The sequence below is a fragment of the Triticum aestivum genome, chromosome 7D (assembly GCF_018294505.1).
Source record: "Triticum aestivum cultivar Chinese Spring chromosome 7D, IWGSC CS RefSeq v2.1, whole genome shotgun sequence".
Classification (NCBI taxonomy): domain Eukaryota; kingdom Viridiplantae; phylum Streptophyta; class Magnoliopsida; order Poales; family Poaceae; genus Triticum; species Triticum aestivum.
Genome location: NC_057814.1, coordinates 424,726,496 through 424,798,258, shown reverse-complemented (window position 1 = coordinate 424,798,258; position 71,763 = coordinate 424,726,496). Strand labels below are relative to the sequence as shown.

Below are 71,763 nucleotides of genomic sequence, written 5' to 3'. Positions count from 1 at the left end.
TGTACCCACGAGATCCCATCTTGGGGCCTGTTCCGGAGCTCCGCCGGAGGGGCCATCGATCACGGAGGGCTTCTACATCAACACCATAGCCTCTCCGATGAAGTGTGAGTAGTTTACCTCAGACCTTCGGGTCCATAGTTAGTAGCTAGATGGCTTCCTCTCTCTTTTTGGATCTCAATACAAAGTTCTCCCCCTCTCTCGTGGAGATCTATTCGATGTAATCTTCTTTTGCGGTGTGTTTGTTGAGACCGATGAATTGTGGGTTTATGATCAAGTTTATCTATGAACAATATTTGAATCTTCTGAATTCTTTTATGTATGATTGGTTATCTTTGCAAGTCTCTTCGAATTATCAGTTTGGTTTGGCCTACTAGATTGATCTTTCTTGCAATGGGAGAAGTGCTTAGCTTTGGGTTCAATCTTGCGGTGTCCTTTCCCAGTGACAGTAGGGGCAGCAAGGCACGTATAGTATTGTTGCCATCGAGGATAACAAGATGGTTTTTTATCATATTGCATGAATTTATCCCTCTACATCATGTCATCTTGCTTAAGGCGTTACTCTGTTCTTATGAACTTAATACTCTAGATGCATGCTGGATAGCGGTCGATGTGTGGAGTAATAGTAGTAGATGCAGGCAGGAGTCGGTCTACTTGTCTCGGACGTGATGCCTATATACATGATCATACCTAGATATTCTCATAACTATGCTCAATTCTGTCAATTGCTCAACAGTAATTTGTTCACCCACCGTAAAATACTTATGCTCTTGAGAGAAGCCACTAGTGAAACCTATGGCCCTCGGGTCTATCTTCATCATATTAATCTTCCAACACTTAGTTATTTCCGTTGCTTTATTTTACTTTGCATCTTTATCACAAAAATACCAAAAATATTATCCTATCATATCTATCAGATCTCACTCTCGTAAGTGACCGTGTAGGGATTGACAACCCCTTATCGCGTTGGTTGCGAGGATTTATTTGTTTTGTGTAAGTGCGAGGGACTCAGGCGTAGCCTCCTACTGGATTGATACCTTGGTTCTCAAAAACTGAGGGAAATACTTACGCTACTTTGTTGCATCACCCTTTCCTCTTCAAGGGAAAACCAACGCAGTGCTCAAGAGGTAGCAAGAAGGATTTCTGGCGCCGTTGCCGGGGAGGTCTACGCAAAAGTCAACATACCAAGTACCCATCACAAACCCTTATCTCCCGCATTACATTATTTGCCATTTGCCTCTCGTTTTCCTCTCCCCCACTTCACCCTTGCCGTTTTATTCGCCCTCTCTTTTTCGTTCGCCTCTTTTTTGTTTGCTTGTCGTTATGGCTAGTCCTTTATCTTCTCCGTTGTCTCCCGAAAATGAAGTTCTCAGTTTTAAACAAAGGGAAGGAGAAAATCTAAAAGACGCTTGGTATAGAATTTGCAATGCTCAAAATAGATCTGCCAGGAAGCAATCTACTTCCGTTCTTCTCCGCAATTTTTATGTAGGCGCTAATCCTTGGTATAGATATATTCTTGATACCATTACCGAAGGAAATTTCTTGGGTAGCCATACTTTTGACTCTTATAATGCTATGATAGATTTATTTGGCTCACCACCTCTTTTGGTTAATGGAACTATGTTAACTTTGGAGCATGTAATGCAAAGACTTGAAATTATTGAAAATAAAGTTGCTACCATAGAGTTAATTGAAAATCTGGATAAAAAGATCCACAACCAAATTACCCAATATGGATCTAAGGTGGGAGTCACTTTGAAAAATATTAAGGAGAAGGAACCCATAGTTAATGAGAGAATAAATCAAGATTCCACTAGAATCAATAAACTTGAGGGTATCATTACCAACTTGGGAACCGTTTTTTCTTCTATAAAGAATACTCCAAGTCCTCCAACTAAAATTTCCAAGCTTATGTATGTTCCTAAAAATTAGGGTGAATCCTCTAGTAAGGAAACTGCGGATCTTAAATCTATAAGTATTCATCCCAATCTTTTTGCTATCATTAAGGAACCATTTGCTACAAATGAATTTTTCGATCTTGTTCCTAGAAGCTTGATAACTAATAAAAAGAAAGAAACTCTTAAGGGTGATAGATGTCTTATTGAAGAATTGCCTACCAAAGATGGCAATACCGATTTATCCTTGCTTTTATGCCGAGCTAGGGGCGTTAAACGATAGCGCTTGTTGGGAGGCAACCCAATTTTATTTTTAGTTTTTTTTGCTTTTTGCTTCTGTTTAGGAATAAATATTTGATCTAGCCTCTGGTTAGATGTGTTTTTATGTTTTAATTAGTGTTTGTGCCAAGTTAAACCTATAGGATCTTCTTGGATGATAGTTATTTGATCTTGCTGTAATTTCCAGAAACTTTATGTTCATGAAAATAATTGTTAAAAATCACCAGAACGTGATAAAATACTGATTCCAATTGCTGCTGATCAATAAACAAATTTTCTAGGTCGTCCTATTTTGGATGATTTTTTGGAGATCCAGAAGTTTGCGTTAGTTACAGATTACTACAGACTGTTCTGTTTTTGACAGATTCTGTTTTTCGTGTGTTGTTTGCTTATTTTGATGAATCTATGGCTAGTAAAATAGTTTATAAACCATAGAGAAGTTGGAATACAGTAGGTTTAACACCAATATAAATAAAGAATGAGTTCATTACAGTACCTTGAAGTGGTCTTTTGTTTTCTTTCGCTAACGGAGCTCATGAGATTTTCTGCTAAGTTTTGTGTTGTGAAGTTTTCAAGTTTTGGGTGAAAGATTTGATGGATTATGGAACAAGGAGTGGCAAGAGCCTAAGCTTGGGGATGCCCATGGCACCCCCAAGATAATATAAGGATACCAAAAAGCCAAAGCTTGGGGATGCCCCGGAAGGCATCCCCTCTTTCGTCTACTTCCATCGGTAACTTTACTTGGAGCTATATTTTTATTCACCACATGATATGTGTTTTGCTTGGAGCGTCTTGTATGATTTGAGTCTTTGCTTTTTAGTTACCACAATCATCCTTGCTGTATACACCTTTTGAGAGAGACACACATGATTCGGAAATTATTAGAATACTCTATGTGCTTCACTTATATCTTTTGAGTTATATAGTTTTTGCTCTAGTACTTCACTTATATCTTTTAGAGCACGGTGGTGGTTTTGTTTTATAGAAACTATTGATCTCTCATGCGTCACTTAGATTATTTTGAGAGTCTTAATTAGCATGGTAATTTGCTTAAATAATCCTAATATGCTAGGTATTCAAGATTAGTAAAAACTTTCTTATGAGTGCGTTGAATACTAAGAGAAGTTTGATGCTTGATGATTGTTTTGAGACATGGAGGTAGTGATGAAAGTCATGCTAGTTGAGTAGTTGTGAATTTGAGAAATACTTGTGTTGAAGTTTGCAAGTCCCGTAGCATGCACGTATGGTAAACGTTATGTAACAAATTTGAAACATGAGGTGTTCTTTGATTGTCTTCCTTATGAGTGGCGGTCGGGGACGAGCGATGGTCTTTTCCTACCAATCTATCCCCTAGGAGCATGCACATAGTCCTTGGTTTTTGATGACTTGTAGATTTTTGCAATAAGTATGTGAGTTCTTTATGACTAATGCTGAGTCCATGGATTATACGCACTCTCACCTTTCCACCATTGCTAGCCTCTTCGGTACCGCGCATTGCCCTTTCTCACATTGAGAGTTGGTGCAAACTTCGCCGGTGCATCCAAACCCCATGATATGATACGCTCTTTCACACATAAACCTCCTTATATCTTCCTCAAAACAGCCACCATACCTACCTATTATGGCATTTCCATAGCCATTCCGAGATATATTGCCATGCAACTTTCCACCATCCAGTTTATCATGACACGTTCATCATTTTCATATTGCTTCGCATGATCATGTAGTTGACATAGTATTCGTGGCAAAGCCACCATTCATAATTCTTTCATACATGTCACTCTTGGTTCATTGCATATCCCAGTACACCGCCGGAGGCATTCATATAGAGTCATACTTTGTTCTAGTATCGAGTTGTAAACATTGAGTTGTAAATAAATAGAAGTGTTATGATCATCATTTTCTAGAGCATTGTCCCAAGTGAGGAATAAAAAAAAGAGAGAAAGGCCATAAAAAGAGAAGGCCCAAATAAAAAAATGAGAGAAAAAGAGAGAAGGGACAATGTTACTATCCTTTACCACACTTGTGCTTCAAAGTAGCACCATAATCTTCATGATAGAGAGTCTCTTGTTTTGTCAATTTCATATACTAGTGGGAATTTTTCATTATAGAACTTGGCTTGTATATTCCAACAATGGGCCTCCTCAAGTGCCCTAGGTCTTCGTGAGCAAGCAAGTTGGATGCACACCCTCTTAGTTTATTTTGTTGAGCTTTCATATATTTATAGCTCTAGTGCATCCGTTGCATGTCAATCCCTACTCCTTGCATTAACATCAATCGATGGGCATCTCCATAGCTCATTGATTAGCCTCGTTGATGTGAGACTTTCTCCTTTTTTGTCTTCTCCACATAACCCCCATCATCATATTCTATTCCACCCAAAGTGCTATGTCCATGGCTCGCGCTCATGTATTGCGTGAGGGTTTATAAGTTTGAGATTACTAAAGTATGAAACAATTGCTTGGCTTGTCATCGGGGTTGTGCATGATGAAAGCATTTTTGTGTGACGAAGATGGAGCATGACTAAACTATATGATTTTGTAGGGATGAACTTTCTTTGGCCATGTTATTTTGAGAGGACATAATTGCTTAGTTAGTATGCTTGAAGTATTATTATTTTTATGTCAATATGAACTTTTATCTTGAATCTTTCAGATCTGAATATTCATGCCACAATTAAGAAGAATTACATTGAAATTATGCCAAGTAGCACTCCGCATCAACAATTCTGTTTTTATCATTTACCTACTCGAGGACGAGCAGGAATTAAGCTTGGGGATGCTTGATACGTCTCCAACGTATCTATAATTTTTGATTGCTCCATGCTATATTATCTTCTTTTTTGGACATTATTGGGCTTTATTATTCACTTTTATATTATTTTTGGGACTAACCTACTAACCGGAGGCCCAGCCCAGAATTGCTGTTTTTTGCCTATTTCAGAGTTTCGCAGAAAAAGAATATCAAACGGAGTCCAAACGGAATGAAACCTTCGGGAACGTGATTTTCGGAACGAACATGATCCAGGAGACTTGGACCCTACGTCAAGAAACAAAAGAGGAAGCCACGAGGTAGGGGCGCGCCTACCCCCCTAGGGCGCGCCCTCCACCCTCGTGGGCCCCTGTTGCTCCATCGACGTACTCCTTCCTCCTATATATACCTACTGAAAGAACATGCGGTGCCCCCATGTTTGGTTTTGGTAATTGATGACAATCTCTATGGACTAATGGTTGCCTTGAGTTATATTTGAAGGATTTGTCCATAGGCATTTCTTGAAGTCCATGTGTTGGTTTCAAGGAGTTTATGTGGTGACCAAAGTGTTATTAAGGAATTATCCAAAGATTGGTCATGTGAGAGTTGAGCTTATTGCAAGCATGTCTTGAAGAAGAAGATTGTGTGATCATTCATGTTTACCTTCAAGACATCATCCAAATGAAGAGAGTTGGAAAGAGTCAAGGTTGATCAAGACTAAGTCAAGAGTGAATCAAGCTGATCAACACACAAAGCGCACAAGATGTACCGAGGGATCAAGCGATCCCATGGTATGGTAAGCATTGTCAATTACGCCTTGTGTACTAACCCATGGTCTTCGTGAGTGTTCTGTGTGGGGTTAGGTACGTGTTCATGGGCTTGCGTCAAGAGGAAGATATCACTCAACCCATGGATAGGATGACATCAAGTGGTGATTGTCATCAACATTGCCGTGTGCAAGTTCAAGTGGAGCATCACGAAGAGATCAAGTGCTTGAAGCTTGCCGTCCATTGTGGTGACAATGGACTTGTGAAGATGTGCGGAAGGGTGGCTCACCCATAGTGGAGTATGGGGGAGCAATCAACTAGTCTTCATCGAGCCAACGCAATCAAGAAAGGTGGTCCATCTTGAGGGAGTCAAGATCGTCATCATCTAGCTCAAGTGGACCATGTGCAAGGCAAAGGTTTGCTCTTGATAGGTTTTCTATTTTACCGGTCTCATGATGGTAGTTGGGAGACCGGGTTATAGGATCGATTGCCGTACTATCAAGGGGGGCTCTCGATGAGTAGCTTGATCGTATCGTTCATAGAGAGCTCAAACCATTGCATCCTTGCATCATCTTTATTGGTTCTTATTTGGTTCTTCTCTTTGTGAGTTTTGGAGCTTATGGTCATCTTGATGACAAGCTCGAGTTCATCGAAAACGGAGTTCACTCACATCTTCTATGATGTTTTCGATGTTGGAGGTTATGCCGGTTCTTCTCGGTTGGAGGTTTCACTCCTCTATTTGTTGGCATACCTCCCTGCCTCTTCTACTGTTTGATGCTACTCGTCTTCCTCTATCCAACAAGCTTGAGTTTGCTCAATTCGGAGCTCATATGAAGAAGTTTTGGCAGTTCTGTTTTTCTCCCTGCGGTAGTACCGCGGTGGCAGCGGTAGTACCGCTTGTAGCGTCAAGCGGTAGTACCGCCCCAGTACCGCTCTACTACCGCCTCGATTTTGGGTCTGCTCTTTTCGTGTCGGGTTCAGCGGTAGTCGCGCGGCAGTAAGGCACGGTAGTTCCGCCTATAAGCGGTAGTACCGCTCCGGTCGAGCGGTAGTACCGCTGGGGTGAGCGGTAGTACCGCTTATAAGCGGTACTACCGCCCCAAGGTTCATGTTTTGTTGATCCGTTTCCCTGCTTCTTCCGCCCGAGCGGTAGTACCGCTCGGGCGGTAGTACCGCTCGTGTGCGGGCTGAGCACATAACGGTTGGATTTTCCCCCTCCTATAAAAGGGGGTCTTCTTCCCCAATGAACCTTATCCGTTGAGCTCGTGTTCTTCCCCCATTGTTGACCTTCTTCGAGCTTGCTAACTCTCAATCCCTCCATGGATTCTTGCTAGTTTTTGAGGGAAAAGAGAGAGGAGATCTAGATCCACATTTCCACCAATCACTTTCTCCTCTATGTGAGGGGAACCCCTTGGATCTAGATCTTGGAGTTCTTGGTGTTCTCCTTCTTGTTCTTCCTCTCTTTTTCCTCCCTAGCATTAGTTGCTTCGGTGGGATTTGAGAGAGAAGGACTTGGGCACTCCGTGTGCCCTTGCCATTGCATTTGGTGCATCGGTTTGAGTTCTCCACGGTGATACGTGGAAGTTACAAGTTGAGAAGCTTATTACTCTTGGGTGCTTGGTACCCTTGAGCTTGTTCCTCTTGGGTGCTTGGGCGCCCTAGACGGTTGGTGGTGTTCGGAGCTCAATCATTGTGGTATAAAGCTTCGGGCAAGCGTCGGGGTCTCCAATTAGGTTGTGGAGATCGCCCCGAGCAATTTGACGGGTACGGTGACCGCCCCCAAGGATTGCCAAAGTGTATGGGTTCAGTGACCGCCCCCAAGGGTTGCCATTTGTACGGGTTCGGTGACCGCCCTCAAGGGTCCCTTAGTGGAATCACGGCATCTTGCATTGTGCAAGGGCGTGAGGAGATTACGGTGGCCCTAGTGGCTTCTTGGGGAGCATTGTGCCTCCACACCGCTCCAAACGGAGATTAGCATCCGCAAGGGTGTGAACTTCGGGATACATCGTCGTCTCTGCGTGCCTCGGTTATCTCTTACCCGAGCCCTTTACTTATGCACTTTACTTTGTGATAGCCATATTGTTTCTTGTCGTATATCTTGCTATCACTTAGTTGTTTACCTTGCTTAGCATAAGTTGTTGGTGCACATAGGTGAGCCTAGTTGTTTTAGGTTTTGTGCTTGTCAAATTAACCGTTAGGTTTATTCCGCATTTGTTCAAGCCTAAACCGTAATTATTTTAAAGCGCCTATTCACCCCCCCCCCTCTAGGCGACATCCACGATCTTTCACCTACGTACCCCCAAACGATCAGATACAGAGCCAAAAACCTAATTCCACCACCGCAACCTTCTATACCCACGAGATCCCATCTTGGGGCCTGTTCCGGAGCTCCGCCGGAGGGGGCATCGATCACGGAGGGCTTCTACATCAACACCATAGCCTCTCCGATGAAGTGTGAGTAGTTTACCTCAGACCTTCGGGTCCATAGTTAGTAGCTAGATGGCTTCCTCTCTCTTTTTGGATCTCAATACAAAGTTCTCCCCCTCTCTCGTGGAGATCTATTCGATGTAATCTTCTTTTGCGGTGTTTTTGTTGAGACCGATGAATTGTGGGTTTATGATCAAGTTTATCTATGAACAATATTTGAATCTTCTGAATTCTTTTATGTATGATTGGTTATCTTTGCAAGTCTCTTCGAATTATCAGTTTGGTTTGGCCTACTAGATTGATCTTTCTTGCAATGGGAGAAGTGCTTAGCTTTGGGTTCAATCTCGCGGTGTCCTTTCCCAGTGACAGTAGGGGCAGCAAGGCACGTATAGTATTGTTGCCATCGAGGATAACAAGATGGGTTTTTTATCATATTGCATGAATTTATCCCTCTACATCATGTCATCTTGCTTAAGGCGTTAATCTGTTCTTATGAACTTAATACTCTAGGTGCATGCTGGATAGCGGTCGATGTGTGGAGTAATAGTAGTAGATGCAGGCAGGAGTCGGTCTACTTGTCTCGGACGTGATGCCTATATACATGATCATACCTAGATATTCTCATAACTGTGCTCAATTCTGTCAATTGCTCAACAGTAATTTGTTCACCCACCGTAAAATACTTATGCTCTTGAGAGAAGCCACTAGTGAAACCTATGGCCCCCGGGTCTATCTTCATCATATTAATCTTCCAACACTTAGTTATTTCCGTTGCTTTTTACTTTGCTTTTATTTTACTTTGCATCTTTATCACAAAAATACCAAAAATATTATCCTATCATATCTATCAGATCTCACTCTCGTAAGTGACCGTGTAGGGATTGACAACCCCTTATCGCGTTGGTTGCGAGGATTTATTTGTTTTGTGTAGGTGCGAGGGACTCGCGCGTAGCCTCCTACTGGATTGATACATTGGTTCTCAAAAACTGAGGGAAATACTTACGCTACTTTGTTGCATCACCCTTTCCTCTTCAAGGGAAAACCAACGCAATGCTCAAGAGGTAGCATTCTACTGCAAAGGGACTGGTCACTGGAAGCGGAATTGCCCCAAGTATTTGGCGGATAAGAAGGATGGCAAGGTGAACAAAGGTATACGTGATATACATGTTATTGATGTGTACCTTACTAATGCTCACAGTAGCACCTGGGTATTTGATACTGGTTCTGTTGCTAATATTTGCAACACGAAACAGGGACTACGGATTAAGCGAAGATTGGCTAAGGACGAGGTGACGATGCGCGTGGGAAATGGTTCCAAAGTCGATGTGATCGCGATCGGCACGCTACCTCTACATCTACCTTCGGGATTAGTATTAGACCTGAATAATTGTTATTTGGTGCCAGCGTTGAGCATGAACATTATATCTGGATCTTGTTTGATGCGGGACGGTTATTCATTTAAAACTGAGAATAATGGTTGTTCTATTTATATGAGTAATATCTTTTATGGTCATGCACCCTCGAAGAGTGGTCTATTTTTGATGAATCTCGATAGTAGTGATACACATATTCATAATATTGAAGCTAAAAGACACAGAGTTGATAATGATAGTGCAACTTATTTGTGGCATTGCCGTTTAGGTCATATTGGTGTAAAGCGCATGAAGAAACTCCATGCTGATGGGCTTTTGGAATCACTTGATTATGAATCACTTGGTACTTGCAAACCAAGTCTCATGGGCAAGATGACTAAAACGCCGTTCTCCGGAACTATGGAGCGAGCAACGGATTTGTTGGAAATCATACATACTGATGTATGTGGTCCGATGAATGTTGAGGCTCGCGGCAGGTATCGTTATTTTCTCACCTTCACAGATGATTTGAGCAGATATGGGTATATCTACATGATGAAACATAAGTCTGAAACATTTGAAAAGTTCAAAGAATTTCAGAGTGAAGTGGGAAATCATCGTAACAAGAAAATAAAGTTTCTACAATCTGATTGTGGAGGAGAATATTTGAGTTACGAGTTCGGTCTTCATTTGAAACAATGCGGAATAGTTTCGCAACTCACGCCACCCGGAACATCACAGCGTAATGGTGTGTCTTAACGTCGTAATCGTACTTTACTAGATATGGTGCGATCTATGATGTCTCTTACTGATTTACCGCTATCGTTTTGGGGTTATGCTTTAGAGACGACTGCATTCACGTTAAATAGGGCACCATCTAAATCCGTTGAGACAACGCCTTATGAACTGTGGTTTGGCAAGAAACCAAAATTGTCGTTTCTTAAAGTTTGGGGCTGCGATGCTTATGTGAAAAAGCTTCAACCTGATAAGCTCGAACCCAAATAGGAGAAATGTGTCTTCATAGGATACCCAAAGGAGACTGTTGGGTACACCTTCTATCACAGATTCGAAGGCAAGACATTCGTTGCTAAGAATGGATCCTTTCTAGAGAAGGAGTTTCTCTCGAAAGAAGTGAGTGGGAGGAAAGTAGAACTTGATGAGGTAACTGTATCTACTCCCTTATTGAAAAGTAGTTCATCACAGAAATCTGTTCCTGTGACTACTACACCAATTAGTAAGGAAGCTAATGATGATGATCATGTAACTTTAGATCAAGTTGCTACCGAACCTCGTAGGTCAACCAGAGTAAGATCCGCACCAGAGTGGTACGGTAATCCTATTCTGGAGGCCATGTTACTTGACCATGACGAACCTACGAACTATGAGGAAGCGATGATGAGCCCATATTCTGCAAAATGGCTTGAGGCCATGAAATCTGAGATAGGATCCATGTATGAGAACAAAGTGTGGACTTTGGTTGACTTGTCTGATGATCGGCAAGCCATCGAGAATAAATGGATCTTCAAGAAGAAGACACACGCTGACGGTAATGTTACTGTCTACAAAGCTCGACTTGTTGCGAAAGGTTTTCGACAAGTTCAAGGAGTTGACTACAATGAGACTTTCTCACCCGTAGCGATGCTTAAGTCCGTCCGAATCATGTTAGCAATTGCCGCATTTTATGATTATGAAATTTGGCAAATGGATGTAAAGACTGCATTCCTGAATGGATTTCTGGAAGAAGAGTTGTATATGATGCAACCTGAAGGTTTTATCGATCCAAAGGATGCTAACAAAGTGTGCAAGCTCCAGCGATCCATCTATAGACTGGTGCAAGCATCTCGGAGTTGGAATAAACGTTTTGATAGTGTATCAAAGCATATGGTTTTATACAGACTTTTGGAGAAGTCTGTATTTACAAGAAAGTGAGTGGGAGCTCTATAGCATTTCTAATATTATATGTGGATGACATATTGTTGATTGGAAATGATATAGAATTTCTGGATAGCATAAAAGGATACTTGAATAAGAGTTTTTCAATGAAAGACCTCGGTGAAGCTGCTTATATATTGGGCATCAAGATCTATAGAGATAGATCAAGACGCCTAATTGGACTTTCACAAAGCACATACCTTGATAAAGTTTTGAAGAAGTTCAAAATGGATCAAGCAAAGAAAGGGTTCTTGCCTGTGTACAAGGTGTGAAGTTGAGTCAGACTCAATGCCCGACCACTGCAGAAGATAGAAAGAAAATGAAAGATGTTCCCTATGCTTCAGCCATAGGCTCTATCATGTATGCAATGTTGTGTACCAGACCTGATGTGTGCCTTGCTATTAGCTTACAGGGAGGTACCAAAGTAATCCAGGAGTGGATCACTGGACAGCGGTCAAGAACATCCTGAAATACCTGAAAAGGACTAAGGATATGTTTCTCATTTATGGAGGTGACAAAGAGCTCGTCGTAAATGGTTACGTCGATGTGATCTTTGACACTGATCCGGATGACTCTAAGTCACAAACCGGATACGTATTTATATTGAACGGTGGAGCTGTCAGTTGGTGCAGTTCTAAGCAAAGTGTCATGGCGAGATCTATGTGTGAAGCGGAGTACATAGCTGCTTCGGAAGCAGTAAATGAAGGAGTCTGGATGAAGGAGTTCATATCCGATCTAGGTGTCATACCTAGTGCATCGGGTCCAATGAAAATCTTTTGTGACAATACTGGTGCAATTGCCTTGGCAAAGGAATCCAGATTTCACAAGAGAACCAAGCACATCAAGAGACGCTTCAATTCCATCCATGACCAAGTCAAGGAGGGAGACATAGAGATTTGCAAGATACATACGGATCTGAATGTTGCAGACCCGTTGACTAAGCCTCTCTCACGAGCAAAACATGATCAGCACCAAGACTCCATGGGTGTTAGAATCATTACTGTGTAATCTAGATTATTGACTCTAGTGCAAGTGGGAGACTAAAGGAAATATGCCCTAGAGGCAATAATAAAGTTGTTATTTATATTTCCTTGTATCATGATAAATGTTTATTATTCATGCTAGAATTGTATTAACCGAAAACTTAGTACATGTGTGAATATATAGACAAACTAAGTGTCACTGGTATGCCTCTACTTAAATAGCTCGTTGAATCAAAGATGGTTAAGTTTCCTAGCCATAGACATGAGTTGTCATTTGATCAACGGGATCACATCATTAGAGAATGATGTGATTGACTTGACCCATTCCGTTAGCTTAGCATTCGATCGTTTAGTATATTGCTATTGCTTTCTTCATGACTTATACATGTTCCTATGACTATGAGATTATGCAACTCCCGAGTACCGGAGGAACACTTTGTGTGCTACCAAACGTCACAACGTAACTGGGTGATTATAAAGGTGCTCTACAGGTGTCTCCGATGGTACTTGTTTAGTTGGCATAAATCGAGATTAGGATTTGTCACTCCAATTGTTGGAGAGGTATCTCTGGGCCCTCTCGGTAATGCACATCACTATAAGCCTTGCAAGCAATGTGACTAATGACTTAGTTGCGGGATGATGCATTACGGAATGAGTAAAGAGACTTGCCGGTAACGAGATTGAACTAGGTATTGGGATACCGACGATCGAATCTCAGGCAAGTAACATACCGATGACAAAGGGAACAACGTATGTTGTTGTGCGGTTTGACCGATAAAGATCTTCGTAGAATATGTAGGAGCCAATATGAGCATCCAGGTTCCGCTATTGGTTATTGACCGAAAACGAGTCTCGGTCATGTCTACATAGTTCTCGAACCCATAGGGTCCGCACGCTTAACGTTCGGTGATGATCGGTAATATGAGTTTATGTGTTTTGATGAACCGAAGGTAGTTCGGAGTCCCGGATATGATCATGGACATGACGAGGAGTCTCGAAATGGTCGAGACATAAAGATCGATATATTGGAAGCCTATATTTGGACATCGGAATAGTTCCGGGTGAAATCGGGATTTTACCCGAGTACCGGGAGGTTACCGGAACCCCCCGGTAAGTGATGGGCCTTATTGGGCCATAGTGGAGAGAGAGAGAGAGGAGACCAGGGCAGGCCGCGCGCCCCCTCTCCCTCTGGTCCAAATTGGACTAGGAGGGGGGCGGCGCCCCCCTTTCCTTCCTCCCTCTCTCCCCCTTCCTTCTCTCCTAGTCCAACTAGGGAAGGGGGGAATCCTACTCCCGGTGGGAGTAGGACTCCTCCAGGGCGCGCCATAGAGGGCCGGCCCTCCCCCCTCCTCCACTCCTTTATATACGGGGGAAGGGGGCACCCCATAGACACACAAGTTGATCAGTTGATCTTTTAGCCGTGTGCGGTGCCCCCCTCCACCATAATCCACCTCGGTCATATCGTAGCGGTGCTTAGGCGAAGCCCTGCGTCAGTAGCATCATCATCACCGTCATCACGCTGTCGTGCTGACGGAACTCTCCCTTGAAGCTCTGCTGGATCGTGAGTTCGTGGGACGTCACCGAGCTGAACGTGTGCTGAACTCGGAGGTGCCGTGCGTTCGGTACTTGGATCGGTCGGATCATGAAGACGTATGACTACATCAACCGCGTTGTCATAACGCTTCCGCTTACGGTCTACGAGGGTACGTAGACGACACTCTCCCCTCTCGTTGCTATGCATCACCATGATCTTGCGTGTGCGTAGGAAATTTTTGAAATTACTGTGTTCCCTAACACTTGATGTATGTTTTGGTGATCAACTTGCGGGTTCCGTAACATTGTGAACTTATGCATAGGGGTTGGCACACGTTTTCGTCTTGACTCTCCGGTAGAAACTTTGGGGCACTCTTTGAAGTACTTTGTGTTGGTTTGAGTAGATGAATCTGAGATTATGTGATGCATATCGTATAATCATACCCACGGATACTTGAGGTGACATTGGAGTATCTAGGTGACATTAGGGTTTTGGTTGATTTGTGTCTTAAGGTGTTATTCTAGTACGAACTCTAGGATAGATCGAACGGAAAGAATAGCTTCATGTTATTTTACTACGGACTCTTGAATAGATCAATCAGAAAGGATAACTTTGAGGTGGTTTCGTACCATACCATAATCTCTTCATTTGTTCTCCTCTATTAGTGACTTTGGAGTGACTCTTTGTTGCATGTTGAGGGATATTTATATGATACAATTATGTTATTAATGTTGAGAGAACTTGCACTAGCGAAAGTATGAACCCTAGGCCTTATTTCCTAGCATTGCAATACCGTTTACGCTCACTTTTATCATTAGTTACCTTGCTGTTTTTATATTTTCATATTACAAAAACCTATATCTACCATCCATATTGCACTTGTATCACCATCTCTTCGCCGAACTAGTGCACCTATACAATTTACCATTGTATTGGGTGTGTTGGGGACACAAGAGACTCTTTGTTATTTGGTTGCAGGGTTGTTTGAGAGAGACCATCTTCATGATAAACCTTAGGTCATCCACTTAAGGGAAATTTGCTACTGTCCTACAAACCTCTGCACTTGGAGGCCCAACAACGTCTACAAGAAGAAGGTTGTGTAGTAGACATCAATGGCTCGCATCGGCGGCGGCGGGGCCTTTTTCCTCCTCGCTCGGGGGTACTGCGGTGGGGCGGCATCCTTGCGCCAGGGCGGTGCGCCGGCGTGGGGCGCGTCGAGGACGGCGGCGCTCAGTGCCCCTGCAGCGGCGGGGAGTGGGTGGGCAGCGGCCTGGACTACCTCGCGGCGGTGGAGGGGTGTGTCTGCACCGCTGTCGATCTGGACGGGATCTGGCCCGATCTAGATTCAGGGGGTTGCAGACGACGATGGCGGCAGTCAGGGCGGTGACCCTGCTGCGCAGCGGCGATTGGAGCCTCCATGGCCGGCGGTGTGGCGGCTGCATGCTCATGGATGGCTTCGATGGCTGCGGATTTGGCGTCTTGTCCAGATCCGTCCCGATTTGGCAGTGGCGCGAGGAGGACCGGTCAGGGGTGGCTGGAGGCTCCCTGTCGACATGCCGACGACGGCCCTCGTCTCCACGACGAGGCAATGTTCGGTTACACCCAGCTGCGAGTTCGGGGAAACGTGACCTCTAGTGAAAACCGCGCCGACTTCGATCATGGCGGACGATGGTGGCGTCCATGACGTTGTTCCCTTCTCGAGGCATCGTTGTTTCAGGTCGTGGCACCCTACTCGTGATGCTCCAGGGGAAGCCCTAGATTTGGATCTACCAGATCAGACGATGATGGCACCTTCAATGTCGTTGTCCCTCCTGGGGGCATCGTTTGGATCAAATGCTGGGTGGACGGGACAAGCAGGGGAGCGGTGTCGCATTCACTGCAAGGTCGACGTCGGATCCCGGTGGCATGGCACTGCGGAGGTTCGGCGAAGGGCGCGTGTGGACGGATCGTGGAGGATGGTGGAGTTGCCTGGCGTCGTGGTGGCATCGACGACAGGCCGGACAAGGTCGATGCGTCAGCTCCTGCTCTGAAGATGGACCGGCGAAAGATGGCGGCGGCAGCCTGTGAGAGTGCGCCGAACCGGTATGGGACCCAGTCCCGGTGTGTGGCTGGGCTGGCGCATCCGGTTATAGATATCAGGGTTTAGTGCCATGTTCAGCACACCTTCATCAAGGGAATAGGAGTAGCAACAGGTGTTGCCTAGATGGTAGCTTCAGGCTGACTCATATATTATTTTGTATGGTTTTTATGAATAATTAATAAAATAGTTGTATGCATCGTCCAGATACTGAGACCGAGGTTTATTCTCTTTTTGAAGGAAAAATTTATTTTGGGACGGAAGGAGTAGTTTTATTTGACGGGATGATTTGTTATTTTGTTACCGAGAGAGTAACACTTCTCCGGACTCCGGGAAGGCCTAAACCGTAGTATACGTGTTCTTTTCACTTTACTCGGCAATTACAGTGCTCTCTTTGCAAATAAAGACTAGACGATTGACGTGACGACGCTTGCTGTTCATCAAGGCTGGGTCGAGGCATCAGCATCCACCCGGATTTGGGGTGGGACAGAGTTGAGCGCACTCGCGCACCACCGGAGGTATGCTCTGGATCCCTTTCACCTCCCCTCGTTGATTCTCTCGACATCTCTTCCCTGATTTTTGTTTCTCTGCGTTCGTCTTCTTCCTGCCGTCCCAAATCTTGTCCCGAGCTGCGGATTCACGGCTTGCATTCGTTCATTTCCGTTGCTGCAGCCTCCCTGCACACAACCTGTTCGACGAAACGCCTCCGAGCTCTGACCCCATGGCGGAGGCGTCGGGCGACGGGGGCATGGAAGACAAGATCAGCGCCCTCCCGGATGAGCTCCTCATCCATGTTCTCTCCCACCTGCGCTCACGCGAAGCTGTGCACACATGCGTGCTGGCACGGCGCTGGCGAGACCTCTGGCAGTGGGTGCCCTGCATCGACGTGTCTTTCAAGGAATTCGCAGACATGCCGTATGAAGATGATGATGAAGACGACTTTGAGTTCAAGAAGTTCGTCAACCGTTTGCTGATGCTCCGTAGACCCGTTGACCTGGAGGCGTTCCGGCTCGAGTACAGGTTGCCCACCGACGGCGACTACGCTGAAGATGACTCCGCCGGTGCTAACCTATGGATCGCCCATGTGTTACAGTACAAGGCTCAGGCTGTCAAGGTTGTCACTCAGAACGAATATTTGCAGCTCGCACCTTCGGTATTCACTTCAGCGTACCTGAAAAGACTGCACATCTGCAATGCTAATCTGATCCAAGGTTTCTTTAAGCACCTCCAAATGGGCTGCCCAGTATTGGAGTATCTATTGCTATCGAACACCAACATTCAGGACCTTGATATTTTCTCCAATACACTGAAGGCTTTGACCCTCGCTGATGATGTTATGTTCTCATTTAACAATGGTGACCAGGCTTCTATTTCTGCTCCAAACCTCACTTCTCTGTCCTTCGAATGGTGTCCTTCCGCGGCCAGGCTACCTGTACTAAAGAACATGACATCTCTAGAGACGGCGTCAGTAGTACTTTTATGGGGGACAATCAGATATTGTGATGCGGATGGTATCAAGCAGTTTCTTGGAGGCCTCTCTCATGTTAGAAGTTTGAACTTCTGTTATGGCGTTAAAAAGGTGAGCTTCTTGGTTTGAAACGCCTATCTATGACGCCTCCTTTTGTTGGTAGATCACATTTCTCCAGATATTAATCTACACTATAATCTGCGACCTAAGCACATTTTGTCTGTATCTCACTTCATATAGCTTCATCAGCATACTAACAGATTGGACCAAAATATCTCACTTCATATGCTCATTCTTAGTGCAATAACTTCGTTATAATATAGCTTCATCAGCATACTAATGTAAAGTGCTTCAGCAATTGTTGGGACCACATTGCCAACTCCTACAAACAGATTGGACCAAAGCAACAGAATGTCATGTGACACAACCATGCTGATTTAATCACATGTGTTCCATGACTATTGAGGAAAAAAAATTGAGTATACGATTGTGTAATACAATTGTTTATGGTTAACATGATCTCTATTTGTGCTGTGATTTTTTCGTATCCAATGTGCTCCAAAGCTATAGCTCTAAGATTTTCAATGGCACACAGTCAGAAGCGTAATCACATTTTGTTAACTCCCTCCTGATATTTTGGCAAGTTTGTTGAAGCACAAAAAAGAAATGGAAGAATAGCATGGTTTTAATGTTCTGTCTTAATCCTTTCAATTATTTGCAGGTGGAGATGAAAGATAACTACAGATGGTGCCCAACATTTGGTAATCTTATAAACCTGACTCTTCATAGTTCGTGCGTGCATGGAGACTTCTATGCACTGATAGTCTTCCTACAGAACTCACCTAGTCTAAAGAAGCTAACTCTTGAACTATACCAGGTATATGGTCTTCTCCGTAGCATCTATCCTTCAATGAATGTTGGTGCATTTACTGTAAAGATAAAACTGTTCCTTTTTATTTGCCAGCGTGAATATCAAACGCAGGATATACCTACAATCACTGGCGAGCTTGAGGATAGATCATTTACATGTGAGCAGCTTGAGATTGTTGAAATCATATGCTCGGAGGGAAATGAGCTGCTACCTTGGGTGAATCAGTTCTTGCTTGATAGTGGCATAAGGCCTGATCAGATGCGTGTCATTTACGAGGACTAAGGCCAATGGAGGCATTTGATGATTCAGGTCCCACTACAGGTGAAATTACATGGAATCACACATTGGAATGTCATCTCAGGCAAACATTATTTCCTATTGGATCTATATTCGCTCGCTCTGTTTTAGTTGGAATGAACATAGCATGCGTGTTTGCTGCCCTTGCCTTTTTCATACAGTAGTGATGATTTTGAAGCATGTTCTGCTGATGGTGAACCAAAAGAAACATATGACTTGGATGTCATTTTCCTATGTGGTGCCATTCTGGTAGAACGTCACACTACATGAGACGTGAAAAATTGCTTGTGCTGGTTGGAGTTTATATTGGTCCAAATCTCCGAGGATACTTTTCTTGTAACTGTTCTGTTAGCTCATTCAGATTTTGTGATGTTATTGATCTGAGATGCATGGCTGATGGCTGCACAAAACTTGATGTTGCCCTTTCTGCTGTTTTTGAAACAAAAATGCTTCATGTCATGCCAATCTTTGAACTTACGTACCTTATGTGCAGCTCAACTTCATATGATATTCATGTAAAGACACCCTTGAATTGCACTTCATTTGTAAACATAGTATTCCCTTCCCTTCATTCGGTTACATCTATATATGTATGCACACTGCACACATCGTTGTCAACCTCTTCTAAAAAAGGAAAAAAAACATATTTAATTCATACAAAACGTCAATGGCTCGGATTTTCTGTTTTTCAAATATAAATGCAATAGTAGTTCAGCAGAAAGTCACGTATACATCATATCCAGTCGAGGCACATACTTAAGACAAATGTACTTACGCTCCTACTACAAATAAGATGAATGCTTTTAGCCACTAATTAGTATATATACTTGAAAAAATAATCATCTGCTTTGGGCTATTATTGCAACATCGGCCGCGGCTGGTCATGTGTTATCGTTAAACAGCCTGGAGCCCACACAATTGGCCGCGGTACTTCTCCGCGTTGGCGCCAAGCTTCTCCTTCAACGTCTCGAAAGCCAGGAGCGCCAGCGTGCTACCTGTGCCGGCGGGCGTCGGCTTCGGCTCATTGGGCTGCACCACGCCGAGCTGCTTCACGATGTGGCCCAGCGCGCCGACGCACCTCTGGTCGTGCTGCCTCGCCAGCCGCTTCACGTCGTACACGGCCGGCCCGAGGAGCTGCCGCACCATCTCCATGAAATCGTCCACGTCGTCCGGAAGCTTCTCGCCGGACATCATGGCCGCGAAGTAGCCGACGTGGTACGCGCCGGCGAACGTCGCCCACGACGCCTGGGCCCTGAGCAGGCCGGAGTCCCGCAGCATCCAGCGGAGCTCGTACCCGTGGATGCCGGACTCGGGAAGCCGGCCGAAGTCGACCCCGCGGCGGGCGAGGTAGGCGATGGAGTCAGGGTCCCTCGCGTCGAGGTCCGAGGCGACGTCGAACCCGCGCAGGTTGAACTCCCACGCGAACCGGCCGCCGTCGTCGGTGCGGATGGCGAGCCCCACCTGGAGCGGCTTCAGGAGGGACACGTTCGCATGGATCACCTGGTACCGCTCCTCGGCGGTCATGTCATAGTGGCTCTTCCGGCCGTCGCCGCGGATCACGCAGCCCGGGTACTGCACGTTCAGCGCGACGTGCGTGGCGTGCGGCGCGATCTGGCAGAAGACGGCAGACTCTGCCTTGAAGTTGTCGGCCCACACCGACCGGACGGCGGCGGCGCCGTCGTCCATGGCGGCGGACGGGACTTGCTGCTGCGGCGGCGTCTCTGATCACCGGGAGTTCTGTTCGACGCGGTGGCAGCCCTACGATAGAGCTAGATCAGGAGGTGCTTTCCGTGCTGCTCGACTTTCTCTGGAGGCCTGCTTCCGTTGAAATATATATAGACGCAGCAGAGCTGTGGATTGTTTCGGATTCAGGTTGAGCGTCGTAGGTGCAGTATTTTCGACTAGGATTTGACTTCTCGGCTGGATTCGGAGATGCAAACGTGTCCCGTATTATCCACTCACCTGGACGCCGGGTCCGTACCGTATTGGTTTCCAAGTTTTGCAGCAAGTCCAAAGCCTATCTCGAATCAACCGAGCAGCCGGCTGTGACATGACTTTGACTGATGACCTTAGAGGCCGCCCCGGCCTCTTCGGCTACTCCTGCCAGCGACCCCGCTCGAGCGGTGGAGGCCGCCTCGGCTGCTCCTGTGGGCGCTCCCGCTCCGACGACGCCGGCCTCTCAAGCTCCTTCTGCCGGCGCTGCCCCAGCCCATCCACCGTCGCCCTCTGCCGAAGACGTCGCTGCGGCCTACCTCGCCTCCCGCAAGGCCGACCCGGCAGTGCGGGGACGCTTTGCCTCACGCAAGCTTCCCTCCACGACCGAGATGCCGGCCAGCTCCGATCTGGTCCTGGCAACTCCGACGCCTACCACGCCGGCCGTCGTTGCTGCCGGAGACAACAGCCTTCGGGGAGCTGCCTCTGATGGCCCCGTTTCAGTCGAGGACAACGGCGTGCCCGCTGCTGTAGCTTCCCACGCTGCTGTTGCGGGCGACGGGCACGTCATGCAGGCGCCTCCGGTGCGTCCAGGTTGGGGAGATTGGAGAGGATGTTTCGACCGCGAGGCGTCGCCGGAAGCCTCTGTGTGTCAAGCTCCAAGTGGGACGTTGGGGGGGTGGCAGCTTCTCTTGAGGGGGCGCAACTCCACTTCCGTTCCTTTCCGTCGCCCTGCTATCATATGTGGCGTTCTCCGCTGGCGTGGTCGAGAGACAGGTGTTTCCAATGCCTCTGTCGAGGTCACTATGCACACTCCTGCAGGGATTCAATCCGATGCACGAACTGCCTTTGATCTGGTCACATCGCCCGCTTCTGCCGTGCTAAGAAGCCTGTCCACCAAGCTTCACCAGCCCAATGTCATGCTCCACCGCCTCCATCCACCGGTGATGTCTCCGTGACAGACGTGCAGTTCCAGTTTGTCTCGGCTCAGCAAGTCGGGTTGGCGGAGGAGACCGAGCTGCTTCGCACTGAGCTTCGTGACTGCGTTGCGCGAGACGGGAGTGTTTTGGTGAGAGCGGAGGCCGCTCTCGCCAAACTTGAGGTGGTGCCGGATGTGTCTTCGCTGCCTCAGCTTCAGATTGGCGTTGCCCCTGATTTGTCCCCGTCCCTTGAGATCCTGGTTGGTTCTGCCGATGGGGAAGCAGGCATGTATGGAGATCTCTCCCCTCGTGCTACATCTTGTCAGTTGTCATTGCCCATCGTGCCGATTGCTTCTGAGAGTGAAGACGTTGTCGAGGTCGTGGCCCCGGTGCTGCAGATTATGCCTGAGCTGCAGAAGCTTTGTGGGGAGCCCACTTCACCTATTTCGATGGTGCTTCCTAAGGAGATGAGGTCGCTTGGTGGGGACTTGGCGATGCCGACTACGACCTCACCGTTGTCGTTGGAGTCCAGTCAGCCACTTGCCTATGTGGACCGTGGAGGTTTGGATGTTGCTATTGCTCTCTCACCCGAGGTTGTTGCCCAGGTGGCATCGGTGGGTGCCGAGGTTGATGAGATAGGTGCTTTGGCAGCTACTTCTGAGGCGCCGAAGCCCATTCGGTCGCCCATCTTCGACCGTGACGCTATGTTGGCACGCATTGACGAGGTGGTCTTCGTGAAAAAGCTTGACCGTTTGCTCGACTCCTTGGAGGCAACTTGTCCTGGGTCTCGCAATGTGATTGCTTGCCTCCTCGTGGAGCACAGGCAAAATAAAGAAGGTGAAGAAGGCTCTCAGGAGCATAGACAAAAAGAGTGGCGCCATTGATAAGGTGTCTGCGGCTGCTTAATGGAGAATACTCAGTCTATTCGTCCTCCATCTCCGAGTGGCTCGTCTCCGTGGATTTCTTGGCGTCTGATGTATTCAACATTGGTTTTGTTGAGGGTTTCTTTGCAACATAGAAGTGCCAGGGTTTGTGGTTGTTGCGTGTTATGTATATTTGTCGGGTTGACCGTGAGGTCATGGAGTTTCTTTGTTAGCGAGTAGTCTGCATGTGATCTATATGTATCGGTTTTCGTCCGGTTTTCCGTTAATTAACCGGGCAATTCTCTTCTTCTTAATTAATCGATGTAGCAAATTTTTTGCCTCCGTTTTGAAAAAAAAAACTGATGACCTTAGCAGAAGCAGAGGATCCGACGGCGGAAGAGTCCGAAAGATACCCAACAAAAAAACATGCAATTTTGTTGGCGGAACAATCTGACGGCGGAGCAATGCTACTACTCCTAAGAGATTTTAGTTGATGGAATTTTTCTCCAACAAAAAATAGAGTGCAATTGGGTCAAAAGGAAAAATACCTAATGTTTCCAATGTTACTAGTGATGAACATTATGGGAAATTCTTAATGATCCAATCCAATCCTCTAAAACTCCTATGATTTTTCGTGTAAAAGAAGGAAAGCCCTAAACAAATTGCATAGCACGGGCGGCAACTTCCACGGCCGGCACGGTGGAGCCATCGACCGGAGACCGGCAGACGGGGCACGTCCTGTGAGACCAGAGCCACTCGTCGATGCACCGGTCATGGAAGAGGTGCGTGCACGCCGGCAGCTGCTTCACCACCTCCTTGGGCTTGATCTCGGCGAGGCACACCGCGCACTCGTGGCCCTCTCCGCCGCTGCACCTCAGTTTCTCGTACTTGTACACAGGCAGGCCGGCGAGCGCCGCCCGGCCTAGCCCGACGGCCGGTTCGCGCGGAAGCGCGGCCATGGACGACTGATCCCCCTCTGGATCTTGCAGGAGTTGGCGTTGCGACCTAGCGCGGGCCTGCGCGCGCTGGCACAACGCCGCGATGAAGAGGAAGGCGAGCAGGACGCCGGCGATGCGGATGATGATTGGCCAGGGGACGCCGGCGAGTTTCAGTATGCAGCACGTCAAGCCCACCGGAGCAACCACGGCGAGCACGAGCTTGAGCGGCATGCCGGCGACCGAATCACGCTGGTTTCCAATGCTAGCTATCGGTTTGTAGTTTGAGCTAGGTCTACGGGCTTCCTAGAATCCTATAGTGGGTGTGTGCTGGTGTCTTGTCTGACTGGGTTGTCTTTTCGCGCGGCGTGTGTTGTCTGACTGCAAGAGCTCATCGATGTCGACGAGCTGGCCATCTCGGAGTTTACGTGCTCATACTTTGGATCAAGCAAAATTACCGTAGCATGCACGTACCGTTCGTTGTCAACACGTGTGTGTGTGTGTGTGTGTGTGTGTGGCGTAATCCTGTTGGTCAGGCAAGAGACAATTTGCAGCGTGCTGAATTATTTTTCGGTGATAACAAGGGAGGAGAATATCTGCAGTTGCTGTTATGAAGGTAAGACCATGCAGTTGATAAATCTCATCCATTGCTTTCAATTAGATGGTCAGGATCTCTCATGCACGAGAGTATCGCAAAGAAACGGTCAGATTTAGCGATTAGACGTGCCAATATTTGGTCGAAAAAAATCAGGGTGAGGAGAGGGCCACAATAAGAAAACAGGGGAGAAAGATCAGGGAGACCACAGAGAGGGGTCTGTAAGCTTCAAATCCGTACAGAGTTATGCTCACTCCAGAAGCTTTGGCACTGAGCTGAACCTGGCGCAACCTAGCGCAAACGGCGGGTTGTAACCGATTTGCTATTAGTTCAGACAACCTTGATGTCATTCAAATCATGAAGAATGGTGGAAGATCAGCGGAAGCAGTGGCGACAGCTTTTGATGATTACATCATGTTGTGTGTGTTTTCTCTCTTACTGGATTCATGCACTGTAATAGGAAAGCAAACATGGCTGTTCATGAGTTAGCTATAGGTTGGCTCGATTCTCCTGTTGTAGTGCTTGATTGGATGATCATTCCTTTTCTTATTGACAATGTAATTGTTCTTTCAAAGTAATAAAGTGGGTTGTTTTGTTAGAAAAGAAGTTGTAGTTGCAGTATTTTGGAGTGCATCAATATAGCAAGATGGACCAAAAGAAAATCAGTAACAAAAAAATCGTAAAGAGGTTTGACTTAGCATAAAAGTTAGAACTTTATTTTAATTGGTAGGGATAAATAGTATTGTTAATATATCGCTATTCTGAAACTAGGCTAATACACACCAAGGGCCTGTTCGGATCGACTCCACTCCCCAGCTCTGCTCCAGGAGCGGACAGAGCGGTGCCAAACGCTACGACTCCGCGGAGTACGGAGAGCGGAGCGGAGAAAACTGTAGCTCAATTTACAGAGTCGCTGAAACTGAACTCCGCGTGCCGCTCCCTGCAAAACATACCGGTTCGCTCGATCCTTTTCTGTCTCCCGTGCGACTCCCGTCCTCCCCTGACCATGGAACCCTAGCTTGATCCTTCACTAGAACTAGATTGATGTCTAAAAATACATGTATTTATGTGGCTTTTATTTGTGTTTGTCATCTGAAAATCCTATTTGTTTATGTTGCTAAAATCCTGTAATTTCAGCAAACTCATACTGAAGTGCTCTTGTGCGATACATTTCATTATGTGTGAAATTTTGCACAAAGAAATTATGTGTGAAATTTCTGCATCATTTGCTGTAAACTCATCATTTTAGTTCATTTTGTGCATCCTTGACACAAGTGAACACATGCTTGTACTGATCAGTGTCATACCAGATTGATGTGTGGTGGGGAGCCAGTAATCCAGAGTAGGGAGTGGAGTTGGTTGCCGAACAAGTTGCCTGCTCCTGATTTGTCATGAGGAGCCAGCTATCTAGGAGCGGGAGTGGAGCTGAGAATTTGATGGAGTGGAGTGGATCCAAACAGGCTAATATGGGAAAGTTGCGATTCTGCTTCCGTATGGCTGCACCTTCTATCCTCATCGTTCATTTTTGCACCGAAGTTCACTTCTATTTTTTATTTCTCCCAAATAAAAGTATATTTCAACTTGAAACTTTGCATATCAACGTCATACAAGTACTTTGATGTGAAGAATTTTTGGATTTTTGGTGCAATAGAAATTTTAAAAAATGGGGCAACTCATTCAAAATTCAAAATTTGTTTTCATTAAAAAAAACATTTTGTACAATGGGTGATACTTGTATATTGTTGGCCAGCAAAGTTTCAAGGTCAAATGTTCTCTTGTTTGAAAGGAACATAAAAGAGAAATTCCTATATAAAATAACACAGATCTTGATGCAAACTGAACGACCTACATAGAAGGTGTAGCTACATGAGAGTATGGAAAACCCACACTGGACAGCGTGCGAAATCGGAAAGGTGAGCAAGGCATGCATTGATACTTAACACATGCATCCACGGGATCAAGCGGCTAGCTAGAAGCTTCGAGCTGCTTTTTTCCTTACTCACGCTCTAAGCCCTCCATATAATCCTGGAAATATTTCCAGTAAAAAACACAAACTTATAAGGGTATCTACAACCTATGTTGACTTACAAATTTTCTTCCACATCCATTCGTGGACAAAGGGATCAGTTCACGAATATGGATGTGGAACCGGCCATCCAACACTATCTGCATACATTTCAAACACTCGTTAAACTAACTAGACAAATTACATGAAAACCAAATGATTTTTATACAAACCGGCGAAAACATTTACCGGCATATTATAACTAAACTATATCGCGCTACAGTAAAACTAGTCTACAGCCAGCTGTGGCGGATCGCCACTCCCACGACATGTCTTCCTCATGTCGTGGGAGTGGGGGAGAGTACCCTCCCTCCGCTTCCGTGAAGCACGGATCAGTGTTGGTTTTTGGGCAGGGGAAGACGGTTGCCGTGGTCTATGCCCCCGCTCACCGGGCAAAATACCGGCTGTGTAACCCGACGACGTGGTGGCAGTGGCTGTCGGTGTCAAAACCGGCGGATCTCGGGTAGGGGGTCCCGAACTGTGCGTCTTAGGATCGATGGTAACAGGAGACAGGGACACAATGTTTACCCAGGTTCGGTCCCTCTCGATGGAGGTAATACCCTACTTCCTGCTTGATTATCTTGGATGAATATGGGGTTACAAGAGTTGATCTACCTCGAGATCGTAATGGCTAAACCCTAGAAGTCTAGCATGTATGATTATGATTCTGATCGTCTCTACGGACTAAACCCTCCGGTTTATATAGACACCGGAGGGACTTAGGGTTATACAGAGTCGGTTTACAGAGGAAGGAATCTTCCTATCCGAACGCCAAGCTTGCCTTCCACGCTAAGGAGAGTCCTATCCGGACACGGGTAGAAATCTTCTGTTTTGTATCTTCATGGCCCATTAGTCCGGCCCACGTCACATAGCCCGGACGTCCGAGGACCCCTTAATCCAGGACTCCCTCAGTAGCCCCTGAACCAGGCTTCAATGACGATGTGTCCGGCGCGCAGATTGTCTTCGGCATTGCAAGGCGGGTTCCTCCTCCGAATACTTCAAAATAGTCTTCGAACACAAAAAACGTGTCCGGCTCCGCAAAATAAGCTCCACACACAGCCGTGAAGAGTATAATACTTAACAAGTCCCATCTGCTGACAATTGTTACGGCGAGACGTTACGTCCCTGGCCTGGTTATTATTTCGAATCGTCGTTCGGCCTCTCGCTCCATGTTACGAGACGTGGTCTTTATTGACACGTCCTGTCAAACAGAGATCGTGCCCCCTTATCACGGGATCCTTATCATTATGGGCGTGGGTAATCCAACCGTGTTGTTTGCACGATCCCTGGGGAAGAGGCGAGCTTTAAGGCCCGTGAGGAGGTGTTCGATATTCATCATCTTATAAAGGAGTACAGACCCGTCTTTTTCCCCCACGCCTTCCTCCTCCCCGGCCTTTCCAACCTCGAGCTCCAACGCCCAGGTCTCGATTTCTTTCATCGCCACTTCGCCTTTCCGCTATGTACGGATCCAGCTCCCAAGGCAGGTGGGCGGCCTCCTCGGTCACCGAGGAAGATATCGCGAAGCTCCGAGAGGCGAGGTACCTGACCGCGGAAATCCCCCACAGGCTCCCCGCTCGGGGGCAGGTTATCCCTACACCAAAATCCGGCGAGAGGGTGGTATTCATCCCCCACTTCCTCCGCGGGCTAGGGTTCGCTCTTCACCCTTTCGTTCGTGGCCTCATGTTCTATTATGGGCTAGATTTTCACGATCTAGCTCCAGACTCCTTTCTTCACATCTCGGCGTTTATCGTCATGTGCGAGGCTTTTCTACGCATCCCTCCACACTTCGGCCTATGGATCAAGACCTTCAATGTGAAGCCGAAGATAGTCGAAGGGGAGCAGGCAGAGTGCGGCGGTGCTATGGTGAACAAGCTCACCAATACTATCTGGCCAAAAGGCACTTTCACAGAAACCTCCAACTTATGGCAGCGAGAGTGGTTCTACATCACCGAGCCCCGCGGTACCAAATGGGTGACCACACCTGCGTTCCGATCTGGCCCTCCATTGCGACTCGCGTCGTGGATTAACCAGGGGCTAGACTGGGGATCAACTGATGAAGTCCAGACACTGCAAAGCCGCATCCAGAGCATCCTCGAAAAGGGCACCGGCCTCATCAACGTGATCCAGGTAATGCTAGTCCGTCGGATCCTCCCGTGCTAGCGACGGCCTCTCCGCATGTGGGAGTTCAATTCGGAAGGACCGCGGACCCTTCAACAATTCTTTGGCACAACGCACAGAGGGATGTGGAAGCTATTCTTCAAGACTCGAAAGCAGTGGCCGGATACAAACGAGGACATCGGCCTTGACTGCAACCATCCGGATACCCCGGTAAGCACCCGATTTCAGAACGCAACTTGGTTGATTATCCCATAGCGATGTACTGAGAAACCTATCTTTAACCAGGGCTGGATAAAGAAGGCGGAACGAATTAGGTGTTCAGCTCCACTTCCCGAAAGCTCAGCTGATCATGTGCTGATGAGGATGCTAGCCCCGGCGCCGTATCAAGTACGGGCGAAGGAAGACAAGAAGAAAAGCAAATAGGCCGAAGGTGGCCTCCACTCTAAAGGTATATTGGACGCTACGTCCGGGGAGACTCAAGCTCCCTCTTCTGGAGACGAAGGGGAAGAAGAAGGTGATATCCCTTCTCCCCTTGGGAGGAAGAGGACTGCCTCCGCAGACTTGGAGGCGGAGGCATCCAAGAGAGGGAAGATATCCCTGTCAGATGGTTCGGGTTCGGAAGCCGATGTCGTCGCAAAGTACCTCCGTAAGGACAAGCCCTTCGCCGAATCGTAAGTGAACAAGGTTGCTCTAGACATATCCCGTTCTTTTGGGTCGCACGGATAACATTCAAACTATATGTTTGTGGTCCGGCTCGCTGTCTTCCTTCACAGTCCTCCTCATCGGGGGACTTGCCTCCGGAGATGATGGAAAGCGAGACGCCTCCACCAGCTTCCTCGCCCCTAAGGGCGAACGACCCTGAGGTGTCGTCCCGGAGGTGCCGTACTTTCGGTACTAGGATCGGTCGGATCGTGAAGACGTACGACTACATCAACCACGTTGTCATAACGCTTCCGCTTACGGTCTACGAGGGTATGTGGACTACACTCCCCCTCTCGTTGTTATGCATCACCATGATAGATCTTGCGTGTGCGTAGGATTTTTTTTGAAATTACTGTGTTCCCCAACAGACATTACTCTTATTAACAGGCGGCTCGACGAGGCACAAGGTATGTTTTGGGACAGCCCGCTTATGCATGTATAAAAATATGAGCATGAAGCTGAAAGTTATACACTGTGACATGCATAATTGTAGATGGTGCAGCCGCGGTTGAGACCCTTCGGGCCGAGCTTGCCCGTGCTAAGGAGCAAGCCAGAATGAGTAATGCGGCTACCGAGAAGGCGACTGCTGATTTAAAGGCCGAACAGGCCATTCGGTGCCAGTGCGAGGAGAGAATATCTACCATAGAGCGAGAGCTGAAGGATGCCACTGGCAAAAGCCAATCACTCGAGGAGGATAACCAAGCCAAGGCAGCCGAACTCGACAAGGCCTTACAAAAGGCGAGAGAGGCACGGTCCGAGTCAAGAGCGGCTCGGGAGGAGATCCGGCAAGCTAGGAAGATAGCGGCTGGTAAGCCCTTTCTTTTACAGACTAAGTTCGGTGACCCGAAGTATGCTCAGCTTAATCAATTGTGGAGTTCGCCAGACGTATTCTTGGACCTGCCGAAGAGTGTCTCCGATGTGGCGCAGTTTTTCCAAGCGCAGGAAGAACGCGCTGCAGAGAAGCTTTTCTGGTCACAATTCGACGTGCCAAGGCGACCGTCGTTGCTGAACGAGCAGATGGCCCAGTGGGCCGAGCTCCACAAGATGTCCGGAGCTGCCATGAAGGACGTCGTGGTCCGTCTATGGCTGGCTAAACCAATTCCGACCAGCTATTTCGGCTTGGTGCAGCGACTTGTCGATGCAGTGCCGCGTATCGACGCCGTTAAGCGGTCGGTGTGCATAAAAGGTGCACGGATGGCCTTCGCCCATGTCAAGATGTATTGGGCAGAGATGAAGGCCACCGATGTTGCAGCGAATGGCCCACCCGGAGGGAAGGACCATCGCACGCCGAAGCATTATTTGGAAGACGTCCTAGAGGGCGCCCGCTTGATAGAGGGTCAGTGCTCGAAGGATACTATGTTCGAATAAATGTACCGGAATTGTGAGAACAATATTATGATACATTGAGGCTGTGTTATATTTATGCCTGTGGCTGAAAGTTATTTCCTCCTGTGCGGCCGTTTTTTATAATCTGAAAGTTTGCCAGTCGTCGGCTTCAGCCCCCTCGCATATAATACGAGGATGTTCGGAATAGCACCTGACCACACTTGAACCAACGTCTTGGTCCGTGACGGAGGTTCAGTGCGGCGAACTAGGCAATCGGACTATAGGGCTTTAACACTTTCACTTAGCCATAGGAGTTTGACGGCGGGTCTATGATGTAGCCCCTAGTATGTACGTGGTTATCCGAATATGGTTGCGTTACACAGGTGACCGGAAAACGGTCCTTCGCGTTATACGGAAGAAATCGCAAAAGATTTTAATAAGTCACCGAGTGGTTGACCAGCTCTCGCCTCATCATGATAGTCAGTTTTCGGCTTTCTCTACTGAGGTGTTTAACCAGGTGAACCGGAAACACAATCGCAGTAGTTCTCCCTTTACTACCCTAGCCGATAAGACAGAACGTAAGGTAGTAAGCACAAGAGCCGGGCAACCCAACTATTGACCAAAGACTTGATCCGGAGCTGATGCATATAATGCCAAACTCGTGACGTCGAAGTATGTTGTAGAGCTGTTCGGACTTTTTGGGCAACCAATATGTTGCCGTATCGAGCCCCTGGCGATTAGTGCCGAGGTGTGTGTGAAACAACCGAGGAAGCAGAATACAGTTCTATGAGGAAAAGTAAGTACTGAAGACGAATTATGTTCACTGGAATCTGATTGATACGCCGAACGCAATCTTACAGACTATAACACCCCTGCCCAGGTCATTTTACATGCCAGGGGTCGAAGGCTGAGGAAAAGGCTTTATACAGGCTTTAAATAGAGTGTTTGGTCTACAAAAAAAATTTTGGACCTCCTGTCGCACGTCTGCGCTGCCTTTGCCTTAGCGAAGAGCATTCGTTAGAAGAAGCAATCTGTGGTTACTTGGACGAAACCGGGCTCAGAAAGAGTCCATGCAGGTCCGTAGGATGAACAGGCTTTGATTCACCCGTGGAAAAAGATAAGAAATGGTTAAAAAAGAGAAGGAGAGTGTAGGAGGGCGAACCATATTGTAGGCCTGTCCGTATTGTGCCTCCGCCGATGACCAAGGTATTTTAAGTGCATAATTATGTATGCGCGATGCGAACTTCGCGGGCATATGCTGCGAACGACGGAGGCGGGACTGCTAATCCAGCTCTAAAATTGACCAGTCCTGTGTAGTAGAGGCTGGTGGCTTAATGGCCGATGGGGTGTGCGGTTTGATGAGGCCGCTTTGTACTCCGGCTGTGATGGCTGTGGTATGCTCCTCGGCATCTTAAGCTTTAGATAGGCATAGTGTGGGACCGCATTGAAACGAGCAAAGGCGGTCCGCCCAAGCAGTGCGTGGTATCCATTGTAGAACGGGACAATATCAAAGATCAAGTCTTCGCTTCGAAAGTTGTCCGGTGAACCGAAGACGACTTCCAATGTGATTGATCCCGTACAGTGAGCTTCTACGCCGGGTATTGCTCCCTTGAAGGCAGTTGTGGTGGGCCTGATCCTTGAGGGATCAATGCCCATCTTGCGAACAGTGTCCTGATAAAGTAAATTAAGGCTACTGCCGTCGTCCATAAGAACTCGCATGAGATGGAATCCATCAATGATTGGGTCAAGGACCAGAGCAACCGAACCTCTTTGACGGATACTGGTCGGATGGTCCTTCCGATCAAAAGTGATTGAGCGGCCCTCCCACGGGTTAAATTTTGGGGCTACCGGCTTTATGGCACAGACGACTCGTAGTGCGCGCTTGCGCTCCCTTATAGGGATATGTGTCACGAATATCATGTTTATTGTATTTACTTTGGGGGGAAATTGCTTCTGTCCCCCGGTGTTCGGTTGGCGAGTATCTTCATCTTTGCTGTCACTACGCGTCCCCTTCCCTTTGTGTTCGGCATTGAGCTTGCCGGCCTGTTTGAAAACCCAACAATTTCTGCTGCTATGGTTGGCGGGTTTGTCAGGGGTGCCGTGAATTTGACAGGGCCGATCCAGTATCCTGTCTAAACTGGATGGACCATCTTTATTTGGCTCGAATGGCTTCGTCCGTTAATCGGATTTGGAGCCACTGAATCCGGCGTTGACCGCCGTGTCCTGGGTTCCTATATTATTGTTTTGACGCTTGTTTTTATTGCGCCGTGGCTTGCCATTGTCGTCCTTGACTTCGAAGGTGCCAGGATCGCTGGTGCTATTGCTTCGTCGAGATAGTCATCAGTGCAGTAAGAGCTGCCATAGACTTCGGTTTTTCTTGGCCGAGGTGACGGGCCAGCCACTCATCTCGGACGCTATGCTTAAAGGCCGTGAGGGCTTCGGCATCCGGACAGTCGACAATTTGGTTTTTTTTAATTAAGAACCTAGTCCAGAGTTTCCTGGCTGACTCTCCGGGCTGCTGGATGATGTGACTTAGATCGTCGGCGTCCGGAGGCCAGACATATGTACCTTGGAAGTTGTCGCAAAAGGCGTCTTCCAAGTCTTCCCAATTGCCAATGGAGTTCTCTGGGAGGCTATTTAGCCAGTGCCGGGCTGGTCCCTTTAATTTTAGTGGGAGGTATTTGATGGCATGGAGATCATCACCGCGGGCCATGTGGATACGGAGAAGGAAATCCTCAATCCATACTGCGGGGTCGGTTGTTCCGTCGTAGGATTCGATATTCATAGGTTTAAATCCTTCTGGGAATTCGTGCTCCATTACTTCCTCGGTGAAGCATATGGGGTGTGCGGCGCCTCTATAACGGGCGACGTCGCGACGGAGTTCAGCGGACGTCCCTATGCGGCTTTCGCCCTGAGTGAGGTTGTGTTGATCACGCCGTGCCTGATAGCCATCCTCTCGTGTTGGGGCACGTTCCCTTGGCCCATAGATTGAGCAGGCTAGGCCTGCTCTAGTGTCCAGGTCCTGCTGTAGGTCGTAGGTGTAGCCCTTGGCCGCTGTCTCCCTGCTTTTATGGCGAGGTAATGTAGGCTGGTGTTCGGCTTGGGTAGCCGTTCTGTCTCGGCCACCGGTGGCCGGTCTGGTTTGTCAGCTGCATTACGTGTTGATGCTATGGGCTCCCGTGCCTCGACGTCGAATTGGGGTAACAACTTGCGCTTCGGATAGCTTTTGGTTGGTCGTGCAAGGCTGTATTCCTCGGCTACCAGGACATTAGTCCATCTGTCATTGAGCATGTCCTGTTCGGCTTGAAGCCGTTGCTGCTTCCTTTGCAGACTCCTCGCGGTTGCTATTAGCTGTTGTTTAAAGCGTTCTTGCTTGAGGGTTTCCTCTGGCACAATGAAGTCTTCGTCGCCGAGGCTTATTTTGTCTTCAGAGGGTGGCATATAATTGCTGTTGTGACGCCCGGATAATTAAGCTACAGTAACCCTCTACTAATGATGCCAGATCACCACTATTATTGTTACTAAAATCACTCTGGTTCAAATCCCGTTCGAATTCAAAATTCGAAATCAAGTCAAACGTTAAAGGTTTTCAAAAATTAAAACTAAAATGTTCAGTTGGTGCCAAATAATGCATAGGTAATTATTGTCGAGAAACCACACTTTTATAAAATGTTTAAGTAAACTAAAATGAATAAAGCAGTAGCTAAAGCAATTAAATAAATGCCTTTTGAATTTTATAAAATATTAAACTATTTTGTTCAAGGGTAAAACTTTTTAAGACAGTAGTTGGAATTGTAACTCCATTTTAGGTGTGGGTTTTATTTTTGTAAAACTATAAAGTGTTAAAGAAATAAAAGCAAACAGAAAAGACAAAAGGGAAAATAAAACAGAAATAAAAGAAAACCCCCCAGGCTAGTTGGGCCTCGGCCCAGCCAGTGGCCTGCCAGGCCGGCCCACTCCCTCCCCTGGCCTATGACCCCCTGGGGGCACCGAACCCTAGCACCCCCTCACCCCACTCCCCCTCCCCCACCCGCACGGTTCCCTCTCCCTCCCCTGATCCCCTTCTGGATCGGGAGCGCCCCGGCGCTCATCGCCTCGATCCCGCCGCCGCCCGGAGACCCCGTCGCCGACCACCGCTGCCTGAGGTCTCCGCCGACGCCGCCTTCGCCCCGCGTGCATCGGCCTCCGTCCCGTGCCGAGGCCGTCGTTCCTGCGCCGCGCCATCGACCCCGTCGCCTCGCCGCACTCGTCGCCGGCGACCCGGACGCCGCCCCTTCGTCGTCCTCCTCCCCGAGCCCACTGCCCCGTCCCTACGAACCCCAGTGAGGCCCCATCTTCTCCTCTTCCCCGCACCACGCTGGTCGTGGTCGTCGCGGACACTCCACTCCCGTGCGCTCGCCCGCAACCCCCTCGCGCACGCTCACCACGGACGGGCCGCGCCCTGGCCGCGCGTCACTCCGTCTGGCCGCGCCCGTCGCCCCGCGCCGACGCGCCTCGCCTGCGGCCACGCCCTCCCGCTGCTACCTCCGGACGCCTCTGTCGCCCCGTCCGCTTTCGCCCCTGGCCCCTTGCGGTTCCCGCAGTGGCTGCCGCCGCTCGCCGTCCCACCTCCGCCCCCTGGTCGTGCTCCGGCGAATGCTCGCCGCGCCCTGGGTCTGCCTTCGGGCGCCCACGCCCGAGCACCTCCGCCCGGCTACGCCCGATTAGCCACACCCGGTATGGCCCCTCTAGGCCACTGACAGGGGGGGCCCGCCCCCTAAAACGTTTAAAAAAAGAATTAAAAAGAATTAAAAAATAAAAATATTAATTAATTAATTAACTTAATTAATTGAGTTTAATTAACCTAATCAATTAACTAAACTAATTAAACCTGCTTAGTTTGTCTTAGACAATGACAGTGGGACCCCCATGTCAGTTTGACTAGGTCAACTGACTAGTTGAATGATGACATCACCCTGACATCATGCTGACGTCATAATTGCATTTTCTAATTAAATTAATTCTGTTAATTCTAAAAATGAATTAAATATTTAAAAATTAATATAAAATAATCCGTAGCTCGGATGAAAAAACTTTGTACATGAAAGTTGCTCAGAACGACGAGACGAATCTGGATACGCAGCCCGTTCGTCCGCCACACATCCCTAGCATAGCAAACACGCAACTTTCCCCCTCCGGTTCATCTGTCCGAAAACGCGAAACACCGGGAATACTTTCCCGGATGTTTCCCCCCTTCGCCGGTACCACCTCCTACCGCGTTAGGGAACACCTAGCCCCGCACATTGACATGTCTTCCATCATCATGCTTATGTTTGCATTATATTCATTGTTTCTTCCCCCTCTTCTCTTCGGTAGACTACGAGACCGACGTCACTGCTGGTGCCCCGACCGACTACGCTGTTGACGACCCCTACTTGCCAGAGCAACCAGGCAAGCCCCCCCCTTGATCACCAGATATCGCCTATTCTTCTCTATACTGCTTGCATTAGAGTAGTGTAGCATGTTACTGCTTTCCGTTAATCCTATCCTGATGCATAGCCTGTCATTGTTGCTACAGTTGTTTTTTTGACTGTACACAGTAGGGCAAAAACCCCACTGCAATTTTTTTGTTTATGTTGCCCTTACCTGCTATCCTACTGCTTAGTATAGGATGCTAGTGTTCCATCAGTGGCCCTACACTCTTGTCCGTCTGCCATGCTATACTACTGGGTCGTGATCGCTTCGGGAGGTGATCACGGGTATATACTATATACTTTATATACATGACACATGTGGTGACTAAAGTCGGGTCGGCTCGTTGAGTACCCGCAAGTGATTCTGATGAGGGGGCTGAAAGGACAGGTGGCTCCATCCCGGTAGAGGTGGGCCTGGGTTCCTGACGGCCCCCGACTGTTACTTTATGGCGGAGCGACAGGTCAGGTTGAGACCACCTAGGAGAGAGGTGGGCCTGGCCCTGGTCGGCGTTCGCGGATACTTAACACACTTAACGAGATCTTGGTATTTGATCTGAGTCTGGCCATTTGGTCTATACGCACTAACCAACTACGCGGGAACAATTATGGGCACTCGACCTCGTGGTATCAGCCGAAGCTCTTCTTGACGTCAGCGACGGAGCGGCGCGCGCCGGATTGGACTGGAACGCCTGCTAGGCTAGGTCTGCTTCCGGCCGCGTACGCAACGTGCAGGTGTGCAATGGGCGATGGGCCCAGACCCTTGCGCGCATAGGATTTAGACCGGCGTGCTGACCTCTCTGTTGAGCCTAGGTGGGGCTACGACGTGTTGATCTTCCGAGGCCGGGCATGACCCAGGAAAGTGTGTCCGGCCAAATGGGATCGAGCGTGTTGGGTTATGTGGTGCACCCCTGCAGGGAAGTTTATCTATTCGAATAGTTATGTCCCTCGGTAAAAGGACGACCCGGAGTTGTACCTTGACCTTATGACAACTAGAACCGGATACTTAATAAAACACACCCTTCCAAGTGCCAGATATAACCCGGTGATCGCTCTCTAACAGGGCGACGAGGAGGGGATCGCCGGGTAGGATTATGCTATACGATGCTACTTGGAGGACTTCAATCTACTCTCTTCTACATGCTGCAAGATGGAGGCTGCCAGAAGCGTAGTCTTCGACATGATTAGATATCCCCCTCTTAATTCTGGCATTCTGCAGTTCAGTCCACTAATATGGCCCTTTACACATATAACCATGCATATGTAGTGTAGCTCCTTGCTTGCGAGTACTTTGGATGAGTACTCACGGTTGCTTTCCTTCCTCTTTTCCCCCTTTCCTTTCTACCTGGTTGTCGCAACCAGACGCTGGAGCCCAGGAGCCAGACGCCACCGTCGACGACGACTCCTACTACACTGGAGGTGCCTACTACTACGTGCAGCCCGCTGACGACGACCAGGAGTAGTTAGGAGGATCCCAGGCAGGAGGCCTGCGCCTCGTTCGATCTGTATCCCAGTTTGTGCTAGCCTTCATAAGGCAAACTTGTTTAACTTATGTCTGTACTCAGATATTGTTGCTTCCGCTGACTCGTCTATGATCGAGCACTTGTATTCGAGCCCTCGAGGCCCCTGGCTTGTATTATGATGCTTGTATGACTTATTTATGTTTAGAGTTGTGTTGTGATATCTTCCCGTGAGTCCCTGATCTTGATCGTACACGTTTGCGTGCATGATTAGTGTACAATTGAATTGGGGGCGTCACAAGTTGGTATCAGAGCCGACTGCCTGTAGGAATCCCCCTTCCCAACTCCTTGGCCGAAGTTGAGTCTAGTCATTGCAAAACTTTTACTAACATGGTTGTGCGGCTTACGGGCCCATGTCACCATTGGGTGGTAGTAGGATCTTTTATTCCTCGACCTTTACTCTGGGACTCTGAACTCTCTCCTATTTGGGTTAAATGATTTTGCTAAAAAGACTAACTGTAGGTTCTCGTAAATACTTTCTCCCGGAGAGCCCCTTCTGGCCAGATGATCGCCTGCTGCACCAGAAGATTCTAAAGACACTCTCTGATGCTTTCCCGAGACCCTTGTGCCCTTCGCCATTGCGATCCCTACCACCGATAAATCTTTATGGATAACTACATACTTTTATCGTTCGTACCTTCATCCCCAGTTGCCCTTGTTATTACAAGGTGCCCTCAAATACTCTCCGATGTTCCAAGCATCCATTATGCTTACTACCCCGCAGTTCCTTGCCGCATGAATACCCCTACGAATAATTCTTCACCCTTATCGAGGAACTGTTCATTACTAGTTGATCATATGATCCACGAGGTACATTGATATACTATCCGGTCTTCCGGTAATTCCCTGCCAGCTGTTGCTGTGCAAATACTTGTCTGCTTGCATTATGGTTGCGTTCCCTATGTCTAGCAATATTCATTAGTATCCCTTGTCATCATCATTTTCAGCCTTTGATTTGATATGTGGTGAATGCTCGCAATCCTCAGTCGAAATCCTAGAATTCATCCTTCCGGATCAGACGTCATTTTAAACAAGAAACTGGTTCTCGGCCAACCGAATAGCCGTCGGTTTTACCCGTAAGTTTACTCAACTTATCCATCCTCAATCAGAGCGTTTGCTTCTGATCTCTTGATTTGGAAATCGTAATTCCTTTGCATTTGAGATTTGAATTAGTTAGTTATTCCCATAATCTGATGCCTTTGCATTCTTTCTTCCTCTGATTGAGTACCGATACTCACATCAGCTCTGTTGTGGATCGCCCGATCCATTGTTGGATTTTTATCCGACAGTGTCCTTCATATTCAATCACCTTGAGAAGTTCTTCCCTCATAAATAATGCCTTCGGTAAATTGTATCCTCTGTTTTCTCAACCATGCTCTGTTTTCGAGCTGGTGGTATTTACTATTGAAGCTTGTGGTATATGTTTCCACGATACCCTGACGGGTTGAACCTATGCCTTCCTTAATATGTGTGAACTCGGAAGTTTTCACGAGTCATACTCATCTGGTATTTCACCAGGTAAAACTTTCAACACTAATGCCTTTATCAAGGCGAGAAGTGAATGGAAGGTTATACATTGAAGAAGTGGGAGTCGACCTTGAACCTTGCGTTCATGCCCATGGACACGATGTATAACTTATCATGGAAGCTGCTCGTAAAAATAATTACCCCCCTTGTTATAAGTTCATCTTGTATCCGTGGTTCGATCATTTATGATCGTGGTTTCCGACCATGTTCTCCTTTAAATACCATTTCTTGGACAAGTTAAATCCCTTGTCTTCTGCAGGTCAATACGCCTGCCCAACCTCTATTATGATCTACCTTTGAGTATTACCCCTGGTATCTCGAGGATATCTTACCATTGCACTACATCTTATAAACTTCGATGAAGTACTACCTTACCTTGTCTTTGTCACTTCATGGGTTCTGGGTTGTTTGTGTTGGAAATATGCCCTAGAGGTAATAATAAAATGGTTATTATTATATTTCCTTGTTCATGATAATTGTCTATTGTTCATGATAATTGTCTATTGTTCATGCTATAATTGTGTTATCCGGAAATCGTAATACATGTGTGAATACATAGACCACAACATGTCCCTAGTGAGCCTCTAGTTGACTAGCTCGTTGATCAACAGATAGTCATGGTTTCCTGACTATGGACATTGGATGTCATTGATAACGGGATCACATCATTAGGAGAATGATGTGATGGACAAGACCCAATCCTAAGCATAGCACAAGATCGTGTAGTTCGTTTGCTAGAGCTTTTCCAAATGTCAAGTATCATTTCCTTAGACCATGAGATTGTGCAACTCCCGGATACCATAGGAGTGCTTTGGGTGTGCCAAACGTCACAACGTAACTGGGTGGCTATAAAGGTGCACTACGGGTATCTCCGAAAGTGTCTGTTGGGTTGGCACGAATCGAGACTGGGATTTGTCACTCCGTATGACGGAGAGGTATCTCTGGGCCCACTCGGTAATGCATCATCATAATGAGCTCAATGTGACCAAGTGTTTGGTCACGGGATCATGCATTACGGTACGAGTAAAGTGACTTGCCGGTAACGAGATTGAACAAGGTATTGGGATACCGACGATCGAATCTCGGGCAAGTAACGTACCGATTGACAAAGGGAATTGTATACGGGATTGATTGAATCCTCGACATCGTGGTTCATCCGATGAGATCATCGTGGAACATGTGGGAGCCAACATGGGTATCCAGATCCCGCTGTTGGTTATTGACCGGAGAGTCGTCTCGGTCATGTCTGCATGTCTCCCGAACCCGTAGGGTCTACACACTTAAGGTTCGGTGACGCTAGAGTTGTAGAGATATTAGTATGCGGTTAACCGAAAGTTGTTCGGAGTCCCGGATGAGATCCCGGACGTCACGAGGAGTTCCGGAATGGTCCGGAGGTAAAGATTTATATATGGGAAGTCCTATTTTGGCCACCGGAAAATGTTCGGGATTTTTCGGTATTGTACCGGGAAGGTTCTAGAAGGTTCCGAAGTGGGGCCCACCTGCATGGGGGGACCCACATGAACGTGGGTAGTGGGGGCAAGGCCCCACACCCCTGGTCAAGGCGCACCAAGATCCCACCTTAGAAGGAATAAGATCATATCCCGAAGGGATAAGATCAAGATCCCTAAAAAAGGGGGATAACAATCGGTGGGGAAGGGAAATGATGGGATTTCTTTCCCCCACCTTTGCCAACGCCCCAATGGACTTGGAGGGCAAGAAACCAGCCCCCTCCACCCCTATATATAGTGGGGAGGCGCATGGGAGCAGCACCCCAAGCCCCTGGCGCCTCCCTCTCCCTCCCGTGACACCTCTCCCTCTCGCTGAGCTTGGCGAAGCCCTGCCGAGATCCCCGCTGCTTCCACCACCACGCCGTCGTGCTGCTGGATCTCCATCAACCTCTCCCTCCCCTTGCTGGATCAAGAAGGAGGAGACGTCTTCCCCAACCGTACGTGTGTTGAACGCGGAGGTGCCGTCCGTTCGGCGCTCGGTCATCGGTGATTTGGATCACGACGAGTACGACTCCATCAACCCCGTTCACTTGAACGCTTCCGCTCGCGATCTACAAGGGTATGTAGATGCACTCTTTTCCCTCTCGTTGCTAGAAGACTCCATAGATTGTTCTTGGTGATGCGTAGAAATTTTTTAATTTCTGCAACGATCTCCAACAGTGGCATCATGAGCTAGGTCTATGCGTAGTTTCTATGCACGAGTAGAACACAAACTTGTTGTGGGCGTAGATGTTGTCAATTTTCTTGCCACTACTAGTCTTATCTTGTTTCGGCGGCATCGTGGGATGAAGCGGCCCGGACCGACCTTACACGTACGCTTACGTGAGACAGGTTCCACCGACTGACATGCACTAGTTGCATAAGGTGGCTAGCGGGTGTCTGTCTCTCCCACTTTAGTCGGATCGGATTCGATGAAAAGGGTCCTTATGAAGGGTAAATAGAAGTTGGCATATCACGTTGTGGTTTTACGTAGGTAAGAAACGTTCTTGCTAGAAACCTATAGAAGCCACGTAAAAACATGCAACAACAATTAGAGGACGTCTAACTTGTTTTTGCAGCATATGCCTTGTGATGTGATATGGCCAAAAGGATGTGATGAATGAAATATATGTGATGTATGAGATTGATCATGTTCTTGTAATAGGAATCACGACTTGCATGTCGATGAGTATGACAACCGGCAGGAGCCATAGGAGTTGTCTTTATTTTTTGTATGACCTGCGTGTCATTGAATAACGCCATGTAAATTACTTTACTTTATTGCTAAACACGTTAGCCATAGAAGTAGATGTAATCGTTGGCGTGACAACTTCATGAAGACACGATGATGGAGATCATGGTGTCATGCCGGTGACGAAGATGATCATGGCGCCCCGAAGATGGAGATCAAAGGAGCAATATGATACTGGCCATATCATGTCACTATTTGATTGCATGTGATGTTTATCATGTTTTACATCTTATTTGCTTAGAACGACGGTAGCTTAAATAAGATGATCCCTCGCAATAATTTCAAGAAAGTGTTCCCCCTAACTGTGCACCGTTGCGAAGGTTCGTTGTTTCGAAGCACCACGTGATGATCGGGTGTGATAGATTCTAACGTTCGAATACAACGGGTGTAAGCCAGATTTACACACGCAATACACTTAGGTTGACTTGACGAGCCTAGCATGTACAGACATGGCCTCGGAACACGGAAGACCGAAAGGTCGAGCATGAGTCGTATAGAAGATACGATCAACATGAAGATGTTCACCGATGTTGACTAGCCCGTCTCACGTGATGATCGGACACGGCCTAGTTGACTCGGATCATGTTTCACTTAGATGACTAGAGGGATGTCTATCTGAGTGGGAGTTCATTGAATAATTTGATTAGATGAACTTAATTATCATGAACTTAGTCTAAAATCTTTACAATATGTCTTGTAGATCAAATGGCCCACGCTAATGTTGCCCTCAACTTCAACGCGTTCCTAGAGAAAACCAAGCTGAAAGATGATGGCAGCAACTATACGGACTGGGTCCGGAACCTGAGGATCATCCTCATAGCTGCCAAGAAAGATTATGTCCTAGAAGCACCGCTAGGTGACGCACCCATCCCAGAGAACCAAGACGTTATGAACGCTTGGCAGCAGCGTGCTGATGATTACTCCCTCGTTCAGTGCGGCATGCTTTACAGCTTAGAACCGGGGCTCCAAAAGCGTTTTGAGCAACACGGAGCATATGAGATGTTCGAAGAGCTGAAAATGGTTTTCCAAGCTCATGCCCGGGTCGAGAGATATGAAGTCTCCGACAAGTTCTTCAGTTGTAAGATGGAGGAAAATAGTTCTGTCAGTGAGCACATACTCAAAATGTCTGGGTTACACAACCGCTTGACTCAGCTGGGAGTTAATCTCCCGGATGACGCGGTCATTGACAGAATCCTTCAGTCGCTTCCACCGAGCTACAAGAGCTTTGTGATGAACTTCAATATGCAGGGGATGGAAAAGACCATTCCTGAGGTATATTCAATGCTGAAATCAGCGGAGGTGGAGATCAAAAAGGAACATCAAGTGTTGATGGTGAATAAAACCACTAAGTTCAAGAAAGGCAAGGGTAAGAAGAACTTCAAGAAGGACGGCAAGGGAGTTGCCGCGCCCGGTAAGCCAGTTGCCGGGAAGAAGCCAAAGAATGGACCCAAGCCTGAGACTGAGTGCTTTTATTGCAAGGGAAGTGGTCACTGGAAGCGGAACTGCCCCAAGTACTTAGCGGACAAGAAGGCCGGCAACACCAAAGGTATATGTGATATACATGTTATTGATGTGTACCTTACCAGCACTCGTAGTAGCTCCTGGGTATTTGATACCGGTGCGGTTGCTCATATTTGTAACTCAAAGCAGGAGCTGCGGAATAAACGGAGACTGGCAAAGGACGAGGTGACGATGCGCGTCGGGAATGGTTCCAAGGTCGATGTGATCGCCGTCGGCACGCTACCTCTACATTTACCTACGGGATTAGTTTTAAACCTCAATAATTGTTATTTAGTGCCAGCTTTGAGCATGAACATTGTATCAGGATCTCGTTTAATTCGAGATGGCTACTCATTTAAATCCGAGAATAATGGTTGTTCTATTTATATGAGAGATATGTTTTATGGTCATGCCCCGCTGGTTAATGGTTTATTCTTAATGAATCTCGAACGTAGTGTTACACATATTCATAGTGTGAATACCAAAAGATGTAAGGTTGATAATGATAGTCCCACATACTTGTGGCACTGCCGTCTTGGTCACATTGGTGTCAAACGCATGAAGAAGCTCCATGCAGATGGACTTTTGGAGTCTCTTGATTACGAATCATTTGACACGTGCGAACCATGCCTCATGGGTAAGATGACCAAGACTCCGTTCTCCGGAACAATGGAGCGAGCAACCAACTTATTGGAAATCATACATACTGATGTGTGCGGTCCAATGAGTGTTGAGGCTCGCGGTGGCTATCGTTATGTTCTCACTCTCACTGATGACTTGAGTAGATATGGGTATGTCTACCTAATGAAACACAAGTCTGAGACCTTTGAAAAGTTCAAGGAATTTCAGAGTGAGGTTGAGAATCAACGTGACAGGAAAATAAAGTTCTTACGATCAGATCGTGGAGGGGAATATTTGAGTCACGAATTTGGCACACACTTAAGGAAATGTGGAATAGTTTCACAACTCACGCCGCCTGGAACACCTCAGCGAAATGGTGTGTCCGAACGTCGTAATCGCACTCTATTGGATATGGTGCGATCTATGATGTCTCTTACCGATCTACCGCTCTCATTTTGGGGCTATGCTTTAGAGACTGCCGCATTCACTTTAAATAGGGCTCCGTCGAAATCCGTTGAGACGACACCGTATGAATTATGGTTTGGGAAGAAACCTAAGCTGTCGTTTCTAAAAGTTTGGGGATGCGATGCTTATGTCAAGAAACTTCAACCTGAAAAGCTCGAACCCAAGTCGGAAAAATGCGTCTTCATAGGATACCCTAAGGAAACCATTGGGTATACCTTCTACCTCAGATCCGAAGGCAAGATCTTTGTTGCCAAGAACGGGTCCTTTCTGGAGAAAGAGTTTCTCTCGAAAGAAGTAAGTGGGAGGAAAGTGGAACTTGATGAAGTACTACCTCTTGAACCGGAAAGTAGCGCAGCTCAGGAAGATGTTCCTGTGGTGCCTGCACCGACTAGAGAGGAAGTTAATGATGATGATGATCAAGGTACTTCGGATCAAGCTCCTACTGAACTTCGTAGGTCCACAAGGACACGTTCCGCGCCAGAGTGGTACGGCAACCCTGTCTTGGAAATCATGTTGTTAGACAACGGTGAACCTTCGAACTATGAAGAAGCAATGGCGGGCCCAGATTCCGACAAATGGCTTGAAGCCATGCAATCCGAGATAGGATCCATGTATGAAAACAAAGTGTGGACTTTGACAGACTTGCCCGATGATCGGCGAGCGATAGAAAACAAATGGATCTTTAAGAAGAAGACAGACGCGGATGGTAATGTTACCATCTATAAAGCTCGACTTGTCGCTAAGGGTTATCGACAAGTTCAAGGGGTTGACTACGATGAGACTTTCTCACCCGTAGCGAAGCTGAAGTCCGTCCGAATCATGTTAGCAATTGCCGCATACTATGATTATGAGATATGGCAAATGGACGTCAAAACGGCATTCCTTAACGGCTTTCTTAAGGAAGAATTGTATATGATGCAGCCGGAAGGTTTTGTCGATCCTAAGAATGCTAACAAGGTATGCAAGCTCCAGCGCTCCATCTATGGGCTGGTGCAAGCATCTCGGAGTTGGAACATTCGATTTGATGAGATGATCAAAGCGTTTGGGTTTACACAGACTTATGGAGAAGCCTGTGTTTACAAGAAAGTGAGTGGGAGCTCTGTAGCATTTCTCATATTATATGTGGATGACATACTGTTGATGGGAAATGATATAGAATTCTTGGGAAGCATAAAGGCCTACTTGAACAAGTGTTTTTCAATGAAGGACCTTGGAGAAGCTGCTTATATATTAGGCATCAAGATCTATAGAGATAGATCAAGACGCCTCATTGGTCTTTCACAAAGTACGTACCTTGACAAGATATTGAAGAAGTTCAATATGGATCAGTCCAAGAAGGGGTTCTTGCCTGTATTGCAAGGTGTGCAATTGAGCACGGCTCAATGCCCGACCACGGCAGAAGATAGAGAAAAGATGAGTGTCGTCCCCTATGCCTCGGCCATAGGGTCTATTATGTATGCCATGCTGTGTACCAGACCTGATGTAAACCTTGCCGTAAGTTTGGTAGGAAGGTACCAAAGTAATCCCGGCATGGAACACTGGACAGCGGTCAAGAATATCCTGAAGTACCTGAAGAGGACTAAGGATATGTTTCTCGTTTATGGAGGTGACGAAGAGCTCGTCGTAAAGGGTTACGTCGATGCTAGTTTCGACACAGATCTGGATGACTCTAAGTCACAAACCGGATACGTGTATATTTTGAATGGTGGGGCAGTAAGCTGGTGCAGTTGCAAGCAAAGCGTTGTGGCGGGATCTACATGTGAAGCGGAATACATGGCGGCCTCAGAGGCAGCACAAGAAGCAATCTGGGTGAAGGAGTTCATTACCGACCTAGGAGTTATTCCCAATGCGTCGGGCCCGATGACTCTCTTCTGTGACAACACTGGAGCTATTGCCCTTGCCAAGGAGCCCAGGTTTCACAGGAAGACCAGGCATATCAAGCGTCGCTTCAACTCCATTCGTGAAAATGTTCAAAATGGAGACATAGATATTTGTAAAGTACATACGGACCTGAATGTAGCAGATCCGTTGACTAAACCTCTCCCTAGAGCAAAACATGATCAACACCAGAACTCTATGGGTGTTCGATTCATCACAATGTAACTAGATTATTGACTCTAGTGCAAGTGGGAGACTGTTGGAAATATGCCCTAGAGGCAATAATAAAATGGTTATTATTATATTTCCTTGTTCATGATAATTGTCTATTGTTCATGCTATAATTGTGTTATCCGGAAATCGTAATACATGTGTGAATACATAGACCACAACATGTCCCTAGTGAGCCTCTAGTTGACTAGCTCGTTGATCAACAGATAGTCATGGTTTCCTGACTATGGACATTGGATGTCATTGATAACGGGATCACATCATTAGGAGAATGATGTGATGGACAAGACCCAATCCTAAGCATAGCACAAGATCGTGTAGTTCGTTTGCTAGAGCTTTTCCAAATGTCAAGTATCATTTCCTTAGACCATGAGATTGTGCAACTCCCGGATACCATAGGAGTGCTTTGGGTGTGCCAAACGTCACAACGTAACTGGGTGGCTATAAAGGTGCACTACGGGTATCTCCGAAAGTGTCTGTTGGGTTGGCACGAATCGAGACTGGGATTTGTCACTCCGTATGACGGAGAGGTATCTCTGGGCCCACTCGGTAATGCATCATCATAATGAGCTCAATGTGACCAAGTGTTTGGTCACGGGATCATGCATTACGGTACGAGTAAAGTGACTTGCCGGTAACGAGATTGAACAAGGTATTGGGATACCGACGATCGAATCTCGGGCAAGTAACGTACCGATTGACAAAGGGAATTGTATACGGGATTGATTGAATCCTCGACATCGTGGTTCATCCGATGAGATCATCGTGGAACATGTGGGAGCCAACATGGGTATCCAGATCCCGCTGTTGGTTATTGACCGGAGAGTCGTCTCGGTCATGTCTGCATGTCTCCCGAACCCGTAGGGTCTACACACTTAAGGTTCGGTGACGCTAGAGTTGTAGAGATATTAGTATGCGGTTAACCGAAAGTTGTTCGGAGTCCCGGATGAGATCCCGGACGTCACGAGGAGTTCCGGAATGGTCCGGAGGTAAAGATTTATATATGGGAAGTCCTATTTTGGCCACCGGAAAATGTTCGGGATTTTTCGGTATTGTACCGGGAAGGTTCTAGAAGGTTCCGAAGTGGGGCCCACCTGCATGGGGGGACCCACATGAACGTGGGTAGTGGGGGCAAGGCCCCACACCCCTGGTCAAGGCGCACCAAGATCCCACCTTAGAAGGAATAAGATCATATCCCGAAGGGATAAGATCAAGATCCCTAAAAAAGGGGGATAACAATCGGTGGGGAAGGGAAATGATGGGATTTCTTTCCCCCACCTTTGCCAACGCCCCAATGGACTTGGAGGACAAGAAACCAGCCCCCTCCACCCCTATATATAGTGGGGAGGCGCATGGGAGAAGCACCCCAAGCCCCTGGCGCCTCCCTCTCCCTCCTGTGACACCTCTCCCTCTCGCTGAGCTTGGCGAAGCCCTACCGAGATCCCCGCTGCTTCCACCACCACGCCGTCGTGCTGCTGGATCTCCATCAACCTCTCCCTCCCCTTTGCTGGATCAAGAAGGAGGAGACATCTTCCCCAACCGTACGTGTGTTGAACGCGGAGGTGCCGTCCGTTCGGCGCTCGGTCATCGGTGATTTGGATCATGACGAGTACGACTCCATCAACCCCGTTCACTTGAACGCTTCCGCTCGCGATCTACAAGGGTATGTAGATGCACTCTTTTCCCTCTCGTTGCTAGAAGACTCCATAGATTGTTCTTGGTGATGCGTAGAAATTTTTTTGATTTCTGCAACGATCTCCAACAGTTTGTCAACCGAGAACACCGAATAGTGAATCAAGTCCGCACTCCGATTCAATAACTCTAAGTAATTTTCGTTGCTTACGAGTTTAATAATCATTTAAGTCATTCCTAGCCTGATCGGCTATATCATTAGCGTGCTAAATTTTAACTGTGCTACCTGGTCCTTAACCCTGGAGCACTACTTTCGATGATGAGCTAAGCTTACGCCGATCTTCCTCTCATACCATTTCACCTTGAACAACAAGCTTGACTTCAAGTTTGTGTCCTACCCATGGTTCCAATAACCGTCTGCTTCATCATTCCTTTGACTTGATGTCGTCGCTGATTGATTACATCTTCATGAAATCTCTCGACAAATGTGTTGTGATCATTGTCAACAATTTGACTTCTTCCAAGTTGTGTGTCGAAATTCAGGATGAGAAATACCATCCTTGCCCCTCAATGAATTGTGTTATCATCGACAACATTCTTGCCTCCCCCCAACACAAACTTGTTCATATTTTGTGTTGTATCTTGATTTCCCTGCTATCCAACTTATGTTATGTTCTACCGTGGAGTATTACCATCTTTGATGTCAAGAATGTCGTGAGCATTACTCCACCTCTTAAGAATTCTTGGTACAGTGATACTTCTCACCATCACCATTCTTTCTTGGTCCCCGTGTTGTTTCTAAACAAAATACCGACAAATGGTCTATGATGTGTAAATTCTAAACTTCTAGCAACCCTATTGCTTTGAAGTTATTGGTCTATAGTTTCATTCTACGTCTATGGCTTAATGAATCATCATTCGAACATTGATCGTGCTACCTAGCCCATATTTCGGGTGCACATTTCAACTAATGTTTAACTATGTATGTTTTCCTCGAGCATACATCATTAAGTCATTCGGTCTAGCTAATGTTATCTCCTTGGTCACGTAGTTGTGGAAATCCATCTTTTGGAAATCTCAATGGATTGTCGCTGAGTCAATCAGTCACCTCCTCACCTCTCCTTGATTTAATGATGAACCCTTGTTCGGAACTCGCTTCCATAGTTCATCTCCCGAGAATCTTACATTGTCATCTCGTCAATTTGTGTTGCACCTTTTCTTCTCAGGCATCCTGAGTCGGAGTTATCCTGACACCAATCAGATCTGAATCTCGGTCAGATATGATGGTTGGAACATATTTCCAAGAGTTATAACATTGGTCTATTTATGACCCGGTAAGGTGATGTCATGCCTAACACACCTGGCCGGAGGACCTATTGTTACAAGTTTTCCTTTTTAGCAAGGTTAGCTATTCTTCCATGAGGAAATTGTAAGACTTACTCTATAAGTTGTTCCTGATGGATCCTTTGTGTATCCATAGCCTGATCTTACCTAATGACCATGTCAATGCTATCTCGAAGCATGTCTGTGGTACTCCGATCTTCAATAAAAACATTTGAAGCACAATGCTAAATTTTCGTTATCAATTATTCAAACACCGTTCTTTGGGTAATGTCATGAACTTCCTCTTCCCTAACCTAAATGGTTCTCTTCTAACCATTGTCCTTGGGAAGGATATACCCCCTGAAATATGTGTTTAAACACATTTTCCTTTCCATTGTTCTGTTTAATCTGATAATCATATTTTCCTTTCCATTGGTTGGCTTAACGTTTCTGGTGATCATTATGATCTAAGCAGTATTAATTCCCTGCTTGTGCAAACACCTCGGTGTACAACTCTATCAGTAAGGCCCTGTTACTATTGTTAGTGACATTCCGGTAACCACAGATGGACGAGAACTTTGCCTATTGGTCCGCCTCATTTCAACGAGCAGGAAAATGGTTCTCTTCGTCCCTCGCCCTTGGTACCAACGATGTTGCTGACATATAACTGACAGGCTACCCTCTGACATGCCTTGCTATCATGATCGTGCAAGATGTCACCGCCCTTCCTACTTTAACCACATGGTGGGCCCATAACCCACAGTTCCACAGGATCAAAACCTGACTCTCCTGCGCACCCCCTGTTCCCAAATTTATTCATCGCGCGTGGCCTCGTATGTATTTCACGGACCACCGTCCTACTGATCTTTACTGGCATCAGACATAATACTTATTCCGATTGCTTTGAACCCCTTTCACACTTTGTTTCAGGCTTCGAACGATTGCCTACCCGCTTAGACTTCTCATGGTACCTCCTTACTTTGCTCTCGAAATTTTCTTAAGTTTCACTTCGAGAGTTACTTTCCGCCACCTTCCCCCGATGTTAGCTACCAGGTAGTAAACCTTGCAGAGGTCCGTTCTTCCGGAATGACCACCCTTTATTCTTTCGTAAGTACGATGGAGTTCCCGAAGAAAGGATGCCGACTTCATCATGATGACCTGAAGCAGAGAAATAAAGACATCAACGAAAGGGATTAACTTCTTCGAGATGAGCAGCCAAGACCGAGAAGATCCGTTAGAATTTCATAACCAGATCTTTCCCCTTGCTTCCCCTCTTAAATCTCGGGACGAGATTTCTTGTAGTGGAGGAGAATTGTGACGCCCGGATAATTAAGCTACTGTAACCCTCTACTCATGATGCCACATCACCACTATTATTGTTACTAAAATCACTCTGGTTCAAATCCCGTTCGAATTCAAAATTCGAAATCAAGTCAAACGTTAAAGGTTTTCAAATATTAAAACTAAAATGTTCGGTTGGTGCCAAATAATGCATAGGTAATTATTGTCGAGAAACCACACTTTTATAAAATGTTTAAGTAAACTAAAATGAATAAAATAAATGCCTTTTGAATTTTATAAAATATTAAACTATTTTGTTCAGGGGTAAAACTTTTTAAGACAGTAGTTGGAATTGTAACTCCATTTTAGGTGTGGGTTTTATTTTTGTAAAACTATAAAGTGTTAAAGAAATAAAAGCAAACAGAAAAGACAAAAGGGGAAATAAAACAGAAATAAAAAGAAAACCCCCCAGGCTAGTTGGGCCTCGGCCCAGCCAGTGGCCTGCCAGGCCGGCCCACTCCCTCTCCTGGCCTATGACCCCCTGGGGGCACCGAACCCTAGCACCCCCTCACCCCACTCCCCCCCCGGCATGGTTCCCTCTCCCTCCCCTGATCCCCTTCTGGATCGGGAGCGCCCCAGCGCTCATCGCCTCGATCCCGTCGCCGCCCGGAGACCCCATCGCCGACCACCGCTGCCTGAGGTCTCCGCCGACGCCGCCATCGCCCCGCGTGCCTCGGCCTCCGTCCCGTGCCGAGGCCGCCGTTCCTGCGCCGCGCCATCGACCCTGTCGCCTCGCCGTACTCGTCGCCGGCGACCCGGACGCCGCCCCTTCGTCGTCCTCCTCCCCGAGCCCACTGCCCCGTCCCTACAAACCCCCAGTGAGGCCCCATCTTCTCCTCTTCCCCGCACCACGCTGGTCGCGGTCGTCGCGGACACTCCGCTCCCGTGCGCTCGCCCGCAACCCCCTCGCGCACGCTCACCACGGACGGGTCGCGCCCTGGCCGCGCGTCACTCCGTCTGGCCGCGCCCGTCGCCTCGCGCCGACGCGCCTCGCCTGCGGCCACGCCCTCCCGCTGCTGCCTCCGGACGCCTCCGTTGCCCCGTCCGCTTTCGCCCCTGGCCCCATTGCGGTTCCCGCAGTGGCTGCCGCCGCTCGCCATCCCACCTCCGCCCCCTAGTCGCGCTCCGGCGAACGCTTGCCGCGCCCTGGGTCTGCCTTCAGGCGCCCACGCCCGAGCGCCTCCGCCCGGCTACGCCCGATTAGCCACACCCGCTATGGCCCCTCTAGGCCACTGACAGGGGGGCCCCGCCCCCCTAAAAGGAATTAAAAAAATAAAAATATTAATTAATTAATTAACTAAATTAATTAACTTAATTAATTGAGTTTAATTAACCTAATCAATTAACTAAATTAATTAAACCTGCTTAGTTAGTCTTAGACAATGACAGTGGGACCCCCATGTCAGTTTGACTATGTCAACTGACTAGTTGACTGCTGACATCACCCTGACATCATGCTGTCGTCATAATTGCATTTTCTAATTAAATTAATTCTGTTAATTCTAAAAATGAATTAAATATTTAAAAATTAATATAAAATAATCCATAGCTCGGATGAAAAAACTTTGTACATGAAAGTTGCTCAGAACGACGAGACGAATCCGGATACGTAGCCCGTTCGTCCGCCACACATCTCTAGCATAGCAAACACGCAACTTTCCCCCTCCGGTTTATCTGTCCGAAAACGCGAAACACCGGGAATATTTCCCGAATGTTTCCCCCATTCAACAGTACCACCTCCTACCGCGTTAGGGCACACCTAGCCCCGCGCATTGACATGTCTTCCATCGTCATGCTTATGTTTGCATTATATTCATTGTTTCTTCCCCCTCTTCTCTCCGGTAGACTACGAGACCGATGTCGCTGCTGGTGCCCCGACCGACTACGCTGTTGACGACCCCTACTTGCCAGAGCAACCAGGCAAGCCCCCCCTTGATCACCAGATATCGCCTATTCTTCTCTATACTGCTTGCATTAGAGTAGTGTAGCATGTTACTGCTTTCCGTTAATCCTATCCTGATGCATAGCCTGTCATTGTTGCTACAGTTGTTACCCTTACCTGCTATCCTACTGCTTAGTATAGGATGCTAGTGTTCCATCAGTGGCCCTACACTCTTGTCCGTCTGCCATGCTATACTACTGGGTCGTGATCACTTCGGGAGGTGATCACAGGTATATACTATATACTTTATATACATGACACATGTGGTGACTAAAGTCGGGTCGGCTCGTTGAGTACCCGCAAGTGATTCTGATGAGGGGGCTGAAAGGACAGGTGGCTCCATCCCGGTAGAGGTGGGCCTGGGTTCCTGACGGCCCCCGACTGTTACTTTATGGCGGAGCGACAGGTCAGGTTGAGACCACCTAGGAGAGAGGTGGGCCTGGCCCTAGTCGGCGTTCGCGGATACTTAACACGCTTAACGAGATCTTGGTATTTGATCTAAGTCTGGCCATTTGATCTATACGCACTAACCAACTACGCGGGAACAGTTATGGGCACTCGACGTCGTGGTATCAGCCGAAGCTCTTCTTGACGTCAGCGACGGAGCGGCGCGCACCGGATTGGACTGGAACGCCTGCTAGGCTAGGTCTGCTTCCGGCCGCGTACGCAACGTGCAGGTGTGCAATGGGCGATGGGCCCAGACCCTTGCGTGCATAGGATTTAGACCGGCGTGCTGACCTCTCTGTTGAGCCTAGGTGGGGCTGCGACGTGTTGATCTTCCGAGGCCGGGCATGACCCAGGAAAGTGTGTCCGGCCAAATGGGATCGAGCGTGTTGGGTTATGTGGTGCACCCCTGCAGGGAAGTTTATCTATTCGAATAGCCATGTCCCTCGGTAAAAGGACGACCCGGAGTTGTACCTTGACCTTATGACAACTAGAACCGGATACTTAATAAAACACACCCTTCCAAGTGCCAGATATAACCCGGTGATCGCTCTCTAACAGGGCGACGAGGAGGGGATCGCCGGGTAGGATTATGCTATACGATGCTACTTGGAGGACTTCAATCTACTCTCTTCTACATGCTGCAAGATGGAGGCTGCCAGAAGCGTAGTCTTCGACGGGATTAGATATCCCCCTCTTAATTCTGGCATTCTGCAGTTCAGTCCACTGATATGGCCCTTTACACATATAACCATGCATATGTAGTGTAGCTCCTTGCTTGCGAGTACTTTGGATGAGTACTCACGGTTGCTTTCCTTCCTCTTTTCCCCCTTTCCTTTCTACCTGGTTGTCGCAACCAGATGCTGGAGCCCAGGAGCCAGACGCCACCGTCGACGACGACTCCTACTACACTGGAGGTGCCTACCACTACGTGCAGCCCGCTGACGACGACCAGGAGTAGTTAGGAGGATCCCAGGCAGGAGGCATGCGCCTCGTTCGATTTGTATCCCAGTTTGTGCTAGCCTTCTTAAGGCAAACTTGTTTAACGTATGTCTGTACTCAGATATTGTTGCTTCCGCTGACTCGTCTATGATCGAGCACTTGTATTCGAGCCGTCGAGGCCCCTGGCTTGTATTATGATGCTTGTATGACTTATTTATGTTTAGAGTTGTGTTGTGATATCTTCCCGTGAGTCCCTGATCTTGATCGTACACGTTTGCGTGCATGATTAGTGTACGATTGAATCGGGGGCGTCACAGCTGTCCTCCGAGTCTCCGTTCCCGACTGGCTCGTTAGGGTTACCTTACCTCTCCTTCCTATCATCCTGTTCGGATATTGGTTCAACGGGGGCGTCTGGGTCTTCGGCATTCTCCGGAGTGTTATCATCTCCATTGCCGGTATTGTTTTCTTTTTTGCGGCATGATTTTGGACGGCGCCGCTGATGTCGTCGCTTTGGTGGTTTATCAGTGTTATTGTCCTTGATTGGATCTTTACGGCCTTCATCGCCATCCTCTTTTGGCGTGTCCACCATGTATACGTCGTATGTGGAGGTAGCCGCCCAGCGTCCTATATGCGGTGGGTTTTGGCTTTTTTCGTCTCCGGCATCAATGTCCATGCCATAAATGTCTTCGGAGTTACGATCGAGCATGTCGGTTATGTCGTCGACAGTGGCTATGAAGTGGGTGGTGGGTGGGATGTAAAATTCCCCGCTTTCAGCCCCTAGTCCGGGCTGGGCGTAATTCGGACGTTGCCCTCTGTAATAACGTGGGATCGCATTAGGTCCAGAGCCTCGCTTAAAGGCGAGGTTTGGCCAGGGAGAAGAGCGCCCGTGGAGTATGGCGGGAGGGAAAATCCTTGGCCGAGCTCACACGCTGTTGACTCCGAGGGTTCGGAGCCAGTGTTCGGAGAAGAGTCCGGTTTCGTGATGATGACCGGTGTCACAGCTTCCTCCGACTCTCCCGTACTAGGCTCAATAGCCGCAGAGAGTCCGGCGGGCTCGGGAATCCCGTCTTCGGACCAGGTGTTCTGCTCCGGATCTAACGCCAGAGCGAAGGTTGGGGTCGCGGACCCTTGGAAGATCAAGTCTCCTCGGATATCAGCGACATAGTCCAGATTTCCAAAACTAATCTGGTGACCTGGGGCGTAGCTGTCGATCTGTTCTAGATGGCCAAGCGAGTTGGCCGGCAGTGCGAAGCCGCCGAACACAAAGATCTGGCCGGGGAGAAAGATCTCCCTCAGGGCAGCATTGTTGTAGATGAGAGATGGAGCCATCGAACCTTCTGATGATGATGCAGCGGAACTCTCAATGAAAGCACCAATGTCGGTGTCAAAACCGGCGGATCTCGGGTAGGGGGTCCCGAACTGTGTGTCTTAGGATCGATGGTAATAGGAGACAGGGACACAATGTTTACCCAGGTTCGGGCCCTCTCGATGGAGGTAATACCCTACTTCATGCTTGATTATCTTGGATGAATATGGGGTTACAAGAGTTGATCTACCTCGAGATCGTAATGGCTAAACCCTAGAAGTCTAGCATGTATGATTATGATTCTGATCGTCTCTACAGACTAAACCCTCCGGTTTATATAGACACCAGAGGGACCTAGGGTTATACAGAGTCGGTTTACAGAGGAAGGAATCTTCCTATCCGAACGCCAAGCTTGCCTTCCACGCCAAGGAGAGTCCTATCCGGACACGGGTAGAAATCTTCTGTTTCGTATCTTCATGGCCCATTAGTCCGGCCCACGTCACATAGCCCGGACGTCCGAGGGCCCCTTAATCCAGGACTTCCTCAGTGGCCTTCATGGGACCTGAGCGGCGGCGGCCTCTCATGATGTACTTTTCCTCGGTGTCCATGGTGGCCGCAGACATGCCGGCCTTTGCCTGCATGGCTTCTTTCCCCACCTGCCTGACGTGTTGCCGACATCGATCACAGCGGATTTACAGGGTGGCCTCCACCGGCATGGACGTGTCAATGCGGAGAGAAGGCGGCGATCAGTGGGCGGCGAGCCGCTTCAATGCCGACTCCAGTGAGTGGTCGCTTCCGCCTTGGGCCGGCATGAATGCGGGCAGCTGGCTTCGGGTGAACGCGAGCGGGTGCACGAAAGGGGTTTTTGGTGGGCAGGTTAGTCAGACGTGGACGTGGCAGCGATCCGGACGCTCCCAAAAACCCTCCAAATTGTTTTCGGTTTGCGGAAAAAAGTGTGTCTGAACCACCGAACGGACCGATGCAGGCCTGCCTTAGATGGAAAACACATCCGGACCGTGCAATCCAGACGGCTGCGGGTCGTTTGAGAGTCGGTGTTGGAGATACTTAAGTAAATAAATCTGAAATAGACTGCAACAAAAATCTTCTCTCAGAACTGCAAGCGGCGCCTGATACTCTGGTCTCTCGACAGTGGCTGGGTAGGATTTGAGATTCTCATACAAGTTCACCATCCCAAAGAAAGCAACACACAAAGTGTTGCAACTATCATCCACAAACAGTTAAGCAAAGCTTCAAGTCAGGTGTTCGGGCACTCGCGGAGCACGATGCGACGACATACCGGGCACGTCGAGCGCTCGATCAGCCACCGCTCGATGCATTGCTTGTGGAACACGTGCCGGCAGACCGGCAGCCGCCTCATTTCCTCTCCTTTCCCCACTTCGCCGAGGCAGACGACGCATTCCTCGAGGTCGTCGGCGCCCTGAGCTGAGCGTGCCCGTTCCGCGTAGATGGCGTGGAGTTGGGCGAGCGCAGTTGGCGGCAAACGGCAGACGACGGGCTCGAGCTGATGACGGCCGGCAACGGTGTCCAAGCCTCTTTCCACGTCGCCGCCGTCGTTGCCACCGGCGCCGTGGGCGTCTCTCCTTTTGCGAAGGGCAGCTGTGCACACGCGTGCAGCGATCGCGAAGAATACGATGGTGGGGGCACCACCTAGGAGGATGATGATGACGCTGGGGTTCCTCCGGTAGCCGTCTATGGCCAGGGCGGCCATGCCGATCCCGGCGACGAAGATGGCGATGGCCTCGAACAGCTCTAGGCCCCAGGGGCCGGTGCTCTCGTGGCGGGCCATGCCGTGCTCGATAGCTCGACGCAGAAGCACCCACCCACTTCGAAGGTTTTGATCTGATCTCGATATTCCTTGACGGCGTGATCATTGTAATCTTTATCTGTATATATAACCGTTTTGGATTTCGTAAGAGAAACCTACTTTCCAGTTTTTTTTTTTAGAAGAACCTACTTTCCAGATGAGAATGAGATCGATCGAGTAGTTTTTTTTTCAATACTTTTCAGATGAGAATGAGATGTAAAACCTCTTTTTTTCTTTCGTAGGGAAGAGATGTATTACCTATGTACTTAACTATAAGATATCTTTGCAGTTCATTAGGGAGGGAGTAAAACTTTGAGGAGTATGCAACATGGTAGAGCACGGTACCATGAGACCTCATATACGGCGCCTTATGCCGTTATGCGCCAGTTTGCCGGCCCGCGCTCGGGCAAGGTCGCTTGGGCTAGCCTAGACTACCCACAGTGGGAATAATATAAGTGGTAACATCACACATATTTAGGCAAAATAGATGATGTGCTAAGTAATTAATGAAAAAAAGAGGTGTGTGGTAACATAGCTAGTTACTGTAACATCACATATATCAAGATAAGATGAGTCTACAACCTAATAAAGGATGTGATGCATGACACCACACATATGTTACTCCCCACTATAGAAGTAGTAGCATAGACTAGTAACATGTGCATGTTACTACTCTAAGTTACTCCTCATTGTAACTAGTCTTAAGCACGGCCACTTGCTTCGCACTACAGTGAGGCTCGATCAATCGGTTGTCTATTGACCGCTTGATCCTTGACCACTGAATATTTTGACCGCATTGAATAATAAAGGTAGAAAATGTGTTGTGTTGTACCTGGAGATCTTGTTTGATTACATTTACGAAAGGATAGATTTCCTGATTTGTGCAAATTAAAGCTAACGCCATGTGCTAATGGCGTGCTCGATAGCTCGACGCAGAAGCACCCACCCACTTCGTAGGTTTTGATCTGATCTCGATATTCCTTGACGGCGTGATCATTGTAATCTTTATCTGTATAACCGTTTTGGATTTCGTAAGAGAAACCTACTTTCCAGATGAGAATAAGATCGATCGAGTTGCTTCTTTTCTTTCCAAGCAGGCCACACCCAACAGAGTAAGAGATGTAACCATGAGACCTCCTGCGCCAGTTTGCCAGCCGGCGCTCACGCGCAAGGTCGGTTGGGCCAGCCCATTAAGCGCTACCGCTTACTTCGCTCTACAGGCAGGTTCGCTCGCTCAGTCATCTGTTGAACGTTTGATCCTTGACCACTGAACATTTTGACCACGTAGACTTTTCAAAAAAAAAATCATGCATACAAAAGAAGTCATGAATTCGAGAAAGTTTATGAATTTAAAATATAGTTCGTGAATACAAGAAATTCCATGAATTTTTAAAAAATCATAAAGTTCAAAAAGTTCACAAGTTTGAAAAAAATTCACGAATTTGGAAAAAGTTGGCGAATTAAACAAGAAAAAAATAAAGAATAAAGATGAAAAATAAGAAAACACGAACAAAATCGAGTGAACTAGAAAACCAAAAAAACATAAAAGAACAAAAGTGGTTGGGAAGTTTCTAGAAGCTTCCAAAACCGGGATGAGATTCTAACAACCGACCTTGAATGACTGTGTGATGGGTCAGCCCGTTATGAAGGATGTCACATGACAGGGTCTGCGCAAGGAACGATTAAGCCTGCATTTGGTGCCTAGGGTTTGCCCGGTATCATCTCTCTCTGTGACATGGACTCAACAAACAAAGAGTTCACTACATCCGACCATGATATCATCCAAGATTTCTTAAATTTATAGAGGTATGAGAAAAAAACCATTTTTTGTCCCCCAACTCTCAAACCAGACAACTTGCACCCCTAACTCTTCAAACTGGACAATTTTTGTCTCTCAATCTCTCTTGACCAGGTATTGCTGCTAACTCATCGTGGTTTGGACCGGTCCACGCCCACGTGGCAATCTCTCTCTCTCTCTCTCTCTCTCCCTCTCTCTCTCTCTCTGACTTATTTGACTGCGCCGCCTGCAATGCAGCGAAGCTTAGCATCTCCAAGGACAAGTCTAGCATGTTTTGGGGATCCTTGACCGAGCAACAGATGCAACTAAGGTAAGTTACTTGGTCTCGTCGGACATCTTGGGTGCCTGATTTAGGAACTAGGGATTTAGGAGTTTGTGGATTTTCGGTGAATGGATGAAATTGATCTATATTTTTCTCCAATTGATAGGATGATGTGTACCTAGATCTTGTGGTTTCAATGCACATCGTAGACACTGAGCATTGCGGTATTGCAGTCTACAGAAGATTAAATGTTTCCATGAGTACGAATTGGTTAAAAAGGTGGCTTTTGAGGGTGGTAACATTGGTAGAAGATTCATTCCTTGTCAGGATGCCAAGGCTTGTAAATTTCGCATTTGGTATAAGCCATATTGGCCAACTACTTTGCAAAGAGCTACAGAACAATTGTGGAGCATGGTTGTGAGAAATCAGAACATGAGGGACGAGAATGAGGCCCTTGGAAACCAGTTGTTGTTGAATAAACTGAAAGTGAAAGAAGAGAAGAAGATTGCAGCTGCAAATGCATGTCTTATTGTTCCTTTGGGGTTGATCCCCTAGAACCTTAGTTTGTATTTGAATGTTGTTTCGTTATGGAATATAGTGGAACCCGTCCCCCATTTGCGAGGGGTATGAAAAAAATGCATGCCATGCTAAGGAGAAGATCAAGGCAGTGGAGGAGAAGATGCAACTGTAATTACATGTGGCGGACGCGAAGGGAAAATACCAAATGAAGATGAAAATAACAAAAAACATCTTCAAACTAAAGATAAGTGGCTATTGATGTCAGTTAGCTACAACCTTGTGGTTGTAGTGTTGTTGTATGCCTACAATGAAGATATTATATTAGAGAGTTTAGCTGAGATTGGACCCATTAATGTTGTGCGCTTTGAACTTGCGAATGTAAGAATTGATGATGTACCAATGTATGAACTAATGATGTAGCATTGTACGCACTAAATTTGTTAGTTTTGGCATGGTCCTATCTCAATTTTAGGTGTGTGTGTGTGTGTGTGTGTGTGTGTGTGTGTGTGTGAGAGAGAGAGAGAGAGGAATGTGTCTAAGTCATTTAGGTGTCCCCTTGGCCATGTCGGCATGGACAGGTCAAAACCTCATTGAGTTAGTACCAATATCGGGTCGGTCCAGACGAGGGATGAAACTTGTCTTGATTCAAGACTTAGGGGTGCAAGTTGCCTGGTTTTGGAGTTGAAGGGCCAAATCTAAATTTCTCCAAAAGTTGAGGGGCGAAAAGATGATTTTTTTTATACTTCCTTAATCGTTAATTCTGAAGGTGCTAGTAATCGACTAGAGGGGGGGGTGAATAGGCGATTTTTATGAAAGTCTTCAAAACATGAGAGTTTCGAAGACAAACAATAGAAATGAACCTATTGATATGCAGCGGAAGGTAGACTACACTAAGCAAGCCATAGTCAAGTATTCAATGAAGTGAAAGCAAGAAGACTAATAGCAGCTAGGTAGTAAAGATCAGGATGGAAGATAGTATGAAGCCAAACAACGATAGTAGTCACACAGTGAATTCAAACAGGTAGTGCGAGCAGGCAATGACTTCACGAAGACAAACTGTAAGTAAAGAGAGGGAGAGGATAGAACCAGTCACTTGGTGAGGACAAAGGATTTGTTGGACCAGTTCCAGTTGCTGTGACAACTGTACGTCTGGTTAGGGAGGCTGAGATTCAACTCAGAAGACCGTGTCTTCACCTTATTCCCCTTGAGCTAAGGACACCCAGTCCTCACCCAATCACTCTGGTAAGTCTTCAAGGTAGACTTCCAAACCTTCACAAACTTCGTTCACCGGTGATCCACAATGACTCTTGGATGCTCAGAACGCGACGCCTAACCGGCTGGAGAATTCACAGTCCTCAAGTGTAACAAGTCTTCAGGTCACGCGGACAGAAAGACTTTAGTGATGCCTAACACTCTTTGGCTCTGGGTGTTTGGGCTTTGTCCTCGCAAGGATTTATCTCTCTCAAAAGCTCCGGAGGTGGGTTGCTCTCAAACAACAAAAGTCGTGCACTAACTCTGAGCAACCACCAATTTATGATGTAGGGGGTGGGCTATTTATAGCCACTAGGCAACCTAACCTCATTTGTCTACCCTAGGTCACTAAGGAACTGACACGTGTTCCAACGGTCAGATTTCAAACACACACGGTAGTTTGACTTGGGCTACAAGTAAAGCTGACTCATCCAGCTCTGGATAAGATTCGCTCTCATTGTCTTCGCTCGAAGACATAGGATTTGGTTGAGCATCACTTCAGTCACTCTGACTTTGTTCACTGGGACCCCACTTAACAGTACGGTGGTTCCTATGACTCAACAAAGAAGAAAAAGGAAACAACGAAACAACTGAGTCTTCGCGCTCCATAGTCTTCACGCGATGTCTGCTCATGTCATAGTCTTCAATGTGAATATCTTCACATACCACCATTGTCTTCAATGTCTTCATACATTTTTAGGGGTCATCTCCGGTAGGTAAACCGAATCAATGAGGGACTACTACCTGTGTTATCCTGCAATTCTCACAAACACATTAGTCCCTCAACCAGGTTTGTCGTCAACACTCCAAAACCAACTAGGGGTGGCACTAGATGCACTTACAATCTCCCCCTTTTTGGTGATTGATGACAAACTGGTTGAAGTTTTCAACGGGGATAAAAATATGTGAAATTGTAAAGGATAAAGGTATTGTCTTCATAAGTAGCAAAAGGCTCCCTCTGAAGATGTGCATATAAGTAATTTGCTTTTGGAATGCAAATGCACATGGCAGGTTGTACTTATGGAGATCCTCTTCAACTTATGAAGACAATTCATCATGCATGATTTGATATAACGAAGATAATGACATGCATAATGAAAAATGGACGTCTGCAATATGACTTAGTGCGGGATTTATCATCGCACATGCGGAATTTATCATCGCATCACAGAATAGCAGAAAACGTAGCAGACGACCATCAAGTTTAAGTGTTACAACTCAAAGAACCAAATGTATCAAAAGCGAGAGTTGTAAACACTAGGCAAAATATAAAGCAACCGCCCATATGGACCCGCTTGAAGACTATCAACTCATATGCTTCTCCCCCTTTTGTCAGTAAGGACCAAAAAGGGTTGAAGACATAGAGCCTCTACTCATTCCCAGAAGGAGTAGGTGAAGCAGCAGGGACGTCGTTGGCGTTTGGCGGTGCAGAAGAACTTGGTGCAGTGTCTACACGCGCTGAGGTTGGAGGTGGTGAAGTAGCATCATCTTGGTCATCTATGACTCTGGCATTCACCGTTGCAGCTGAGGAGGAATAGTCAGAGTCTTCAAGAGAGGGAGTTTGACGCAAGACAACATTCCTTGGAGGAGTGGAGTCAAACTTGAATCTTTCAGCGAAGCCATCGTCTTGAAGATCTGCTTCAGCACTCAGCAATGTCAAACTCTTCCATGACCTCCGACAGGTTTCATGAGTGACAAAGGGATTCTTGGTGGCAAGGTTGAGAATGCGATTGACATCCACCAAGAGGCTTTGCATCTGTCGCTTCAGCCAGTAGTGATGCTTATCCTGTTTCTGATGCAGGGCGACGAGAAGCTCTCGGTCATTGAGAACACGAGATCGCTTTCGAGGCCTTTGCGTAATTGTGCTCTCAGTGGCTTCAGTATTGGCACGATGAGGGTCACGTGTATTGCTAGCCAAAGGATAAACACGAGTGATTTCCTGGACTCCTGCAATGGGTTGTGTGAAGCTTTGGTGATCAGCATTGTGAAGATAAATGGCCTCCTTGACAGGCTCTGGGTATATGGCTTCAACTGACATATCAATCTCTGGCAAAAAGATCAGATGGTTGCGAGCAGAAGGCTGATAGTTGACGGCAGAGTGAAGCTTGATAAGACGCATAACCCATGGAGCGTAGAACTTCAAGCCAAAGAGATCAGAGCCTGATGCAGCCAATTGCCTGATAAAGAAGTCTTGAGCATTGAAGCTGATGCCATTGAAGATATAAAAGACCAAAGTCTTCATCGCTCCTTCAAGCTTTGCTGCAGAAGAATTTCCCTTGATGGGCCATAGAGTTCGTCTAATGATATGATAGATTGTTCGGGGCAGATACTCTAGGTCTCCAACGAAGAACTCTCTTGGGTATTCAGCGTTGCGTGGCAGAGGCTTCATCATGCTCAACATTTGGCTCATGTTGGGCTCTGGCTTCTGAAAGATGCTCTCCAATGCATTGCGGTGAAGCTGACAACCAGGCTCGAAGAGTTCCCTGGAGTGGGCAGGTCAGTTAGCTCAATGATATCAAGAGCTTTGGCTTCATGATGGACATTGCCTGTCATCCACTCAAGGACCCAAGTCTTCGGATCCCTATTGTAGCCGCGAATGTGGAGGGTAGCATAAAATTATAGCAGAAGCTCTTCATTCCAATGCTCCTTATCAGTCACAAAGTTCAGAAGTCCAGCATCACGGAAGCAGTCAAGGGCTTCTTCAAGGCAGGGCAGTCCAACAATGGCTTCACAGTCTAGACGCATATGTGGGAAGATGCGCCCTTGGTCATAGAGAACACAAGAATAGTAACTGCGCTGCTGATAGCTCCAGAACTGATCAGATGTGATCCTTGGCCTGGAATAGGGGTTCTTGGCACTATCGAAGAAAGTGTTGTGCGCAATGAAGCCATTAGCATTGAACGACCCTGGTGAAGTTGCAGTACCTGGAAACCTTGGCAGTCTTGGCTTAGGCTTCTGGACCTGAGGCCTGTGCTCGACATGATAGTCAAATTGTGGACCGGCAGCAGGTGAAGGAACCAGAATGGGCCATCTGACAGTAACCAACTGACCACGATCAAATGCTTGCTCGATGGTGTGTGGCCTTGGAGGCGGTACATGAGCAGTGGCAGTGGCATTGTCTTCAGGCTGCACATTTGCATCAGGTGCAGCATTGGCTTCAGGTGCATGAACTTCTGGCACTACATTAACTTCAGGCGCCACATTAGCTTCAGCCATGACAACGTCATTGGCTTCAGTGTTGGTGTTGGTGGTTGCCTCAATGTTATCGACCTCCACTTGAGTAGCTGGAGGGTCGGACACATTCTCCTCGAGAACAACTTCAGGGTTGGTTGGGGGTGTAGCAACACGTTCTTCTTCATCTCTTGGCTCTTCTTGTTCATCGGCTGATGCGGCCGGAATATCTTCAGCCGCGTTGGCTTCAGACTCGGGGATGTTCGCAGTAGGAGAGGCTTCAGGAAATACTTGGCGTGATGCGGATTGGTGCTCTTCTCCTTCTGGAACGCTTGACAGAGTGACTTGTGGCCTTGGTCCTTGGTCCTTTACGAAGCCTGCGGAACGCTGGCGACGTTTGTGGAGATGGAGTAGGTTGGGCCTCTAAGTCATCATCTTCAAGCACCGGAGTGGTGACTTGAGTTGGGGGAGTAGCTGGTGTTTCTGCTTGATGGGGGGAGTCTTGAGGGTGATCATCCCATGAATCATCCTGAGCGATTGGCGTCAATGGACGACCAATGCTGATGAGTTCGCTGTTCGTGAGAACAGATGATGATACCACATTGTGCTCGACCTGAGGAAGGACTTCATCATCTTCTACATTGTCTTGGTGACCAATGTCTTCAGCTGCGGTAGGGTTGACAGCTGGAATGTATTCAGCTTCAGGAGCCTCTGGGGAAGCAGGCTCATGAACTATTAAACGACGCTCTTGTTGTGCAGATGCAGGACGAGCAACAGAAATTGGCTCGACGACAAGGGGCTCTGTGGGAGCAGCCCGATCTTTCTTCTTGGTTTTACGCTTCTTGGTAGGTGGAGCATCGTCAGTGGTGTTCTTGGTCTTGCGCTTTCTGGCTTTGGCTTCAGCTGCCCTTGTTTTCTGAAGCTCTGAAACCACTGTGGGGACCTTAGGCTTCACGCCTGTCATACTAGCGGGAAAGATAATGCGAGGTTCTTCCCGCCTGGATGTATCAGCTTGGTCCACAGCAGGCTTCTTCTGCTTGGCAGCCATCTTGGGGTCGATGCCAGGACGCCCAAGTGCCTTGCGCTTCTCAGCTTCATTGTAAGCTTGAACACACTTTGCCGCCAGATGCTTCATTCGCTCTCGAGAACCTTTGGCTTCGTCATGTTTCTTGTGAAACGCCTCCTTGAGCTCATGCAGCATTGTCTTGAAGTTTTGGACGTCTGTCACACTGAGCTTGGCCATATGCTTCTTGAACTGAGCCTTTTCATAGTCGATCTTGTGCTTCAGTTCAACAATTTTCTGAGCTAGAGCCAGCTCAGGGGCAATGGCTCCATGGAAGGAGACGCTGAGGCCAATGGGGAGTTGCAGATCATCAAAGCTGAGATCGGGGGTGTCAAACCACTCATCAATGAAATTGTTCAACACATCCACATCAAAGAGATGCAAATCATTGAAGATTTCCGCCTCTTACTTGCTCTTTATCAGCAGTTCAAGAGCATCATCAGCAAGATCGTCGTCACTCGACAGATCAATGGCGTCGTTCTCATTTCTTAGAACAGCAGCAGGGGTCAGTGCTTGACCAGTGGTGTGCATGGGCTTTTTCTTCTTCTTCTCAGACTTGGAGATGCGTGAGAGGTCTTCAGACTGTACACTCGGTGCAGGAGGAGCAGTGGCCAGAGGCTTCGCTCGCGAAGCTTTTGGTGCAATGGAAGGCTTCGAAGCCTTGGGTTTCTTCAGCTTCTTAGGCTTCGGTGGTGCAGGCGCTTCGTCAGAATCAGCATCATCTGCGGAGTGATCCACGGCAGTCCCTTGAACCATAATGTGAGTGATGAGACCTTCTAGGTTGTAGAAGGGCCCAACAAGATTGGGTTCAGCTTCGCGTGTGCCATCGGCACGAGGAGCAGAGGGACCTGGGTTGAAATCTAATCCCCGCGACTTCTTGTTCTCTTTGGCCGAGTTCTTGGCAAACTGAAAGTTGCGCTTGAACAGATTGTCTTCACGACACCAGAGCAACGAAGATGGGTCGGCATCAGCAGGCTGTGGTCCACGGACCATGCAAGGGTAGAAGCCTTGATCAATGGCTTCAACTCTGGACCTGGGTGGAAGATTTTTGTATAAGATGTCTCCCCAGGGTTGCTTGATGGCATTCTTTTCAGCATATTCCTGGGTCACGAACCTGTACTTGTACCATTATTCTGCCCAATATCTTCGAATCCATTGGATTCGTGTTTTGCGCTGATTGTAGTCCTCCTCTGGATCTGTCTTGTATAGCTCATAGAGGTCAGGTGGAAAATCTCTTGATGTTCCCCCACGGCGCTGTCTGCCTTCCTTCCTTGCTGACTTATTTGTGGCCATGTAGTTCAGACTGAATGGCTTCAACACTGTCAAAGGCTTCCGTCTGCTGGTCAGACATGAACTGGCTTCGGGAGAGTTGATATGATGCTGTAAGAATTCATCTCCCGACAAGGCCGCCAGAGGCGCCACGCCGCCGCGTCGTACGCGCGGGCCGCCTCCTCTGCGGTGTCGAAGGTGCCGAGAATGAGGCGTTTTTTGCCAAACCAGATCTCAGAGGAGAAGGCGCCGGAGCGGCGCTCGCGGACTCCGCGAAAATCCGAAACGCCCAGGCCGCGCATCGACATGGTGGCGTAGAGGCGGCAAGGCTAGTGAGAGGGGGCGAGACGAGTGGGCGGTGGACAGAGTGTGGAGGGAGCGCGGCCGCGGCGCGCCAAAACCAGCGCACGAACCTTTCCCGCACGCTGGAGCGCCAAAACCAGCGCGCGCTAGGCCGATTTTTCCCCGCACGCGCGAACCTTTCCCGCGCGCTGGAGCGCCAAAACCAGGGCGACGACATGACAACTGAGATGATCTATGCGGGCGCGGTCATAAAATGGGTCAACGCGTTGAACGCACTGCCGACCCAAATCTAAAAAAAGACGAATGCCGGGCGAGCGGCCGACCCAAACGGATAAAAAGCGGACAAAAGTGTCATCCGTTTGGGTCGGCCCATTGGAGTGCTCTGAAAGGCCCCACCTTCACCAGCAACGAGGGAAGGGGGATTTAGTTCCTCTCTTGTATGAACAGAATGTACAATCATAACATGTACTAGGAGAGAGAGACTAATTCCTTATCACATTCTTCAGAGTAACAGACAAAAGTACAGTCCTCTTTTGCAACTTACAACTGAACATTGCCCGTCGATATAACCAAGTTCGTTCAGAACTACACATCATCAGTAAATTATCCAACAATTCACCATTGGCAGCCTTTGAACAGAATGGTAAATCATTCCACCTTTCACAAAACATGCAAGACTCCGTTATCTCAACCTTCAGAGTAAAAGAAAAATGTACAGTCCTTATTTACAGGCTACAGTTGAACATTTGTTCAGACACCTACACATGATCAAGAAGAAAGAGTAGAAAATTACTGAACAATTCACCATTTCCAGCGTCTGATTTTGAACAGGAGTCTGAATTTCTATGGGAATGATTGTTAGACTGGATGCAGGAGAGAAACAGAGCTAGACGGGGCTAACAGAGTCATCGAGCGGGTCCGCGTGCACGGCCGGCGGCGGCAAGACCAGCGCCCGGCACACGGGGCATGTCGGGTGCCCGGTCTTGAGCCACTTGCCGATGCACTTCTCATGGAACCGGTGCCCGCACCGCGGCAGGTCCCGGAGGGCCTGCTCCTCCCGCATGCCGGCGAGGCAGACGCAGCACTTGTCCTCGGCGCCGGCGGGGCCGCCGCCGCCGCCGCTCTCCTCGTCCTCGTCGTCGCTGAGCCCCAGGAACGACTTGGTGGCCGAAATCGAGTCGGGCGTCTCCGGCGAGAGCCAGACGACCATGACGACTATGTTGGCGAGGCAGAGCGCGTAGGCGACGACGTCCGCCTGGCTCCGCTCGAAGACGACGATGATCAGCGGGACGAACACCATGAACACGAAGGCCAGGCACCGGTTGGCCAGCAGGGCCCCCGCGGCCGCGGCCGCGCCAGCTCCGCTCGACGTCTCCAGCAGAGGGGTCAGGACGGGCGGGGACCCCTCGTCGTGCTGCTGCGACGTCGACGGGAGAAGCTCGGCGCGGGCGCCCATGGTGTGGCGGTACCAGCGCGCGAAGCAGTAGAAGAGGAAGATCTGGAGGGCGAAGCTGCCGGCGAAGGTGGCGGCGACGACGCCGTAGTAGTCGTACGCCAGGCGGGTGGCCAGGAGCAGCGTGAGGAAGGTGAAGGGGAGGTCCAGCCACGGTAAATCCATCGCCGACGCGCCGCCGGGAAGGCTGCTCGCATCACACTCGCGCGATGCCCGGGATGCTATTTCTTTCCGTAATTCTCAGCTGGAATGATCCATGGAAAAACAGTATGGTGGAGGAATTCGCTCGAGTCTATCCCCTCGCTGATTCGCCCCTTTCTTTGGCGAACAAGGGAAGAAAATTAAAGTTGAAGAGGGCACTAATGAGGTGTTAGCTCCCACGTAATCAAAGTGTTTATCAAGCAAGCGACCGGCAGACTAGTCTCGGTTTCGATATTAATAGAAAATTGTCCGTGGTCCCTGCATTGCAAAGGAGGTGTGGATGAATTTTCTACCCAATCAATGTTAAATTCCATTTATCAAAAATATACTTTAGCGCGAACTAAACTGTGGTTGGATAATATACTTTAGCGCGAACTAAACTGTGGTTGCATGGTTAGGAGGACAGTGGTATTCACGGCTCGTGAGAGCATTTTTCTGGATCTATTTCGGAATTTCCGGCGATGCATGTTTAGTGGAAGAAGACGTTCCCGTTAACTACGAGGCGCCTACGATGACTTCATAAATGTCAACATGACTACTGTGTTAAAAAATAAATATACTTTAGCTACCATTTAATTTGATACTCATTTGAATTACCAAAGATAACACGATTTCCTTGCGAATTATTTGGGTTGGAACTAGCCCATAAAGGATTCATAGGGCTGGGTAGGCATCTGCGATGTATTGTGTTAAATGAAAACACAATTTTACTATCTTTTTCTAGTTTATTAGGCCCATGCATACCTCTAGATCGACGATTTGATTAATATCATACAAGTTATATATATTAAATAATTATATCATTAGAAATTTGTTATGTTTTATTCTCTAATGGTATAACTTTTTAGTATATAGTTCACATTATGTTGCTAAAACTGATGACTTGGAGACACGTGCAGGATGTATAAACCGGAAAGGAGGAAGTCTTTGGTAGGCCAATAAGGTGTGGGGCAAATAGCTATGCTTTTGAAAAAAGGCGGCCAGGCTTTCATGTAAGTGTCACCCCTAGTTCTCCTTGCCTCCAGGTGCCTTCCGACGTCAATGAGGTAGGGGGAACCTCGGTTTGGGGATCGATCGTGTTTGGGTCGCTTTTAGCTATGGTTAGCGTTCGATCTAGGTATCTGGTCAATGTTGGCGAGGCAATAGCGTCATTGGTGGCTTGGGATAAGTTCTCCCGTATCATGCCCTCGTATTAGCGATGCTTCAGTGGAGGGTGTGTGAAGTTTTGATCATGGCCAAATATCAGGTCTTGTTCTTGTCTATGTCTTTTGCAAGTGGTCTTGGAAGGCGTCGTTCGGCGGAGTGGATGGCAACATTTCCTATTTTTGTTTTCTTGCTCCTTCTTCGTTCGGTGAGACATGACCTGGTGAGCTAAAGCCCCTCTGACTCCGTCTGCCTGAACCTGCGGCGGTCTACAGGCCCTCTCCGATATTTGTTCTCCAAGGTGGCGACATGCTGCAGATCATGACAGTCGACGTTTATTGGTTTACGCTGATGATTTTTCGGTTGCTGCTTCTACAAGCTCATGGGTTTTAAGAAGTTTGCTTCATAGAGACGAAGGCCGATATGTGGCAGTGAGCTTTGTTCATGGACACCGCAGGTGAATCTAGGAGGAAGAAGACTTCGGAATCCCAAGGACTTGGATGTATTTTTCAATCTAGGTAAGGATTCATGCTACTTAATATATATACTCTTTTGCCTTTCTGCGAAAAAGAAGTCATGAGACAGTTGAGACCATTTTCTAGAAAAACCGAGAACCAAAATATAAGTGATGTGAGGGGGGCAAATAAAACAAATAAAAACACTTTTACTAAATTTCAGTCGTCTATTTTGTAATTGGCTTCAGGTCGTTTTTGTGGCCGTCAGATCGTGTACCAATCTCAGCGTTGCTCGCCTCTTCCTTCTGTCTGTGTTTCTCATGCGTGCGTGCTGGCCTGTTGGGCTTCAGTTGTTTTGGGTTATGGGCTTTTACTGGGTTGCGGAGGAGTGCCGCCGGAGGAAGTCGTCGGCGGCGGCGTTCAACCGCAAGGGGTGGCGGCAGGTCATGGAGGGCGGCCAGCTGCCGGCGAGCAGCTCTGAGAAGAGGGAGGTAAGCTGCGGGGAGCACCGGGAGGAAGGAGAGAGTAGTCGGGAAAGGAGGATGGCGAAGCGTTTCCGTCGGGTCCGCCACCAGCAATTGCTCGTCGGAGAGGCCGGAATCAGTTGTCAACGTCGGTCGGGTGGAAGGTACGGTGAGTTATTCCCCTCTCCCCCATGAGTTTTCTCGCTCAGCTTCACTTCATTTTCCTGCATCTGTCATCGCGCGCGTATCAGATGATTTTTGGATGGTGTCTGTTCTTAGCTCCCACACCAAATTCATGTGATAGCACAGCGGCCTTCCGATTGTTAGGTTACTGAGATTGCGGTGTTCGTGCCCTGGGCTGTGTGTTCAACTTTTCTTAATTTCTCTTCAGATTTGTTGTATATTGGGGGAACTCAAACTCAATAAATTTATCAGTCATTCTTGTATTTTCATTTCTCAGTCCTGTGTTTCAGTTCATCCAAGTGTACTTCTGTGTTCAGTTCATACAAGTGTAGTGTGTTTAGTTCATACTGCAGGGAATCAATCCATTCAAACCATGCATTGTTGTGGTCCAATAAAAATTTGTTGAGCTAGCTAGCTTAAAGAGTGAGTAATGAAAGGAACTAAGTACTGCTGTTCCCTAGCTATCTTCAGATAGCAGTGAGCTTAATAGTTGCATAGACGTATATATGTAGTTTTGAGTCTGGATGTGGCGTGTGAAAACAACACATGCATCATTAGTAGCACTATGATTTCGAATGCAAGAACTTGATAGGACATGCAGGAGGTATTAACTTTTTTGTCCTAAATCTTTAACCCCTTAATTAGATGGTGCAGTATGTAGTTCCAGCCTTTGAATAATTGACAATAGAAAAACGTTTCAGTGGGAACTAGTAAGTAACCAAGCAGTATTCAATGTCCGTGGACTGAATGTGGTGCGTGAAGTTTGGGGAGTTCAGGGGGGTTGTGTAGTTTATGCGTGAACTGGTAAGTAACCAGTTAGTGTGTCAGTTTTTCAGTTCCTTTTTGCTTTTTTGCAATTTGTAGTATTTATTCTTCAGTACCTCAGAATCAGAACCTTAGTATTTATTTTAGTCTTTCAGTTATTAGTCTCAGCTTTTTAGTATGTTCAGTTTTAGTTGTTTTAGTAGATCATTTTCTCGGCTTTAACGCTGATTCACTTTTAGTCCTTTTAGTAGTTCATTTTCTCAGTTTTAATGTATTTGTTTCAATCATTCATTCAGTTTTCAGTTTTTAGGCATCAATATTCCTAAGGATCAGTACCCTAAGTGTTTCAGTTGAGTTCTCTTCAGTTATTTGTTAAGTCTTCAGTTATTTGGTCAGTGTTTATTCTTTTTCAGTAGTAATCTTCTATATTTGAAGTTATTTCAGTCTCAGTCCTCACTATTAGTTATCGGTAATTAGTCTTACAAATATGTTTTCAGATCAGTCATCAACCATTTTTTGTGTTAAGATCAGTCTCAGTCATTTATATTTTTATCAGTTGCTCATATTTCTTCATTTCTCATCCTTCTATTCAGTCCTTCTTTCTTAGTCTCTTAGGTTCTTAGCTCCTTAAGTTTTTTCAGTTTCTCTTATTCCACAAGTTTCTCATCCATTTTTCTGTCTTCTCTAGTTC

General features: G+C 47.5%; 3 protein-coding genes and 1 long non-coding RNA gene across 4 annotated transcripts in view; 2 read left to right on the top strand and 2 right to left on the bottom strand.

The window, feature by feature from the left end:
- The first annotated feature begins 16,373 nt into the window (after positions 1–16,373).
- Positions 16,374–19,107, top strand: LOC123169600 (putative F-box/FBD/LRR-repeat protein At1g78760). The gene is made up of 4 exons (XM_044587472.1): positions 16,374–16,512; positions 16,667–17,573; positions 18,184–18,339; positions 18,427–19,107. Exons 2-4 carry the CDS (start codon positions 16,716–16,718, stop codon positions 18,613–18,615), a joined length of 1,203 nt encoding a protein of 400 aa, XP_044443407.1. The 5' UTR covers positions 16,374–16,512; positions 16,667–16,715; the 3' UTR covers positions 18,616–19,107.
- A 3,891-nt stretch (positions 19,108–22,998) lies between these two features.
- On the bottom strand, positions 22,999–23,815 carry LOC123164516 (E3 ubiquitin-protein ligase ATL9-like). The gene has a single exon (XM_044582025.1). It carries the CDS (start codon positions 23,512–23,514, stop codon positions 22,999–23,001), a length of 516 nt encoding a protein of 171 aa, XP_044437960.1. The 5' UTR covers positions 23,515–23,815.
- A 43,157-nt stretch (positions 23,816–66,972) lies between these two features.
- LOC123167025 (E3 ubiquitin-protein ligase Os06g0535400-like) lies at positions 66,973–68,257 on the bottom strand. The gene has a single exon (XM_044584864.1). It carries the CDS (start codon positions 68,024–68,026, stop codon positions 67,295–67,297), a length of 732 nt encoding a protein of 243 aa, XP_044440799.1. The 5' UTR covers positions 68,027–68,257; the 3' UTR covers positions 66,973–67,294.
- Positions 68,258–69,977: 1,720 nt separating this feature from the next.
- LOC123167882 (uncharacterized) overlaps positions 69,978–71,763 on the top strand; it is a 3,020-nt gene continuing 1,234 nt past the window's right edge. The window contains exon 1 of the long non-coding RNA XR_006484123.1: positions 69,978–70,293. This is a non-coding gene — a long non-coding RNA (uncharacterized lncRNA). The remainder of the gene's footprint in view (positions 70,294–71,763) is intronic.

Bases quoted from the DNA above. Each gene is read 5' to 3' on its own strand.
- LOC123164516 (XM_044582025.1), bottom strand. From the start codon at position 23,514: ATGCCGCTCAAGCTCGTGCTCGCCGTGGTTGCTCCGGTGGGCTTGACG.
- LOC123169600 (XM_044587472.1), top strand. From the start codon at position 16,716: ATGGCGGAGGCGTCGGGCGACGGGGGCATGGAAGACAAGATCAGCGCC. The intron at 17,574-18,183 runs GTGAGCTTCTTG...AATTATTTGCAG, and splicing joins TCTGTTATGGCGTTAAAAAG to GTGGAGATGAAAGATAACTA. The intron at 18,340-18,426 runs GTATATGGTCTT...TTTATTTGCCAG, and splicing joins TAACTCTTGAACTATACCAG to CGTGAATATCAAACGCAGGA.
- LOC123167025 (XM_044584864.1), bottom strand. From the start codon at position 68,026: ATGGATTTACCGTGGCTGGACCTCCCCTTCACCTTCCTCACGCTGCTC.